Here is a 62,288-nt window from a genome sequence, read left to right as displayed (position 1 = left end):
GTCTGTCTGTCTGTCTGTCTGTCTGTCTGTCTGTCTGTCTGTCTGTCTGTCTGTCTGTCTGTCTGTCTGTGTCTGACACTCGATGCCATGTGCTCCACAATGGACCCTGGGTTTAATGATGAATGGAGTTCCCATGCCTCTGTAAAGGAGAGGAGGGCACAAACCCCTCTTAGCATTCACACACACACAAAATAAAAATAAATTACACATTTACACACAGACACTTATACATGCGATCACACTCAAACATATAAACACACTCCACACACTCAGAATGTGAAAAATGTGTAAAAAGAGACACTTAATTACCATATTATGATTTTCGACCCATATGTTTGGTTAGGTTAATAATCATATTGACAGAGAAGTGCGACACCACTGCATTTGTGTGAATATTGATTGATGAGACCGAGAACAGAAAGAAATGCAGACCAGGCTAAATTGCATTCAGACCATTTTTAAAGATGTGATTGCGAGGTTGTGTAAGTGTTTGTGCGCACGTGTGTGTGAGACAGAGAGAGACTGAGAGAGGGTCAGCCAGAGGGAGGGAGAGCCAGGGGGAGGTAGAGAGGGACAGGGTGAGGTGGAGAGGGACAAATAAATGGTAATAAAGCTGGTTTTGTGGAGGGAATCTAAATGAAGCATTGAAACAAAAGATCTGTCTACACTTGGGTTGTGGGAAAATCTAACAGCTTATTGAAGTCCAAAGACTGTGTGTGTGTGTGTGTGTGTGTGTGTGTGTGTGTGTGTGTGTGTGTGTGTGTGTGTGTGTGTGTGTGTGTGTGTGTGTGTGTGTGTGTGTGTGTGTGTGTGTGTGTGTGTGTGTGTGTGTGTGTGTGTGTGTGTGTGTGTGAAGAAGGAGCCAATAATAATAGTTAAGTCAATTTTATTTATTAAATAACACAGTTATTTAATTATGGGGGTTTGCATGACAAAATGTCTTATCAATTGTACCGTTTTGATCAAAATGACAAAAAGTATTGCACTTATTACAGTTTGCCATTATTACATTGGTATAAACATGTCCGAACTTTAATTAGTACTTTAAAACACATTTACTTTTGCATGAAATTATGGAAGTAAATATAATTTCTTCAATTGAGCAATAAAATTTGTATTCGTTTTACAATGTTATAATTTTTAAGTGTTAGCCGTTGCACATTCTTTAGGTTTACTTACTCTCACATACTGTTGAAGTCGGACGTTTACATACACTTAGGTTGGAGTTATTAAAACTAGTTTTTCAACCACTCCACAAATTTGTTGTTAACAAACTATAATTTTGGCAAGTCGGTTAGGACGTCTACTTTGTGCATGACTCAAGTAATTTTTCCAACAATTGTTTACGGACAGATTATTTCACTTATAATTCACTGTATCACAATTTCAGTGGGTCAAAAGTTTACATACATTAAGTTGACTTTAAACAGCTTGGAAAAATCCAGAAAATTATGTCATGGCTTTAGAAGCTTCTGATAGGCTAATTGACATAATTTGAGTACCTGTGGATGTATTTCAAGGCCTACCTTCAAACCCAGTGCCTCTTTGCTTGACATCATGGGAAAATCAAAATAAATCAGCCAAGACCTCAGAAAATAAAGTTTAGACCTCCACAAGTCTGGTTCATCCTTGGGAGCAATTTCCAAATGCCTGAAGGTACCCCGTTCATCTGTACAAACAATAGTACACAAGTATAAACACCATGGGACCACGCAGCCGTCATACAGCTCAGGTAGGAGACGCATTCTGCCTCCTTGAGATGAACATAATTTGGTGCGAGAAGCGTAGATCAATCGCAGGACAACAGCAAAGGACCTTTTGAAGATGCTGGAGGAAACAGACAAAGGTATCTACATCCACAGTAAAACGAGTCATATATTGACCTAACCTGAAAGGCCCAGCTGCATGGGCTCAGCCACTCTTCCAAAACCGCCATAAAAATGCCAGACTATGGTTTGCAACTGCACATGGGGACAAAGATCGTACTTTTTGGAGAAATGTCCTCTGGTCTGATGAAACAAAAATAGAACTGTTTGGCCATAATGACCATTGTTATGTTTGGAGGAAAAAGGGGGAAGCTTGCAAGCCGAAGAACACCATCCCAATCGTGAAGCATGAGGGTGTCAGCATCATGTTGTGGGGGTGCTTTGCTGCAGGAGGGACTGGTGCACTTCACAAAATAGATGGCATCATGAGGTTGGAAGATTATGTGGATATATTGAAGCAACAATCTCAAGACATCAGTCAGGAAGTTAAAGCTTGGTCACAAATGGGTCTTCCAAATGGACAATGACCCCAAGCATACTTCCAAAGTTGTGGCAAAATGGCTTAAGATCAACAAAGTCAAGGTATTGGAGTGGCCATCACAAAACGCTGACCTCAAACATATAGAACATTTGTGGGCAGAACTGAAAAAGCGTGCGTGAGCAGGGAGGCCTACAAACCTGACTCAGTTACATCAGCTCTGTCAGGAGTAATGGGCCAAGATTCACCCAACTTATTGTGGGAAGCTTTTGGAGGGCTAACCAAAACGTTTGACCCAGGTTAAACAATTTAAAGGCAATGCTACCAAATACTAATTGGGTGTATCTAAACTTCTGACCCACTGGGAATGTGATGAAAGAAATGATAGCTGAAATGTCATTCTCTCTACTATTATTCTGACATTTCACATTCTTTTAAAATAAAGTGGGGATCCTAAGACAGGTAATTTTTACTAGGATTAAATGTCAGGAATTGTGAAAAACTGAGTTTAAATGTATTTGGCTAAGGTGTATGTAAACTTCCGACTTCAACTGTAGTTTAGCATCGACTTGTTATAAACAAACTACATACTTTACACATGATTTCAGGTGTGTGTGTGTGTGTGTGTATTGTTCCCCTCCATATCTTTGTGTGTAATTGTTTATTGTTATGTGAAAGGTTCACACGCTATACTTTTGTACATGTTCTGTGTTCTCTTTTGGGCACTTCAATGTCATTTTGTGCCTGTTTCTTGACCGCCTGTTAAATCTACTCTGCTCTCCTGCACCTGACTTCGCCTCCCGTACACAGCCGTAACAATTTTAATAACATTTAGACATTCTAGTTTGAACAGGTGGAATATAAAAACAACTTTAGTGTGTTAGTTTGTCAAATTATATTACCTCATTATATTGAATTAAAACCATGTGTTTCTGGTTTGTTTAAAGACATTATGTTGACTTCTATTCCTCTATATAGATTTGTTTTGTGTTTTACTGCTATAGTGATCTAATAGAAGTTCTGCCTTGTTATTTCAGTCATAATACATGACTCTTTATGATTAGAAATAACCTCAGTTATGAAGGTCATAGATAAGAAGATGAGGACATAAATCAGGATACACCCAGAAGACAGAATATCAGACTTATTTTTATTGAAGTTTTAAATAGACAATTATAGTAATAACCCATACGATCTGCAAACTTCAGTATGTGGGCCAAAATAGCCATGCTCAATACAGAAAGTTATTTTCTGGACAGAGAGACGAGAGAGCGTTTACTTTGTGCACCCACTAGCATTTGATGCCATTCGGGCCAGTAACTGTCTTGATATACTGTAGTCAATTTTGGTACAGTATTCTGAGGCCTGATCACTTCAGTATATGGGAATTCAGTCGTAATTATATATTTGAGCAGAGGTTTGGGGAAAGCATAGGCCTGGGAGTGCTGCTGTACCAGTCAACATAAAGTGAACTTGCACTCGGCAGACAAACTGTATGCAAGTTGTTTTACTAAATCAAACAGCAATAGGTTCTCTGTATTAGACCTATGTTGCTCTTATTTTGTTGAATTTATGTGCAAAGTTCTATTTGTTACATTGCTATAAGCATTTGTTTCTGTGTTTGTGGTTTGCTTGACAAGCGTTATTGTACTTTCAGATTTTTAGAAGACTGTAAGTTGTTTAATTTTGTCGTTTTATTTTTGTAGGTTGATTGGATCTGGGGGTGATGTGTAGAGATGGAACAGACCCTGGATTAAAGGTGAAATTATGTTTAATTTAAATAGCATTTTCTTGGTTCTTAAACTTATTCATGTACAGTTTATAATTTGGTTTAGCTTATTAATGTACAGTTTATCATTTGGTTTGCTATTCATTGTACACTAAGTAAAATCAATGGCACTATGTAGCTCCTTGGTTTAGCCTGAAAAGAAAAGCATCTCGCCTCGTTTTATCCGTAGCCTGCAGTTAAAGTTAGTCAAATGTTTATGGTGTAGTTGTTTGTTTTGAATGCACCCTCGCATTCACAGTACGAGACAAAATCTCAGCTAGTAGACAGTGGTTACAGTAATTTTAGTGATCTGTACAGTACAGTAAAAGTGTCTCATACCCTGAATCTGCCGAAGTAAATCCAGTACCTCAAAGGTCAGATGAAGAGACAGCGGTTGGCTCCCTGAGAAACAGTAGACAGTGCACCACAGTGGGTTGGCACCCTAAACTACAACAAAGTCCCTATTGTCAGTGGGTGCACTGCAGACAGCACTCAATAGACCCACAAGGCCTACGGCTCCAGTAAAAGCGCCACCTGTTGGCTGTTTTGTAATATACAGCAGATTGACTTGGCTAGTTCTAGAAACTTGCTTTTGTGATGAGTAACCTTGCCTGAGACCTGTAGACTTGTGTTATCTCCCTTAGTGAATGCCCAGCCTTTACCTCAGTGGGCTAACACAGTCTTTTGGCATGCTGGAGACCCAGGTTTGAACTCCAGCCATTCCATATTAGTGTCACATGTTCAAAACATTTCCACTAAAATGGCCTGCCCTTCTGCACCCCGAAGAATTATGTCTGTAAATGGAAATTGATGATGTGACATTAGAAATGGTACAATATTTGGGCTGTGAGTTTTGGGCTGTGAGTTTTGTGAGAGTATCCTTACCCTCAGGACACTCTCACAAGTCGTGAAGTTCATGCATGGTTCAGCTCCTCTTATCTACAATGGAGATTGAATACGCTCCATCAATATAAATCCAAATGAAAGCCACTGTCTGTGGAGTGGCGGGCTCGTCTCGGCCTCGCGGGAGGTTGCACAAAGCTAGAGGCCGAGCCAGAGTATTGAAAGTGTGACACCTAAAGTTGCACCTCCACATATTAGTATATGCGCAATTTCCTGCACACAGACCAGACCTAGTCCTGAACTAAAAAGCATTCTCAATGGAGAGAATGCTTTTAGTTCAGGACTGTGCTTAATGTGTCCAGGAAACCGAAACAATATAACCTAATACAAATACATATTATAACCTATTAGTGTAATAGTATAACCCTATTAGTTAATATGGTCTCACCCATCCAGGTTGGAATAGGATGAGTAGAAATGGACTGACAGTGGATTTTTACGGAGGGATACACTGTAACTGTGCCAAAAAATGTTAGAAACAGTGGTTCAGTCTATTTCCTTCATTTGCCATGGGGTTGTGTGTGTCCAAACATTAGATTGGTCTCAGCTAAAGAGGGCATTTCAGGACACTGGCTGAGTGTGACAATGTGATTTCTCTTCTCAGTCAAAGCCTAGTTGTCAGTTACATTGATAAAATATACACTGAGTTTACAACACATTAGGAACACCTTCCTAATAGTGAGTTTAGTTACACCCACATCCCACCCCCCTTTTCCCTTAGAACTGCCTCAATTCGTTGGACATGGTGTTATGCAGGTGAATGAGGACCCAAAAGCGACTTGGCGAAAACAGAGTTTTTAATCCAGTAAAGTTACTTTACAAACAAAAGGCATAATACTACTCGTAATGACGAGAACAGACTGGAGACTTGATCAAGAACTGCAGGTTGCCTCGGGAAGGCACTTGAACGTAGCAGACTCAGACACCTGCTCACCACGCAGCATCTGAGGGAAACACGACACGACAGGGCAATACATAGACACAGCACGGTGAACAATAGACAAGGATCCGACAGGGCAGGAACGGAAAACAAGGGAAGAAATAGGGACTCTAATCAGGGGAAAAGATAAGGAACAGGTGTGGGAAGACTAAATGATGATTAGGGGAATAGGAACAGCTGGGAGCAGGAACGGAACGATAGAGAGAGGAGAGAGAGGGAGGGGGAGAGAGAGGGATAGAAAAAGGGAACGAACCTAATAAGACCAGCAGGGGGAAACGAACAGAAGGGAAAGCATAATGACAAGACAATCTAAGACAAAACATGACAGTACCCCCACTCACCGAGCGCCTTCTGGCGCACTCGAGGAGGAATCCTGGCGGCAACGGAGGAAATCATCAATAAGTGAACGGTCCAGCACGTCCCGAGACGGAACCCAACTCCTCTCCTCAGGACCGTAACCCTCCCAATCCACTAAGTATTGGTGACCCCGTCCCCGAGAACGCATGTCCATGATCTTACGTACCTTGTAAATAGGTGCGCTCTCGACAAGGACGGGAGGGGGGAGGGAAGACGAACGGGGGTGCGAAGAAAGGGCTTGACACAGGAGACATGGAAGACAGGATGGACGCGACGAAGATGTCGCGGAAGAAGCAGTCGCACAGCGACAGGATTGACGACCTGGGAGACACGGAACGGACCAATGAACCGCGGAGTCAACTTACGAGAAGCTGTCGTAAGAGGAAGGTTGCGAGTGGAAAGCCACACTCTCTGGCCGCAACAATACCTTGGACTCTTAATCCTGCGTTTATTGGCGGCTCTCACAGTCTGTGCCCTGTAACGGCAAAGTGCAGACCTCACCCTCCTCCAGGTGCGCTCACAACGTTGGACAAACGCTTGAGCGGAGGGAACGCTGGACTCGGCAAGCTGGGATGAGAACAGAGGAGGCTGGTAACCCAGACTACTCTGAAACGGAGATAACCCGGTAGCAGACGAAGGAAGCGAGTTGTGAGCGTATTCTGCCCAGGGAGCTGTTCTGCCCAAGACGCAGGGTTTCTGAAAGAAAGGCTGCGTAGTATGCGACCAATCGTCTGATTGGCCCCTCTGCTTGACCGTTAGACTGGGGATGAAACCCGGAAGAGAGACTGACGGACGCACCAATCAAACGACAGAACTCCCTCCAAAACTGTGACGTGAATTGCGGGCCTCTGTCTGAAACGGCGTCTAACGGGAGGCCATGAATTCTGAACACATTCTCGATAATGATTTGTGCCGTCTCCTTAGCGGAAGGAAGTTTAGCGAGGGGAATGAAATGTGCCGCCTTAGAGAACCTATCGACAACCGTAAGAATCACAGTCTTCCCCGCAGACAAAGGCAGACCGGTAATGAAGTCTAGGGCGATGTGAGACCATGGTCGAGAAGGAATGGGGAGCGGTCTGAGACGACCGGCAGGAGGAGAGTTACCCGACTTAGTCTGCGCGCAGTCCGAACAAGCAGCCACGAAACGGCGCGTGTCACGCTCCTGAGTCGGCCACCAAAAGTGCTGGCGAATAGACGCAAGAGTGCCTCGAACACCGGGATGACCAGCTAACTTGGCAGAGTGAGCCCACTGAAGAACAGCCAGACGAGTGGAAACAGGAACGAAAAGGAGGTTACTAGGACAAGCGCGCGGCGACGCAGTGTGCGTGAGTGCTTGCTTAACCTGTCTTTCAATTCCCCAGACTGTCAACCCGACAACACGCCCATAAGGAAGAATCCCCTCGGGATCAGTAGAAGCCACAGAAGAACTAAACAGACGGGATAAGGCATCAGGCTTGGTGTTTTTGCTACCCGGACGGTAAGAAATCACAAACTCGAAACGAGCGAAAAACAACGCCCAACGAGCTTGACGGGCATTAAGTCGTTTGGCAGAACGGATGTACTCAAGGTTCTTATGGTCTGTCCAAACGACAAAAGGAACGGTCGCCCCCTCCAACCACTGTCGCCATTCGCCTAGGGCTAAGCGGATGGCGAGCAGTTCACGGTTACCCACATCATAGTTGCGCTCAGATGGCGACAGGCGATGAGAAAATAAGCGCAAGGATGAACCTTATCGTCAGACTGGAAGCGCTGGGATAGAATGGCTCCCACGCCTACCTCTGAAGCGTCAACCTCGACAATGAATTGTCTAGTGACGTCAGGAGTAACGAGGATAGGAGCGGACGTAAAACGTTCTTTTAGAAGATCAAAAGCTCCCTGGGCGGAACCGGACCACTTAAAACACGTCTTGACAGAAGTAAGAGCTGTGAGAGGGGCAGCAACTTGACCGAAATTACGAATGAAACGCCGATAGAAATTAGCGAAACCTAAAAAGCGCTGCAACTCGACACGTGACCTTGGAACGGGCCAATCACTGACAGCTTGGACCTTAGCGGAATCCATCTGAATGCCTTCAGCGGAAATAACGGAACCGAAAAAGTAACGGAGGAGACATGAAAAGAGCACTTCTCAGCCTTTACGTAGAGACAATTCTCTAAAAGGCGCTGTAGAACACGTCGAACGTGCTGAACATGAATCTCGAGTGACGGTGAAAAAATCAGGATATCGTCAAGATAGACAAAAACAAAGATGTTCAGCATGTCTCTCAGAACATCATTAACTAATGCCTGAAAAACAGCTGGCGCATTGGCGAGACCAAACGGCAGAACCCGGTACTCAAAATGCCCTAACGGAGTGTTAAACGCCGTTTTCCACTCGTCCCCCTCTCTGATGCGCACGAGATGGTAAGCGTTACGAAGGTCCAACTTAGTAAAGCACCTGGCTCCCTGCAGAATCTCGAAGGCTGATGACATAAGGGGAAGCGGATAACGATTCTTAACCGTTATGTCATTCAGCCCTCGATAATCCACGCAGGGGCGCAGAGTACCGTCCTTCTTCTTAACAAAAAGAACCCCGCCCCGGCCGGAGAGGAAGAAGGCACTATGGTACCGGCGTCAAGAGACACAGATAAATAATCCTCGAGAGCCTTACGTTCGGGAGCCGACAGAGAGTATAGTCTACCCCGAGGAGGAGTGGTCCCCGGAAGGAGATCAATACTACAATCATACGACCGGTGAGGAGGAAGGGAGTTGGCTCGGGACCGACTGAAGACCGTGCGCAGATCATGATATTCCTCCGGCACTCCTGTCAAATCGCCAGGTTCTTCCTGAGAAGTGGGGACAGAAGAAATGGGAGGGATGGCAGACATTAAACACTTCACATGACAAGAAACGTTCCAGGATAGGATAGAATTACTAGACCAATTAATAGAAGGATTATGACATACTAGCCAGGGACGACCCAAAACAACAGGTGTAAAAGGTGAACGAAAAATCAAAAAAGAAATAGTCTCACTGTGGTTACCAGATACTGTGAGAGTTAAAGGTAGTGTCTCAAATCTGATACTGGGAAGATGACTACCATCTAAGGCAAACATGGGCGTAGGCTTGTCTAACTGTCTGAAAGGAATGTCATGTTTCCGAGCCCATGCTTCGTCCATGAAACAACCCTCAGCCCCAGAGTCAATCAAGGCACTGCATGTAGCACCCGAACCGGTCCAGCGTAGATGGACCGACATAGTAGTACAGGATCTAGATGAAGAGACCTGAGTAGTAGCGCTCACCAGTAGCCCTCCGCTTACTGATGAGCTCTGGCCTTTTACTGGACATGAATTGACAAAATGTCCATCAAATCCGCAATAGAGGCACAGGCGGTTGGTGATCCTCCGTTCCCTCTCCTTGGTCGAGATGCGAATACCTCCCAGCTGCATGGGCTCAGTCTCTGAGCCCGAGGAGGGAGATGGTTGCGATGCGGAGCAGGAAAACACCGTTGACGCGAGCTCTCTTCCACGAGCTTGGTGACGAAGATCTACCCGTCGTTCTATGCGGATGGCGAGAGCAATCAAAGAGTCCACACTGGAAGGAACCTCCCGAGAGAGAATCTCATCTTTGACCACTGCGTGGAGTCCCTCCAGAAAACGAGCGAGCAGCGCCGGCTCGTTCCAGTCACTAGAGGCAGCAAGAGTGCGAAACTCTATAGAGTAATCCGTTATGGATCGATCACCTTGGCATAGGGAAGCCAGGGCCCTAGAAGCCTCCCTACCAAAAACTGAATGGTCAAAAACCCGAATCATCTCCTCTTTAAAGTTCTGGTAATTGTTAGAACAATCAGCCCTTGCCTCCCAGATAGCTGTGCCCCACTCTCGAGCCCGGCCAGTAAGGAGTGAAATGACGTAAGCAACCCGAGCTCTCTCGCTAGAGTATGTGTTGGGTTGGAGAGAGAACACAATATCACACTGGGTGAGAAAGGAGCGGCACTCCGTGGGCTGCCCAGAGTAGCAAGGTGGGTTATTAACCCTAGGTTCCGGAGGCTCGGCAGGCCAGGAAGTAACAGGTGGCACGAGACGAAGACTCTGGAACTGTCCAGAGAGGTCGGAAACCTGAGCGGCCAGGTTCTCCACGGCATGGCGAGCAGCAGACAATTCCTGCTCGTGTCTGCCGAGCATGGCTCCTTGGATCTCGACGGCAGTGTTACGAGCATCTGTAGTCGCTGGGTCCATTCCTTGGTCGGATCCTTCTGTTATGCAGGTGAATGAGGACCCAAAAGCGACTTGGCGAAAACAGAGTTTTTAATCCAGTAAAGTTACTTTACAAACAAAAGGCATAATACTACTCGTAATGACGAGAACAGACTGGAGACTTAATCAAGAACTGCAGGTTGCCTCGGGAAGGCACTTGAACGTAGCAGACTCAGACACCTGCTCACCACGCAGCATCTGAGGGAAACACGACACGACAGGGCAATACATAGACACAGCACGGTGAACAATAGACAAGGATCCGACAGGGCAGGAACGGAAAACAAGGGAAGAAATAGGGACTCTAATCAGGGGAAAAGATAAGGAACAGGTGTGGGAAGACTAAATGATGATTAGGGGAATAGGAACAGCTGGGAGCAGGAACGGAACGATAGAGAGAGGAGAGAGAGGGAGGGGGAGAGAGAGGGATAGAAAAAGGGAACGAACCTAATAAGACCAGCAGGGGGAAACGAACAGAAGGGAAAGCATAATGACAAGACAATCTAAGACAAAACATGACACATGGACACTACAAGGTGTCGTCAGTGTTCCACAGGGATGCTGGCCTATGTTGACTCCAATGCTTCCCACAGTTGTGTCAAGTTGTGGTCCTTCTGTAGCTCAGTTGGTAGAGCATGGCGCTTGTAACGCCAGGGTAGTGGGTTCGATCCCCGGGACCACCCATACGTAGAATGTATGCACACATGACTGTAAGTCGCTTTGGATAAAAGCGTCTGCTAAATGGCATATATTATATATTATTAAGTTGGCTAGATGTCCTTTGAGTGGTGGACCAATCTTGATACACACGGGAAACTGTTGAGTGTGAAAAACTCAACAGCACTGAAGTTCTTAACACAAACTGGTGCGCCTAGCACCTACTACCATACCCCATTCAAAGGCACTTAAATATTTTGTCTTGCCCAGTCACCCTCTGAATGACAGATATACACAATCTGTCTCAATTGTCTCAAGACTTAAAAATCCTTCTTTAACCTGACTCCTCCCCTTCATCCACACTGATTGATGTGGATTTAACAAATTACATCAATAAGGGATCATAGCTTTCACCTGGATTCACCTGGTCAATGCTTGTCATGGAAAGAGCAGCTGTTATTAATGTTTTGTACACTCAGTGTCCATTGATACATATTGTTAAGATACATTGACACAAATAATTAAACTACAAGCAACCCCACCCCTGTGTAAAAGGGGCCACGGTTTACTTGACAAAGAGACAGATCCGCGACATTGGAATTGTTTCAGCAACACATCAATCACTTATTCAAGTGATTCCATTTGTATTTTATTTTTTAAACTATCCTCAGATTGATGGACAGGGAGTACTGGATTTGTGTGGCATTTGTGATCCCTGTCCTCCTATAAAATAGCTACAAGCTGATGTGTGTGTGTGTGTGTGTGTGTGTGTGTGTGTGTGTGTGTGTGTGTGTGTGTGTGTGTGTGTGTGTGTGTGTGTGTGTGTGTGTGTGTGTGTGTGTGTGTGTGTGTGTGTGTGTGTGTGTGTCTCGACTGTGCATCAATCTCACTCCTCCTGATGCCTGTGACTCGCCTTTGTGGTTGTGACTCCCCCGTCTCCCCCATTCTAAGGTAAACCACAGTGCTGCCCACAGCCTGTCACAGAGAACTCCCAGCGTTAACCACAACCTTTCACCTCTCGTCTCACCCTCTCCACACCCCCAACACTAAACCACCACCAGATTTAATACCTCCCTACTTGAGTCACTTGATAGTCTCTTAAAGTAATTATCTAATATGGCCTTGATTTGTCACTGTTACCTTTATAATATAGACAAAACTCTTGATTTGAGTCTTGGCAGTAACACACTTGCTTTTCGGCTTAACAGTGACATCAACAACATAAGAAAAACAGATCCTCATAGCTCTAATATGTAATTATATGTAATCCTATGAAAAAATCAACAACATCTAATGTTAACTGTATTAAATGTGCCAACATGTAAGGCATGAGTAACTAAGCTGTGTGGAACAGAGATATCTGACCCTGGTCTGGTGTGGTCTACCCGGCTAAACTATAATCAAGGGCCTGGTTAATAATGTAGCAAGACAACAACACAGCAGGTGAACGCCTAGCTGTGCACTCAAGTAGCTGTTGTTAACACACTCTCCTCTTTTGGGTTTAACAGATGGTGTGAACCTGAGATGAGTCAAGGAGGAACAGGAGGCAAAATATGTTGACACATTGCACGCATTGCACGTGTGTGCGTGCTAGTCACCTTTGTGTCTGAGCTCTCACATGAGGACCACTCAGAATTTTCGTCAGGGACAAATCAACTGTCCTTTGGTGTGAGGTAGTAGGTTGTATAGTTTTAGGGTCACTCCCAAGCTGTCGGATGACTATACAACATACTGTCTTTCCTGAAGTGGCTGTAATATCATCAGACTCTCCACATGAAGAACCCTCGTCAAAAGCTGCAATGAAAATGTACCTTTCATGCCTACATTCTTACAATATTCTTACAATATTATTACATAATTTTATAGTTGAACAGAAAATTAGGTTTCACTTCAGGTTAATTCACATTTTCTGGTTGGACTCCATCTCTAACCAACTGGTCAACCGGACTGTGCCCGGTCGGTGGTTCATGGTGTTCGCACAGGGTGAGGTAGTAGGTTGTGTGGTTTCAGGGTTGTGATTTTGCCCCATCAGGAGTTAACTGTACAACCTACTGCCTTCCCTGAAGGGCAGCAACACAACATTACAAGCATGGCCACAATGGAGCTCACCGTTTACTGTGCTGTTTTTAAGTGGAGCGCAAAGTAAAGAAGGTAAGCTATCTCAATCTTTGCCTTGGTACTACTGCACAACATCTGCTTGATATCTTGGGATTTCGAAATAGGCCTATTGTTTATCAACCTTCAATTTTGTAATAATGCATTCTGTACTAAGTCATAATAAAAAGTGAGTAGTCTTAGTCACATGTGTGTCGACTCCTTTTGGTTGTCCAGAATTGAAAATATATAGTTTTGCATGTTCCTAGAAATACTGTATGTGGCCATTTTTTATTCTGGACATGAAGACTGAAACATCTGCTGGGAGGATGGCTCAATCAATGCATAAAGAAGAATACATGTCAGGATTAAAATGTTTAACGAGACCAACATTTAGTAACGTTGTGTTGAAAGTTGCAGGGACTTGAGTTAGCTGTTTGAAATCTACAGGGTTTGTGTCCTCACTCTCTTCTCAGCCAGATGCCATGGTATTTATAGCTTTTATTGTAAATAAAATATACACACAGCCAGCCCAAAGAGCCATTAGCCAGTATATAAGGCAGATGGGCCCTCAGTCACAGATGCCCATGTCACTACTCCAGAATTTACGACTGTCGGCTTACACAGGCACACACAGTCCCAGACAGACAGAAGGAAACATGGCCGAGGGGTACATGAAGACTGCATTTTCTGTGCAAAGACACACCATCTCCAGCAGCACCCCATTTACTATTTTAACTCTATTTATAAAATGTGAAGGAAGTGAGATCACGGGGCGATCAGTTAATTGACCATGTCAATGACTTGCATAGCTGCAAGGCTATTAATCAGGTAACAACACTAGTTGGTGGTATAGATCATTGTATGTTCTGCAGCCAGGCAAGTTTTTCTTCCGTAATGATTTTAGAGACTGAATGAAAATACATTTGTAGAGATATATAGCAGTAAATATAAAAGTAAATTCAGCCATTGCAGCCTAAAAGAGCCATCCAATGATATGGTCAGGAAGCAAACTGTGGGTGCATTTTTGGAATGACCAGACTAGACCAACAAGCAATGGTTGAAAGTTCAAAAGTGGACAGTCACTTTAGCCTACTGTCTGCTCCTGTTCACTTATAGCACAGTAGACTTGCCATTGTGGAGATTATATATTTAGTTTATGTCCACATCTCAGTGGTTTTCTGTCTTTTTTTCTTTAAAGCTTATTTCGAGATTGACTGCCAGAGTTGACAGTGAATGAATGACCATCTACAAACATGTTGGCCTATTCATGGAACATTTGTAAATGTCATACAGACACTTCACATTCAAACATAAACTGACTCCTCTTTTCTATCATGTGTTGTATGTGGCTTGATGGCTACTTGGCCTTATTCTGTCATTGTGCTTTTAAATTGAACAAGACAAATTCCCTATTGTATAATTTTCTATTCAATTGCATATTGGACAGTGTTTTGCAATTTAATTAGTAGTGGGTGAAGGAGTCTTTCTGTGGAAAGTTAACTCGGGGTTAATGAAACTGTAGGATTAATGAAAAGCTTTGACATGACTCTGTGAACCTGGCCAGCAGGCATTCTCAAATCTCAATTATCATTGTGGTTTAACAAGAGGCTTTTAATCGAATGGAAATCTCAACTGCGTGGAACGGGCGTCTCTCACTGAGACCTCTGATTTCCTATTCGCTGAAACCTTAGGTGTGTCAGGAGGTGGGTGCTTCTCCGGATCTGTATTACTGCATCATTTTCGAAAGGGAGTGTGATCATTTTGACAGAGTCAGTGGTGGACAGCACAGGCTTGCTGGTATCAAAGGGACTATAGGCACCTGCCCCCACCAATTTCACCACTGACAGTTGTGTTCAGCACGCTTTGCAACCATATGGATTGGACAGTCATCGTTGAGGTATAAACTCTCTCTCTTGTTGTTCTGCAAAATTGTTATAATAGCCTACGCAGGATATACTGTTAGGACGAAGGAATTAAAAACTGCATCCTTTTAACCTCATTCTGATCGATTTAGATCAACATTTGTCTTTAGTGTCGTGTTGAATTATAAAACAACATTAATTGAGTTAAATTCTGGAAAGTAGAGATCGCCACCTAATACACTAAAAAGTATCAATTCTGCATAGGGTGTTAATATTGTCACATACACCGGATAGGTGCAGTGAAATGTGTTGTTTTACAGGGTCAGCCATAGTAGTACAGCGCCACTGGAGCAAATAAGGGTTAAGTGCCTTGCTCAAGGGCACATCAACAGATTTTTCATCTTGTCGGCTCAGTTCATTCAAAACAGTGACATTTTGGTTACTGGCCAAACACTAACTGCCCGCCCACTTAAAGTTGGGCATTAGGGTGGATTTCTGGTTACAATAACTTACATACAGTACAGTAACCTAGGTTAAGCTATATTCTTATACAAAGTTGGCCTAATGCAAATGGTATTTACTGCATAAAGCATGCATTCATCCATCGATTGTTCTCAGAATGCCAATGGTGTGACGGGAAATATTCACAACCACTTCCTTGCTTGTGTATACCGGTTTTTGTCATAGTCTTGTAGCAGCCAACATGTTTATGTTTGTAGTACTAGGCTACACATACTTTTTTCTTAGGTGGAGCTAAGAGATGAAGGGGGTAAGTAAGGTTACTGTATACAAGACTCTTGACCTAAATGAAAGGTAATTTGGTTTTAGTATACCAGCATACCAGATTTTAGCATACCAGATTCGGCTAATCTCGATACTGATGACTAAACAAGCTCCCGCGCTGAGGTCTGTTCAACGCTGGTCCGACCAATCTGATTCCACGCTCCAAGACTGCTTCCATCATGTGGACTGGGATATGTTTCGTATTGCGTCAAGCAACAACATTGACGAATACGCTGATTCGGTGAGCGAGTTCATTAGAACGTGCGTTGAAGATGTCGTTCCCATGGCAACGATTAAAACATTACCAAACCAGAAACCGTGGATTGATGGCATTATTCGGGTGAAACTGAAAGCACGAACCACTGCTTTTAATCAGGGCAAGGTGACCGGAAACATGACCGAATACAAACAGTGTAGCTATTCCCTCTGCAAGGCAATCAAACAAGCTAAGCGTCAGTATAGAGACAAAGTAGAATCGCAATTCAACGGCTCAGTCAATCACGGATTACAAAAAGAAAACCAGACAAGTCACAGACCAGGATGTCTTGCTCCCAGGCAGACTAAATAACTTGTTTGCCCACTTTGAGGACAATACACGCACGCCTCCAACTAAATTATCAAGTTTGAGGAAGACACAACAGTGGTAGGCTTGATTACCAACAAAGACGAGACTGCCTACAGGGAGGAGGTGAGGGCCCTCGGAGTGTGGTGTCAGGAAAATAACCTCACACTCAACGTCAACAAAACTAAGGAGATGATTGTGGACTTCAGGAAACAGCAGAGGGAACACCCCCCTATCCACATTGATGGAACAGTAGTGGAGAGGGTAGTACGTTTTAAGTTCCTCGGTGTACACATCACAGACAAACTGAATTGGTCCACCCACACAGACAGCATCATGAAGAAGGCGGAGCAGTGCCTCTTCAACCTCAGGAGGCTGAAGAAATTCAGCTTGTCACCAAAAGCACTCACAAACTTCTACAGATGCACAATCGAGAGTATCCTGTCGGGCTGTATCACCGCCTGGTATGGCAACTGCACCGCCCACAACCGTAAGGCTCTCCAGAGGGTTGTGAGGTCTGCACAACGCATCACCCGGGGCAAACTACCTGCCCTCCAGGACACCTACACCACCCGATGTCACAGGAAGGCCATAAAGATCATCAAGGACAACAACCACCCAAGCCACTGCTTGTTCACCCCGCTATCATCCAGAAGGCGAGATCAGTACAGGTGCATCAAAGCTGGGACCGGAGACTGAAAAACAGCTTCTATCAAGGCCATCAGACTGTTAAACAGCCACCACTAACATTGAGTGGCTGCTGCCAACACACTGACTCAACTACCACCACTTTAATAATGGGAATTGATGAAAAATATATTACTAGCCACTTTAAACAATGCTACTTAATATAATGTTTACATACCCTACATTATTTCTCTCATATGTATACATATATACTGTACTCTATATCATCTACTGCATCTTTATGTAATACATGTATCACTAGCCACTTTAAACTATGCCACTTTGTTTACATACTCATCTCATATGTATATACTTTACTCGATACCATCTACTGCATCTTGCCTATGCCGCTCTGTCCCATCACTCATTCATGTATCTTTATGTACATATTCTTTATCCCTTTACACTTGTGTGTATAAGGTAGTAGTTTTGGAATTGTTAGTTAGATTACTCGTTGGTTATTACTGCATTGTCGGAACTAGAAGCACAAGCATTTCGCTACACTCGCACTAACCATGTGTATGTGACAAATAACATTTAATTTGATTTATATGCAGGTGTCTTGTTTACATTTTAGTAGACGCTCTTATCCAGAGCAACTTACAGTAGTGAGTACCTACATTTACATACTTAAAACAAAAAAAATGCACTTGTCACCCATGGGAATTTAACCCACAACTCAGGCATCGCAAGCACCGTGCTCTACCAACTGAGCACACTAAGGACCATGGTTACTTTCTGTTAAAAGAGGACAAGATAGTATTATAGCTCTGCTATACACAGAACGAAAATATACATGCAACATGCAACAATTGTAAAGATTTTATTGAGTTACTGCGCCATGAGGAAATCAGTCAATTGAACTAAATTCATTAGGCCCTAATCTATTGATTTCACATGACTGGGAATGCATATCTCTGTTGGTTACAGATATCTTGGATAAGAAAACCAGTCAGTATCTGATGTGACCACTCTTTGCCTCATGCATTGGCGCGACACATCTCCTTTCGCATGGAGTTTATGAGGCCGTTGGGTGACATGTCTGAGTATGCAGGCAATGGAAGAACAGGGACATTTTCAGCTTGCAGGAATTGTGTACAGATCCTTGAGACATGGGGCTGTGCATTATCATGCTGAAACATTAGGTGATGACGGCGGATTGATTCCATGACAATGGTCCTCTGTAACTCGTCACGGTATCCCTGTGCATTCAAATTGCCATCGATAAAATGCAATTTTCTACATAGTGTTGAGTCATCCACATACTTTACTCAAAGCCAGTGTGGCATATCATTGGTAAAGATTGAAAAATCTAAGGGGCCTAGACAGCTGCCCTGGGGAATTCCTTATTCTACCTGGATCATGTTGGAGAGGCTTCCATTAAAGAACACCCTCTGTGTTCTGTTAGACAGGTAACTCTATCCACAATATAGCAGGGGGGGGGGGGGTAAAGCCATAACACATATGTTTTTCAACCAGCATGATCGATAATGTCAAAAGCCACACTGAAGTCTAACAATACATCTACCACAATCTTTTTATCAATTTATCTCAGCCAATCATCAGACATTTGTATAAGTGCCATGGTTGTTGAATGTCTTTGCCCATAGGTGTGCTAAAAGTCTGTTGTCAATTTGTTTAATGTAAAATAGCATGACATCTGGTCAAACACAATTTTTTCCAAATGCTTACAAAGAGTTGGTAACAGGCTGATTGGTTGGCTATTTGAGCCAGTAAAAGGCTCCTCCGCTCTCTCCACTGGCTTCCAGTTGAAGCTCGCATCCGCTACAAGACCATGGTGCTTGCCTATGGAGCTGTGAGGGGAACGGCACCTCAGTACCTCCAGGCTCTGATCAGGCCCTACACCCAAACAAGGGCACTGCGTTCATCCACCTCTGGCCTGCTCGCCTCCCTACCACTGAGGAAGTACAGCTCCCGCTCAGCCCAGTCAAAACTGTTCGCTGCTCTGGCCCCCCAATGGTGGAACAAACTCCCTCACGACGCCAGGACAGCGGAGTCAATCACCACCTTCCGGAGACACCTGAAACCCCACCTCTTTAAGGAATACCTAGGATAGGTTAAGTAATCCCTCTCACCCCCCCCCTTTAAGATTTAGATGCACTATTGTAAAGTGACTGTTCCACTGGATGTCATAAGGTGAATGAACCCATTTGTAAGTCGCTCTGGATAAGATCGTCTGCTAAATGACTTAAATGTAAATGTAATGTATTCTTGGGTAGCGAAATGACTTTTGCTTCGCTCCAGGCCTGAGGGCACACTCTTTCTAGTAGGCTAGACACAACAATCATTTTTTAACCCCTCCCACACTCACTTTACGTAATTCAAAACTACAATGCTTATCTTTCATTTAACTAGGCAAGTCAGTTAACCTCTTGCAGCTAGGGGGCACCATTTTTATGTTTGGAAAAATAACGTTCCCAAAGTAAAACGGCCTATTTCTCATGACCAGATGCTAGAATATGCATATAATTGCAAGATTAGGATAGAAAACTCTAAAGTTTCCAAAACTGTAAAAATATCATCTGTGGGTATAACAGAACTGATATTACAGAACTGATATTGCAGGCGAAAAGCCTGAGGATAATCCAATCAGGAAGCCTCTTATTTTGAAACCTGTGTTCCTATGCATGCCTGTTCTCCATTTAAAGGGATATCAACCAGATTCCCTTTTCTGTGGCTTCCCTAAGGTGTCAAGTCTTTAGACATAGTTTCAGGCTTTTAGTTTGAAAAATGAGCGTGAAGGATCACATTGCGTAAGTGGAGAGGTGGGGGCCCTCAGGGTGAGATGGTGCGCAATTGAGTGAAGCGGCCATTGTTCCTCCCATCACTACTAAACATATTGTATGACCTCTTACACATTATATTAGGCCCAGCCTTTGGAACTTTGGTTTCCTAGATATGGCTACTAGATTGTCATCACTATATTTGATGGATTTGGATACTGCTTTAAAGCAAATTTCTGCAGCATGTGATCAATAAATGTTGTTGATTTCATTCTTGTGCAGTTTGTAACTACCTTGTTAGGTTGATTCACCAGAACCAAGTTGCAGGCGTTGGTGATAGTTTGAAGCTTTTTTCTTGAGTGGGCAGCTTGATGAAAGCCAGTAAATGTTTAACATATACACCTCTCTGTTGATATCACATACAAGCATTTCACACATATTATGCAGATACTGACTTTTAACACTTGGTGGTCTACAGCAGTGTCACGGCCTGACCGTAAAGATCCTTTTATTCTCTATGTTTGTTTGATCATCAAATAATAATCAAATAATGTACCACACGCTTACCACACTGCACCTTGGTCCGGTCATTTCCTTGACGACGATCGTGACAGAACTACCCGCCACAAAAAGACCAAGCAGCGTGGTCAGGAGGAATGGACGTGGGAGGAGATCCTGGCTGGGAGGGATCGCCTCTCATGGGAGCAGATGGAGGCATCAAGGAGGGAGCAATTTTACAAGGGGTCACGGCTAGCACGGAAGCCCAAGAGGCAGCTCCCCCCAAAAATTTGGGGGTGGGCACATGGGGAGATTGGCGGAGTCAGGGTTTAGACCTGATCCAACTCCCCGTGTTTACCGTGGGGAGTGTGTGACTGGTCGGGCACCATGTTATGCGGTGATGCGCACCATGTCTCCAGAGCACAGTCACATCCCGGTGCACTATATTCCAGCTCCTTGCATTGGCCGGGCTAGAGTAGGCATCCAGCCAGGACGGATGGTGCCGGCCCAGCACTCTTTGGCCCAGGATATCCTGCGTCAGCTCTGCGCACTGTCTCCGGTGCGTCAGCACAGCCCAGTGTGTCCTGTGCTAGCGCCCCGCATTTGCCGGGTAAAAGTAACCATCCAGCCAGGACGGGTTGTGCCAGCTCTACGCTTGAGACCTCCAGTGCGCCTCCATGCACCAGGCTTCCAGTGCATCTCCCCAGTCCGGTGAGACCTGTTCCGGTTCCACGTACCAGGGCTCCAGTATGTCTCACCAGCCTGGTAAGTCCTGTGGCAGCTCCACGCACCAGGCTTCCAGTACGTCTCCTCAGTCCGGTGAGACCTGTTCCGGCTCCACGTAAGAAGCCTCCATTGATGATCCATGGCCCGGAGCCTGTAGTGATGATACATGGCGCGGAGCCGCCAGTGATAATCAATGGCACGAAGCCGCCAGTAATAATGATCCATGGCACGAAGACTGTAGTGACAATCCATGGCAAGGAGCCTCCAGCGAGGGTCCCCAGTCCGGGGCTTGCAGCAAGGGTCCCCAGTCCGATGCCTGAGGAGAGGGCCCCCCGTCTGGGGCCTGCGGACAAACCTGTAGCCATATTACTTCAACAGTATTTAACTTGAGATCCTCTCTAAGCTTTACAGGAATGTGCTTCTGAATATAGACCGCAACACTCCCCCATTGGCATTTCTGTCTTTTCTATAGATGTTATAACCATGTATTGCTACCACTGTATCAAAGGTATTATCTAAGTGAGTTTCAGAGATAGCATATAAATGTAATCTGTTTACGAGCAAGTTAATGATTTCATGAACCTTGTTTCTTAGGCTAAATATGTTAAGGTGGGATATTTTTAACAGTTTCCTGAGATGTTTGCTTGTAATGGGTGAGGCCCCAACATGTGTGAGAGGTGGGACAAAGGAGGTATCACAGGTATGAAGAGTGGAACTAGGGGCTCCATTGTAAACTAAAACAATGATAACTAACCTGAACAACAGTATACAAGGCATATTGACATTTGAGAGAGACATACAGCAAGGCATAAAGTAATCGCAGGTGTTGATTGGGAGAGCTAGCTAAAACAACAGGTGAGACAACAGCTAATCAGCTAACACAACAGGTAAAATGGCGATGACTTAGGCAGAGAGGGTCAGATTAACTACACACAGAGCCTGAGTTTGTGGCTGGGGCCGATAGATTTAAAAAAACAGAATGGAGTACCGTGATTAATGGACAGTCCAGCAGGCATCAGCTATGTAGCCAAGTGATCATAGTGTCCAGGTGGCAGCAGTAGATGGAACAGGGAACCCGCCACTACGCTAGCAGGCGACAAGGCGTTTAAAGTTAGTAGCCCTCCAACGGAGGCCGGTTGAAGTTACAGCGGATGGAGTATTCGTTGGCAGACCAGTTGTGGTGGTGTGGCGGGGCACCGTGTCGACAGAGAATCTAAGCCAGGTGGCGAAAGAGGTATTGTAGAATTTAGGTTGCTGACCGGGAGATGCGCCTGGCTCACGGGTAACTGGTGCTTGCTTCGTGGCAGTGGCGTTAGCCACTATAGCCAATCGGTAGCAGCGGTGATCCGGTGCCAAGGTCCAGAGTTTACAGCAAGGACCCGGTGGAGTATTGGGCTGTAGCCGGATCACCGCTGCAGGTGAACAGCTGAGTAGGCCGGGAGGTGGGCCTCAGGGATAGCGTCAGTGAGCTACATTTACATTTACATTTAAGTCATTTAGCAGAAGCTCTTATCCAGAGCGACTTACAAATTGGTGCATTCACCTTATGACATCCAGTGGAACAGTCACTTTACAATAGTGCATCTAAATCTTAAAGGGGGGAGGTGAGAAGGATTACTTATCCTATCCTAGGTATTCCTTAAAGAGGTGGGGTTTCAGGTGTCTCCGGAAGGTGGTGATTGACTCCGCTGTCCTGGCATCGTGAGGGAGTTTGTTCCACCATTGGGGGCCAGAGCAGCGAACAGTTTTGACTGGGCTGAGCGGGAGCTGTACTTCCTCAGTGGTAGGGAGGCGAGCAGGCCAGAGGTGGATGAACGCAGTGCCCTTGTTTGGGTGTAGGGCCTGATCAGAGCCTGGAGGTACTGAGGTGCCGTTCCCCTCACAGCTCCGTAGGCAAGCACCATGGTCTTGTAGCGGATGCGAGCTTCAACTGGAAGCCAGTGGAGAGAGCGGAGGAGCGGGGTGACGTGAGAGAACTTGGGAAGGTTGAACACCAGATGGGCTGCGGCGTTCTGGATGAGTTGTAGGGGTTTAATGGCACAGCCAGGGAGCCCAGCCAACAGCGAGTTGCAGTAATCCAGACGGGAGATGACAAGTGCCTGGATTAGGACCTGCGCCGCTTCCTGTTTGAGACAGGGTCGTACTCTGCGAATGTTGTAGAGCATGAACCTACAGGAACGGGCCACCGCCTTGATGTTAGTTGAGAATGACAGGGTGTTGTCCAGGATCACGCCAAGGTTCTTAGCGCTCTGGGAGGAGGACACAATGGAGTTGTCAACCGTGATGGCGAGATCATGGAACGGGCAGTCCTTCCCCGGGAGGAAGAGCAGCTCCGTCTTGCCGAGGTTCAGCTTGAGGTGGTGATCCGTCATCCACACTGATATGTCTGCCAGACATGCAGAGATGCAATTCGCCACCTGGTCATCAGAAGGGGGAAAGGAGAAGATTTAATTGTGTGTCGTCTGCATAGCAATGATAGGAGAGACCATGTGAGGTTATGACAGAGCCAAGTGACTTGGTGTATAGCGAGAATAGGAGAAGGCCTAGAACAGAGCCCTGGGGGACACCAGTGGTGAGAGCGCGTGGTGAGGAGACAGATTCTCGCCACGCCACCTGGTAGGAGCGACCTGTCAGGTAGGACGCAATCCAAGCGTGGGCCGCGCCGGAGATGCCCAACTTGGAGAGGGTGGAGAGGAGGATTTGATGGTTCACAGTATCGAAGGCAGCCGATAGGTCTAGGAGGATGAGAGCAGAGGAGAGAGAGTTAGCTTTAGCAGTGCGGAGCGCCTCCGTGATACAGAGAAGAGCAGTCTCAGTTGAATGACTAGTCTTGAAACCTGACTGATTTGGATCAAGAAGGTCATTCAGAGAGAGATAGCGGGAGAGCTGGCCAAGGACGGCACGTTCAAGAGTTTGAGAGAAAAGAAAGAAGGGATACTGTAGTTGTTGACATCGGAGGGATCGAGTGTAGGTTTTTTCAGAAGGGGTGCAACTCTCGCTCTCTTGAAGACGGAAGGGACGTAGCCAGCGGTCAGGGATGAGTTGATGAGCGAGGTGAGGTAAGGGAGAAGGTCTCCGGAAATGGTCTGGAGAAGAGAGGGGATAGGGTCAAGCGGGCAGGTTGTTGGGTGGCCGGCCGTCACAAGATGCGAGATTTCATCTGGAGAGAGAGGGGAGAAAGAGGTCAGAGCACAGGGTAGGGCAGTGTGAGCAGAACCAGCGGTGTCGTTTGACTTAGCAAACGAGGATCGGATGTCGTCGACCTTTTCAAAATGGTTGACGAAGTCATCTGCAGAGAGGGAGGAGGGGGGGACGGGGAGGAGGATTCAGGAGGGAGGAGAAGGTGGCAAAGAGCTTCCTAGGGTTAGAGGCAGATGCTTGGAATTTAGAGTGGTAGAAAGTGGCTTTAGCAGCAGGGACAGAGGAGGAAAATGTAGAGAGGAGGGAGTGAAAGGATGCCCAGGTCCGCAGGGAGGAGAGTTTTCCTCCATTTCCGCTCGGCTGCCCGGAGCCCTGTTCTGTGAGCTCGCAATGAGTCGTCGAGCCACGGAGCGGGAGGGGAGGACCGAGCCGGTCTGGAGGATAGGGGACATCGAGTCAAAGGATGCAGAAAGGGAGGAGAGGAGGGTTGAGGAGGCAGAATCAGGAGATAGGTTGGAGAAGGTTTGAGCAGAGGGAAGAGATGATAGGATGGAAGAGGAGAGAGTAGCGGGGGGAGAGAGAGCGAAGGTTGGGATGGCGCGATACCATCCGAGTAGGGGCAGTGTGGGAGGTGTTGGATGAGAGCGAGAGGGAAAAGGATACAAGGTAGTGGTCGGAGACTTGGAGGGGAGTTGCAATGAGGTTAGTGGAAGAACAGCATCTAGTAAAGATGAGGTCGAGCGTATTGCCTGCCTTGTGAGTAGGGGGGGAGGGTGAGAGGGTGAGGTCAAAAGAGGAGAGGAGTGGAAAGAAGGAGGCAGAGAGGAATGAGTCAAAGGTAGACGTGGGGAGGTTAAAGTCGCCCAGCACTGTGAGAGGTGAGCCGTCCTCAGGAAAGGAGCTTATCAAGGCATCAAGCTCATTGATGAACTCTCAGAGGGAACCTGGAGGGCGATAAATGATAAGGATGTTAAGCTTGAAAGGGCTGGTAACTGTGACAGCATGGAATTCAAAGGAGGCGATAGACAGATGGGTAAGGGGAGAAAGAGAGAATGACCACTTGGGAGAGATGAGGATCCCGGTGCCACCACCCCGCTGACCAGAAGCTCTCGGGGTGTGCGAGAACACGTGGGCGGACGAAGAGAGAGCAGTAGGAGTAGCAGTGTTGTCTGTGGTGATCCATGTTTCCGTCAGTGCCAAGAAGTCGAGGGACTGGAGGGAGGCATAGGCTGAGATGAACTCTGCCTTGTTGGCCGCAGATCGGCAGTTCCAGAGGCTACTGGAGACCTGGAACTCCACGTGGGTCATGCGCGCAGGGACCACCAGATTAGGGTGGCTGCGGCCACGCGGTGTGGAGCGTTTGTATGGTCTGTGCAGAGAGGAGAGAACAGGGATAGACAGACACATAGTTGACAGGCTACAGAGGCTACGCTAATGCAAAGGAGATTGGAATGACAAGTGGACTACACGTCTCGAATGTTCAGAAAGTTAAGCTTACGTAGCAAGAATCTTGCTGACTAAAATGATTAAAATGATACAGTACTGCTGAAGTAGGCTAGCTGGCAGTGGCTGCGTTGTTGACACTACACTAATCAAGTCGTTCCGTTGAGTGTAATAGTTTCTTCAGTGCTGCTATTCGGGGGCTTGCTGGCTAGCTAGCAGTATCGTTTACGTTACGTTGCGTTAAGAGAACGACAATAGCTGGCTAGCTAACCTAGAAAATCGCTCTAGACTACACAATTATCTTTGATACAAAGACGGCTATGTAGCTAGCTACGATCAAACAAATCAAACCGTTGTACTGTAATGAAATGAAATGAAAATGTGATACTACCTGTGAATGCGACTGGGTTGTTGAGTGCGAAGTTCTATTCGGAAGACGTTGGCTAGCTGTTGGCTAGCTAGCAGAGTCACCTTCGTTAAGGACGACAAATAGCTGGCTAGCTAACCTCGATAAATTAAGATAATCACTCTAAGACAACACTCTAAACTACACAATTATCTTGGATACGAAGACAGCAAAGACAGCTATGTAGCTAGCTAACACTACACTAATCAAGTCGTTCAGTTGAGTGTAATAGTTTCTACAGTGCTACAGTGCTGCTAATCGATGGACGTTTGCTAGCTGGCTAGCTGGCTAGCTGCTGGGCAAATAGCAGTGTAGACTACGTTAGGACGACGAAATACGACAATTACACAATTATCTTTGATACAAAGACGGCTATGTAGCTAGCTAAGAAGAAATTGCTAAGATTAGACAAATCAAACCGTTGTACTATAATGAAATTAAAAAAGTTATACTACCTGCGGAGCGAAATGCCGATGCGACTAGCTAGCTGTAAACTAGCTGTGAAGATCAGAAGTAGTGGTCAAGAGATTACGGCAGGAATCCGGTGTTGTGGAGAGACAGTCCAATACTGGTAGGCTGCCGCGTATTATCCAGGCTAAGAACAGGACTGGTATCTGTGCAGAAGGTAAAAGCCGATAGCAGTGGCTAACAATGACCGAATAGCTAATTAGCTTACCTTCTGGAGGTTCTTGAATATGTTCTAAAATTACAAATACATTGGGTGAGGCAGGTTACCGGAAGGTATAATCGAATTAAAAATCGAAAAAGTGAAATATATACACAAAAAACACATCTTGGACTTATATTCAGGGTCTTCGAGGTTCCAGTGGTGGAAAAAGTACACAATTGTAATACTTGAGTAAAAGTAAAGATACCTTAATAGAAAATGACTCCAGTAAAAAAGAAAGTCACCCAGTAAAATACTGTAACGATGTACACTAAGAGTCAGGATGCAAGTTCAGGGAGTGAATAAGTTTAACAACTAAATGAACAAATAAATGAACAAAACAAGAACCACAAACAGCTCACCGACATGAAACAGCAACAATGACGACTGGAGAAGAAACCAAAGGGAGTGACATATAAAGGGCAGGTAATCAAGGAGGTGATGGAGTCCAGGTGAGTGTCATGATGTGCGTACTGCTTGTGACAGGTGTGGGACCTAATGAGCAGCCTGGTGACCTTGAGGCCGGAGAGGGAGCACACGTGACAAATGCTACTTGAGCAAAAGTTAAAGTATTTGGTTATATATATACTTAAGTATCAAAAGTAAATGTAATTGCTCAAATACACTTAAGTATCAAAAGTTTTAAAAAATCCCTTCAGTTTTTTCTGATTGTTTAGGCACTATCTTTGAAACTATAGGCTATTTTTGCACACTAATCACAAAGCCTTACACCAAACCAGCCAAACATTTTACATTTCTTGCAAAACTCTTCAAACTCTTTAAAAAAAGTGTTTTTGCGTCATTACGGTACACACAAAACATAATTTGAATATGCATATGAAGCACCAACTACGCACTGATCATATCAATGAAAAACACTTGTGGCTTTTTCTTTTTCTGTGTGCAGGGCATAGCAGTTCACAATAAAGTTGTGTCATACATGTAGTTTACACACAGGAATCCAAATGTGTAAAGTATGGATGTGTATTCTGAACATAACATACTAGCAATTCAAATAAGGGTACATTCTTTAAATATTTTTTGTCACAAAATTTTCTAACACTCCTCAAACAAAAAAAGCACAGTAGAAAAAAAACATTTTGGCTTCATCTTGCCTTATTTATGGGTCTGGCCATAAGACTCCATATCACATGCGATGTTGTCTTGAGCTAGGCAGCGTGGAAAGTATCACCTGGAGTGCCGTATCCAGGCCTGGCAAGACCCCTGATTGATGTCTCCACAAGCCTCCTCCATTGCCTGTAGAAGGGGTTGGTAAGGGCTGGCAATCATGCACCTTCCAATGCCATGCAGAGAATAATTCTTCATTAGGATTCAAGAACGGAGAGTATGGGGGAGATTGAGTGCAATGAAAAGTGGGTGACCTGGGAAACCAATCGCGGACCACAGCAGCCTGGTGGAAACTAACATTGTCCCAGATGATAACGTACCTGGGCTGCTCTGGCCCCTGGTCATTAGGGATTAGTCTGTTATGGAGGGTATCATCAAATGTGATAATGTGTGCAGTGTTGTATGGGCCTAGTATTGCATGATGGTGAAGCACGCTGTTTTTACTAATAGCCGCACACATTGTTATGTTGCCACCATCTTGTCATGGGACGTTGATGATGGCATGGTGTCTGAAGATATTTCTGTTGCAGCCCCTTGTTTTTGCAGGGTTGAAACCTGCCTCATCCACATATATTAGCTCCATGACTCTCTGAAAGAGACAAGACAAAACAATGTAGCATAGTACAAAAAGGAAGGGATCAGTCAATATGATGTAGCACCATACACTTCCAGATCCAGAACCAATGACAAGGATACTATTGTTATGCAGGTGAATGAGGACCCAAAAGCGACTTGGCGAAAACAGAGTCTTTATTCCAGTAAAGGAAAATAGGCAATACTCCTAGACAAATCGGAGCAGAAAACAAAACATAAAAAACTAATTCCACTCGTAGTGACGAGGACAGACTGGAGACTCGACCATAAACTGTAGGTTGCCTCGGGAAGGCACCGACCGTAGCAGACTCAGACACCTGCTCACACGCAGCATCTGAGGGAAACAAGACACGACAGGGCGAGACAAAGACACAGCACGGCGAACAATATACAAGGATCCGACAGGACAGAAACGGAAAACAAGGGGAGAAATAGGGACTCTAATCAGAGGACAAGATAGGGAACAGGTGTGGAAAGACTAAATGAGTGAGTAGGAGAATGAGGAACAGCTGGGAGCAGGAACGGAACGATAGAGAGAGGAGAGAGAGGGAGGGAGAGAGAGAGGGATAGAAAAAAGGGAACGAACCTAATAAGACCAGCAGGGGGAAACGAACAGAAGGGAAAGCATAATGACAAGACAATATAAGACAAAACATGACAGTACCCCCCCACTCACCGAGCGCCTCCTGGCGCACTCGAGGAGGAATCCTGGCGGCAACGGAGGACATCATCAATCAGCGAACGGTCCAGCACGTCCCGAGACGGAACCCAACTCCTCTCCTCAGGACCGTAACCCTCCCAATCCACTAAGTATTGGTGACCCCGTCCCCGAGAACGCATGTCCATGATCCTACGTACCTTGTAAATAGGTGCGCTCTCGACAAGGACGGGGGGGGAGGGAAGACGAACGGGGGTGCGAAGAAAGGGCTTGACACAGGAGACATGGAAGACAGGATGGACGCGACGAAGATGTCGCGGAAGAAGCAGTCGCACAGCGACAGGATTGACGACCTGGGAGACACGGAACGGACCAATGAACCGCGGAGTCAACTTACGAGAAACTGTCGTAAGGGGAAGGTTACGAGTGGAAAGCCACACTCTCTGGCCGCAACAATACCTAGGACTCTTAATCCTACGTTTATTGGCGGCTCTCACAGTCTGTGCCCTGTAACGGCAAAGTGCAGACCTCACCCTCCTCCAGGTGCGCTCACAACGTTGGACAAACGCTTGAGCGGAGGGAACGCTGGACTCGGCAAGCTGGGATGAGAACAGAGGAGGCTGGTAACCCAGACTACTCTGAAACGGAGATAACCCGGTAGCAGACGAAGGAAGCGAGTTGTGAGCGTATTCTGCCCAGGGGAGCTGTTCTGCCCAAGACGCAGGGTCTCTAAAAGAAAGGCTGCGTAGTATGCGACCAATCGTCTGATTGGCCCTTTCTGCTTGACCGTTAGACTGGGGATGAAACCCGGAAGAGAGACTGACGGACGCACCAATCAAACGACAGAACTCCCTCCAAAACTGTGACGTGAATTGCGGACCTCTGTCTGAAACGGCGTCTAACGGAAGGCCATGAATTCTGAACACATTCTCGATGATGATTTGTGCCGTCTCCTTAGCGGAAGGAAGCTTAGCGAGGGGAATGAAATGTGCCGCCTTAGAGAACCTATCGACAACCGTAAGAATCACAGTCTTCCCCGCAGACAAAGGCAGACCGGTAATGAAGTCTAAGGCGATGTGAGACCATGGTCGAGAAGGAATGGGAAGCGGTCTGAGACGACCAGCAGGAGGAGAGTTACCTGACTTAGTCTGCGCGCAGTCCGAACAAGCAGCCACGAAACGGCGCGTGTCACGCTCCTGAGTAGGCCACCAAAAGCGCTGGCGAATAGAAGCAAGAGTACCTCGAACGCCGGGATGACCAGCTAACTTGGCAGAGTGAGCCCACTGAAGAACAGCCAGACGAGTAGAAACAGGAACGAAAAGAAGGTTACTAGGACAAGCGCGCGGCGACGCAGTGTGCGTGAGTGCTTGCTTAACCTGTCTTTCAATTCCCCAGACTGTCAACCCGACAACACGCCCATAAGGAAGAATCCCCTCGGGATCAGTAGAAGCCACAGAAGAACTAAAGAGACGGGATAAGGCATCAGGCTTGGTGTTCTTACTACCCGGACGGTAAGAAATCACAAACTCGAAACGAGCGAAAAACAACGCCCAACGAGCTTGACGTGCATTAAGTCGTTTGGCAGAACGGATGTACTCAAGGTTCTTATGGTCTGTCCAAACGACAAAAGGAACGGTCGCCCCCTCCAACCACTGTCGCCATTCGCCTAGGGCTAAGCGGATGGCGAGCAGTTCGCGGTTACCCACATCATAGTTGCGTTCCGATGGCGACAGGCGATGAGAAAAATAAGCGCAAGGATGAACCTTATCATCAGACTGGAAGCGCTGGGATAGAATGGCTCCCACGCCTACCTCTGAAGCGTCAACCTCGACAATGAATTGTTTAGTGACGTCAGGAGTAACGAGGATAGGAGCGGTCCTTCTGTAGCTCAGTTGGTAGAGCATGGCGCTTGTAACGCCAGGGTAGTGGGTTCGATCCCCGGGACCACCCATACGTAGAATGTATGCACACATGACTGTAAGTCGCTTTGGATAAAAGCGTCTGCTAAATGGCATATATATATTATTATATATTATATATTATATATATATATATATATAAAACGTTCTTTGAGAAGATCAAAAGCTCCCTGGGCGGAACCGGACCACTTAAAACACGTCTTGACAGAAGTAAGAGCTGTGAGAGGGGCAGCAACTTGACCGAAATTACGAATGAAACGCCGATAGAAATTAGCGAAACCTAGAAAGCGCTGCAACTCGACACGTGACCTTGGAACGGGCCACTCACTGACAGCTTGGACCTTAGCGGGATCCATCTGAATGCCTTCAGCGGAAATAACAGAACCGAGAAAAGTGACGGAGGAGACATGAAAAGAGCACTTCTCAGCCTTCACGTAGAGACAATTCTCTAAAAGGCGCTGGAGTACACGTCGAACGTGCTGAACATGAATCTCGAGTGACGGTGAAAAAATCAGGATATCGTCAAGGTAGACAAAAACAAAGATGTTCAGCATGTCTCTCAGAACATCATTAACTAATGCCTGAAAAACAGCTGGCGCATTGGCGAGACCAAACGGCAGAACCCGGTACTCAAAATGCCCTAACGGAGTGTTAAACGCCGTTTTCCACTCGTCCCCCTCTCTGATGCGCACGAGATGGTAAGCGTTACGAAGGTCCAACTTAGTAAAGAACCTGGCTCCCTGCAGAATCTCGAAGGCTGATGACATAAGGGGAAGCGGATAACGATTCTTAACCGTTATGTCATTCAACCCTCGATAATCCACGCAGGGGCGCAGAGTACCGTCCTTCTTCTTAACAAAAAAAAACCCCGCCCCGGCAGGGGAGGAAGAAGGCACTACGGTGCCGGTGTCAAGAGACACAGACAAATAATCCTCGAGAGCCTTACGTTCGGGAGCCGACAGAGAGTATAGTCTACCCCGAGGAGGAGTGGTCCCCGGAAGGAGATCAATACTACAATCATACGACCGGTGAGGAGGAAGGGAGTTGGCTCTGGACCGACTGAAGACCGTGCGCAGATCATGATATTCCTCCGGCACTCCTGTCAAATCGCCAGGTTCCTCCTGAGAAGTGGGGACAGAAGAAACGGGAGGGATAGCAGACATTAAACACTTCACATGACAAGAAACGTTCCAGGATAGGATAGAATTACTAGACCAATTAATAGAAGGATTATGACATACTAGCCAGGGATGACCCAAAACAACAGGTGTAAAAGGTGAACGAAAAATCAAAAAGGAAATAGTCTCACTGTGGTTACCAGATACTGTGAGGGTTAAAGGTAGTGTCTCATATCTGATACTGGGGAGATGACTACCATCTAAGGCGAACATGGGCGTAGGCTTCTCTAACTGTCTGAAAGGAATGTCATGTTTCCGAGCCCATACTTCGTCCATAAAACAACCCTCAGCCCCAGAGTCTATCAAGGCACTGCATGTAGCACCCGAACCGGTCCAGCGTAGATGGACCGACATAGTAGTACAGGATCTTGATGGAGAGACCTGAGTAGTAGCGCTCACCAGTAGCCCTCCGCTTACTGATGAGCTCTGGCTTTTACTGGACATGAATTGACAAAATGTCCAGCAAGTCCGCAATAGAGGCACAGGCGGTTGGTGATCCTCCGTTCCCTCTCCTTAGTCGAGATGCGAATACCTCCCAGCTGCATGGGCTCAGTCTCTGAGCCAGAGGAGGGAGATGGTTGCGATGCGGAGCGGGGAAACACCGTTAATGCGAGCTCTCTTCCACGAGCTTGGTGACGAAGATCTACCCGTCGTTCTATGCGGATGGCGAGAGCAATCAAAGAGTCCACACTGGAAGGAACCTCCCGGGAGAGAATCTCATCTTTAACCTCTGCGTGGAGTCCCTCCAGAAAACGAGCGAGCAGCGCCGGCTCGTTCCAGTCACTAGAGGCAGCAAGAGTGCGAAACTCTATAGAGTAATCCGTTATGGATCGATCACCTTGACATAGGGAAGCCAGGGCCCTAGAAGCCTCCCTACCAAAAACTGAACGATCAAAAACCTGAATCATCTCTTCTTTAAAGTTCTGGTAATTGTTAGAACAATCAGCCCTTGCCTCCCAGATAGCTGTGCCCCACTCTCGAGCCCGGCCAGTAAGGAGTGATATGACGTAAGCAACCCGAGCTCTCTCTCTAGAGTATGTGTTGGGTTGGAGAGAGAACACAATATCACACTGGGTGAGAAAGGAGCGGCACTCCGTGGGCTGCCCGGAGTAACAAGGTGGGTTATTAACCCTAGGTTCCGGAGGCTCGGCAGACCAGGAAGTAACAGGTGGCACGAGACGAAGACTCTGGAACTGTCCAGAGAGGTCGGAAACCTGAGCGGCCAGGTTCTCCACGGCATGACGAGCAGCAGACAATTCCTGCTCGTGTCTGCCGAGCATGGCTCCTTGGATCTCGACGGCAGTGTTACGAGCATCTGTAGTCGCTGGGTCCATTCTTTGGTCGGATCCTTCTGTTATGCAGGTGAATGAGGACCCAAAAGCGACTTGGCGAAAACAGAGTCTTTATTCCAGTAAAGGAAAATAGGCAATACTCCTAGACAAATCGGAGCAGAAAACAAAACATAAAAACTAATTCCACTCGTAGTGACGAGGACAGACTGGAGACTCGACCATAAACTGTAGGTTGCCTCGGGAAGGCACCGACCGTAGCAGACTCAGACACCTGCTCACACGCAGCATCTGAGGGAAACAAGACACGACAGGGCGAGACAAAGACACAGCACGGCGAACAATATACAAGGATCCGACAGGACAGAAACGGAAAACAAGGGGAGAAATAGGGACTCTAATCAGAGGACAAGATAGGGAACAGGTGTGGAAAGACTAAATGAGTGAGTAGGAGAATGAGGAACAGCTGGGAGCAGGAACGGAACGATAGAGAGAGGAGAGAGAGGGAGGGAGAGAGAGAGGGATAGAAAAAAGGGAACGAACCTAATAAGACCAGCAGGGGGAAACGAACAGAAGGGAAAGCATAATGACAAGACAATATAAGACAAAACATGACAACTATAGCTTTCCTGCACAAATTCATATCTCAGTTGTTTTACACGGTCTGAGTTTCTTTCTAAAGGGACTCTACAGCTGCTTCATCCTGATTATATTGCGTTTCAGTAGACAGTACAGTGCAGAGAGACTCACTCTGTTGACGTTTTGGGATATGGTGTTCTCTAAGTCTGACACAGTTATTTGCAATGACCATATTTACAATGTGGGTCTCCTGCTCTGGGGTGAACAGTCAACCTCTTCCACCAGATACAGGTTTTCTTGCAATTCTGCAAAAACATTTGAATGGTTTTAGTGATAGAGCCTTCTCATTATGAAAGTACAGTACATATTACTGTACCAGTAAAACTACAGCATTTACAGTTACTGACTGGTTCTCCTTTCAAAATATCCAGATGATACCTGCAACAGTATAGCGGCACCAGATTTGTTTGAACCCGTTGCCCAGCCTCCCTCATGCTCATCCCATGGTTGACAACATGGTCAACCAGTCGTTCTGATTTCATCAGTTATTGTGTTCTGACCCCCCTTCCTCTTCCCTGTCCTCGCCTTCTCTCCTGTCCTACTTCACCTCTTCCTTATCCTTCTCCTCCTCTTACTTCTTCACCTCCTCATCCTCCTCTTCCTCCTCTAGTTCTCACCCTTCTTACCCCTTCTTACGTCCAATATTGGCCTCCATTGCTGTCCAAACCGAATGTTTACCTGTGGCCTATATGTAGTGCTCAAGCTCTGATTTGTAATTTAAGTCATTATTTAAGTGTTTTCACATGTGTCAATGTGAAAAGGCAATTGGTGAAATAATGTTACAATGTAGAGACCAATGTTTACAGTTTTGCTAGAAGTGTGTTATAAAATTATAAACTGAGTGTAAAGCAGAGAACATGCATTCAGTTTGGCTCACTTGGTAAATGCATTGGCTACAAGTGTTAATGGTTTCAGAGATAGTGCTTCAAGAATCACTGTTAGTGTTTAAGTATTCAGAAAAAAACTGTAATCAATCCAGATTGCACAATTTTCTTATTTTTAACATTTACGGATACCCAGGGGCACTCTCCAATGCTCAGACATAATTTACAAGCAAAGAACCCCCTACAAAAACTATTATAATAATTTAAAATAATTTAAAAAATAAAGCATTCATTTTTAGTGAGTCTGCCAGATCAGAGGCAGGGATTTTCTCTTGATAAGTGTGGAAATTGGACCATTTTCGTGTCCTGCTGAGCATTCAAAATGTAACAAGCACTTTTGGGTGTCAGGGAAAATATTAAACAAGTACATTTAATTTTTACCTTTATTTAATGCAACCGCTGTGTCAGATTTCAAAAAAACTTTACGGAAAAAGCATACCATGCAATAATCTGAGTACGGCGCTCAGACACCAAACAAGTCTAAAAGATATCCTTCATATAGTGCAGTCAACAGAAGTCAGAAATAACATTATAAATATTCACTTACCTTTGATCTTCATCAGAATGCACTCCCAGAAATCCCAGTTCCACAATAAATGTTTGATTTGTTCGATAAAGTTAATCGTTTATGTCCAAATAGCTCCTTTTGTTAGGGCGTTTGGTAAAAAAATCCAAACGCACGTGCAAGTCCAGCCAAAATGTCGGACAAAAAGTCCAAAATGTTATATTACAGGTCATAGAAACATATCAAACGAAGTATAGAATTAATCTTTATGATGTTTTTATCATAAATCTTCAATAATGTTCCAACCGGATAATTCCTTTGTCTGTAGAAAAGCAATGGAACGCAAGCTAACTTTCACATGACCGCGCATCACGAGCTCGTGGCTCTCTGCCAGACCTCTGACTCATTCCCCTCTCATTCGGCCCCACTTCACAGTAGAAGCATCAAACAAGTTCTAAAGACTGTTGACATCTAGTGGAAGCCTTAGGAAGTGCAACATGACCAATATCCCAATATCCCCACTCCTTGATAGGCTATGAGTTGAATACCTACAAAGCTCAGATTTCCCACTTCCGGGATGGATTTTTCTCAGGTTTTCGCCTGCCATTTGAGTTCTGTTATACTCAGAGACAAGAGTCATACACTTTTAGAAGCTTCAGAGTGTTTTCTATCCAAATATACTAATTGTATGCATATTCTTGCTTTTATAGCTGAGTAGCAGGTAGTTTACTCTGGGCACCTTATTCATCCAAGCTACTCAATACTGCCCCGCAGTCACCAAGAAGTTAAGGGAGAGAAATGTGTGACAGGAAAACACAGAGGACAATTGAACTATACATGACCTGACCTGGTTGGAACTCTGAAAAAATTATGACAGGAAAGAGATCCTGTCAAGGTCCCTCTAATCTCGGGAGGGAGGGAACGGTATGGAACTGCCAGCTTGGTAGTGATAAACGAGGAATGTGGACTGTGGGGAAAGATACTGTAATGGTTTTCGTCTTCCTCTTCTGAGGAGGAGTAGGAAGGATCGGACCATTGCGCAGCGTTGTAAGTGTTTGTCATATTTTAATTGAAAAAACTGAACACTACACAAAATAACAACGAAGAGAAAATGAAACAGTTATGCCAGGTGAACAGACACTAAACAGAAATGAAACACCCACAACCAAAATGGGGAAAACAGGCTAACTAAAGTATGATTCTCAATCAGAGACACGAACAACACCTGCCTCTGATTGAGAACCATACTAGGCCAAACACATAGAAATATAACAGCATAGAAAAAACACCCCACCTCGCCCTGACCAACCTAACACAAAGACATAAAAAAGGAACTAACGTGACAGATACATCCCACTGACTGTTTGTGTATCTGTGTGTACGTGTAATCCCCCTACTGTTTGTGTGTCTGTTTGTGGGTGTAAGTAGGTGGGGGGGGGGAATTTTGTCTTTGCATTTTGGACTTTAGAAAGTTTTCTAAATAAACCTTACGGAGTCTTTGCCTAATTATGATTAAATCCAGGGTCTTACAAACCTCGGGGATTGGTCAAAGCTTAAATAATTGTTAGTTATAATCATTGGGATGGAAAATTCTCGTGACAGTTCCCATGTCCTAATATGAAATTAAACTTAGTGCAAGGAAATTAGATAACGGTGGCTAAATGCCAGAGGGGATGCGTCATTAAGAGGAGTTACTATGGGTGTGACGTAAGGAGGAATAATGTATAAAACGTGTGTGCCAAGACTGGAAAGGCAGTTGTACTCATGAACCAGCTCGGCTTTGTTATGTTGTAATAAATGTCTATTTGAACTCACAGGCTCCGGTATTTGTGAAATATGATTGACGAATATTTCCACGACATAAATGACGATCTAGCCAGGAGTGGGGAAAAGGGACCAGAGACGGTGAAAATCTGCAGCTGTGAATGGGCTTCCTGGATGGACTACACAAAACACAACTTGTAAGTACAGTAAGTCGAGTGCTTACTTATAGTAATAGAATATTTTGTGTGGTCCGCTCTAGGAACCTGTTTCAGCTGTAGGTCACCGAGTGAGTCTCTCCAAATTTGACAAACCAAAGAATTATTGGGTGCTTTTGAGTTCAATGAAATGCATGCAAAATATTGGGTGAATAATAAAGCTTTTGAGGGTTGCAACTGTGAATATATAGTATAGTAATTGGTGTGTTGGAAATTGGAGCACACAACTCTCCCTCTCCGTCTGTCTTGACTGGCTCAGTTGTGTGGGGTTATTCCTCTGATTTGTTCAGACGGTTCATCTGACCAGATGCTCAGTCTGTTTAAGGTATGACTATGTTGTCTGATTTTGTTTGGCCGGATATGTTTGATTAGACCTGTATGAGTCATTCAATTTGTCCCGCTCGCGCAGTCGCTCTGCTGGGGTGGGTGATGATCTCTTTCAGGTTCTGTCTGCCCTGCTGACTGTTCTGTTCAATCTAGTTTGGAGTGGCAACTGTCTGCATGGTTGAATAAAATTAAAGAGCGCTTATCGTGTTGAGGAAGTGAATCGATGAGTTCTGCTTGGTTTGGTTAAATTCCTGTATATTATTGCCTTTTCTGTGTTGAGGAAGTGAATCGGAAATTGCAAATGTTAAAATCCTGTATAATATTGCTTTTCTGTGTCGGAAGTGGATCAGAATATGCAAAAAAATCCAGGTCACATGTAGCGTAAGAGAAATCCTATAAGATTACTTATCGTGTTGACGAAGTGTATCATTAATTAATTAAATAGGTGCAAATCCTGTATACTCAGGTCGCTTAAGAAAAGTGTGAAAGGTGTGAGAGTGAGTGTGACAGCTCTCTGCTGTTGTGGGATAAAAAGGTTGCGCACCTCTCTTGGTCTGATGAGGGGATGCATCTCAACCTGCACTAGGGGAGGTGAATGTGATTGGTACATATACCCATTGAAGGGGTATGATACTAAAAGTTTGAACAGTTAGGATAAATTGAAAAATACATGGACATTATAGTAAATTAGTAATAAATGTCAAGACGATATTAGCAATTGCCTGGTGAGGCCATTAAAAATTGTATACATTATTGAAAGGTGGAAGGATATACAGTATATAGAAATTGGAACATTTCTAGTAAGAATATACTCAAAAAGAGAACAATAATAAAAACCTAGAAACAGGTGTAACGACGTTCGTCTGTTGTATGAAGAGAGTCAGACCGAAATGCAGAGTGTAGGTTATTCATGACTTTAATAAAGGAATTGCGGTACATGAAATAACTCAAAATACGAAAACAACAAACGAAACGAGAAACTAATTACAGCCTATCTGGTGAAACAACACAGAGACAGGAACAAACACCCACAAAATACAACGTGAACTCAGGCTACCTAAATACGGTTCCCAATCCGAGACAACGAGAATCACCTGACTCCAATTGAGAATCGCCTCAGGCAGCCAAGCCTAACTAGACACACCCCTAATCATACACAATCCCAATTACTACAAACCCCAATACGAAACACAACATATAAACCCATGTCACACCCTGGCTTACCCAAACATATACCAAAAACACAAAATACAATGACCAATGCGTGACAGAACCCCCCCCCCCTAAGTTGCGGGCTCCCGGACACACCTCAAGAGCATAGGGAGGGTCCGGATGGGCGTCTGTCCATGGTGGCGGTTCTGGCTCGGGACGTGGACGCCACTCCATTCATGTCTTATTTCCTCCCCTTCACGTCCTGGGATAATCCACCTTCTCCGCCGACCATGGCCTAATAGTCCTCACCCAGATCCCCACATAACTGAGGAGCAGCTCGTGACAGAGGGGCAGCTCGGGACAGAGGGGCAGCTCGGGACAGAGGGGCAGCTCGGGACAGAGGGGCATCTCAGGACAGAGGGGCAGCCCGGGACAGAGGGGCAGCCCGGGACAGAGGGGCAGCTCGGGACCGAAGCAGCCCGGTACTGAGAAGAAGCCCAGCACTGAGAGGAAGCCCAGTACTGAGAGGAAGCTCAGGCAGGTAGTAGGCTCCGGTAAATCCTGGCTGGCTGGTGGAACTGGATGATTCAGGTTGTCTGGCCGATCTGGCGGATCTTGGCAGACTGGCACTTCTGGCGGATTCTGGCAGACTCGCACTTCTGGCGGATCCTGGCAGACTGGCAACGCTGGGCCGACTGGCGGCGCTGGGCAGACTGGCGGCGCTGGGCAGACCGGCGGCGCTGGGCAGACCGGCGGCGCTGGGCAGACTGGCGGCGCTGGGCCGACTGGCGGCGCTGGGCCGACTGGGAGCACTGGCGGCGCTGGGCAGACTGGGAGCACTGGCGGAGCTGGGCAGACTGGGAGCACTGGCCGCGCTGGGCAGACTGGGAGCACTGGCCGCGCTGGGCAGACTGGGAGCACTGGCCGCGCTGGGCAGACTGGGAGCACTGGCCGCGCTGGGCAGACTGGGAGCACTGGCCGCGCTGGGCCGACTGGGAGCACTGGCCGCGCTGGGCCGACTGGGAGCACTGGCGGCGCTGGGCAGACTGGGAGCACTGGGCAGACTGGGAGCACTGGCGGCGCTGGGCAGTCTGGGAGCACTGGCGGAGCTGGGCAGACTGGGAGCACTGGCGGAGCTGGGCAGACTGGGAGCACTGGCCGCGCTGGGCAGACTGGGAGCACTGGCCGCGCTGGGCCGACTGGGAGCACTGGCCGCGCTGGGCCGACTGGGAGCACTGGCCGCGCTGGGCAGACTGGGAGCACTGGCCACGCTGGGCAGACTGGGAGCACTGGCCGCGCTGGGCCGACTGGGAGCACTGGCCGCGCTGGGCCGACTGGGAGCACTGGCGGCGCTGGGCAGACTGGGAGCACTGGGCAGACTGGGAGCACTGGCGGCGCTGGGCAGTCTGGGAGCACTGGCGGAGCTGGGCAGACTGGGAGCACTGGCGGAGCTGGGCAGACTGGGAGCACTGGCCGCGCTGGGCAGACTGGGAGCACTGGCCGCGCTGGGCCGACTGGGAGCACTGGCCGCGCTGGGCCGACTGGGATCACTGGCCGCGCTGGGCAGACTGGGAGCGCTGGGCAGACTGGGAGCACTGGCGGCGCTGGGCAGTCTGGGAGCACTGGCGGAGCTGGGCAGACTGGGAGCACTGGCGGAGCTGGGCAGACTGGGAGCACTGGCCGCGCTGGGCAGACTGGGAGCACTGGCTGCGCTGGGCAGACTGGGAGCACTGGCCGCGCTGGGCAGACTGGGAGCACTGGCCGCACTGGGCAGACTGGGAGCACTGGCCGCGCTGGGCCGATTGGCGGCGCTGGCGGCGCTGGGCAGACTGGGAGCACTGGGCAGACTGGGAGCACTGGCGGCGCTGGGCAGTCTGGGAGCACTGGCGGAGCTGGGCAGACTGGGAGCACTGGCGGAGCTGGGCAGACTGGGAGCACTGGCCGCGCTGGGCAGACTGGGAGCACTGGCCGCGCTGGGCCGACTGGGAGCACTGGCCGCGCTGGGCCGACTGGGAGCACTGCGGCGGCGCTGGGCAGACTGGGAGCACTGGGCAGACTGGGAGCACTGGCGGCGCTGGGCAGTCTGGGAGCACTGGCGGAGCTGGGCAGACTGGGAGCACTGGCGGAGCTGGGCAGACTGGGAGCACTGGCCGCGCTGGGCAGACTGGGAGCACTGGCCGCGCTGGGCAGACTGGGAGCACTGGCCGCGCTGGGCAGACTGGGAGCACTGGCCGCGCTGGGCCGACTGGGAGCACTGGCCGCGCTGGGCCGACTGGGAGCACTGGCGGCGCTGGGCAGACTGGGAGCACTGGGCAGACTTTTAGTAATTTGAAAAGTTGATGTTTCAATACAAGGTTAAATGATAGAGGGATTGAGCCTTGAGATTGTAAAAAAGATTAACTGCAGTTGAAGGCACGCAGGTAGTGGGATATTTTAAGTAGAGGCATGAGAAACATTCTTTGACAGTTTCTGATTATTGTCGCTTGGTTTTCTAGTTAGGTAACACCAGTGAATTTGAGCAGGAAGTTCATGTATTCTAAAATGATAATCTGTTTTCAATACATGGAACAGTGTCCAGTAATAAAAGTAGAATGAAATTAGTATTGACTATTAAACTGATAAGACAGCTCCAACTTTTTGAAGGTTCTACATTTGTTAAACAACAGTTTTATATTTTACTTAATTAATGCAACAGGTTACATTTTCCGTATTACCAGAAAGGGGTTCTGTGATTTTTAAAATTTTAGATGGAGATGATTACACTTAGAACACTGTATTATCTATGTGTCTTGAGTAGGATTCTTGCTTCCAGGACTGATGGAAGTCCAATACAGAATGCACAGTTGAAGTCGGAAGTGTACATACATTTTAACTCAGTTTTTCACAATTCCTGACATTTAATCCTAGTAAAAATTCCCTGCTTTAGGTCAGTTAGGATCACCACTTTATTTTAAGAATGTGAAATGTCAGAATAATATTAGAGAGAATGATTCATTTCAGATTATTTCTTTTATCACATTCTCAGTGGACCAGAATTTTACATGCACTCAATTAGTATTTAGTAGCTTTGCCTTTCAATTGTTTAACTTGGGTCAAACATTTCGGGTAGCCTTCCACAAGCTTCCCACAATAAGTTGGGAGAATTTTGGCCCATTCCTCCTGACAGAGCTGGTGTAACTGAGTCAGGTTTGTAAGGCCTCCTTGCTCGTACACGCTTTTTAAGTTCTGCCCACACATTTTCTATAGGATTGAGGTCAGGGCTTTGTGATGGCCACTCCAAAACATTGACTTTGTTGTCATTAAGCCATTTTGCCACAACTTTGGAAGTATACTTGGGGTCATTGTCCATTTGCAACTAAGCTTTAATTTCCTGACTGGTGTCTTGAGATATTGCTTCAATATATCCACACAATTGTTCCCCCTCATGATGCCATCTATTTTGTGAATTGCACCAGTCCCTCCTGCAGCAAAGCACACCCACAACATGATGCTGCCACCCCCGTGCTTCACGGTTGGGATGGTTGTTCTTCGGCTTGCAAGCCTCCCCTTTTTATCCAAACATAACAATGGCCAATATGGCCAAACAGTTCTATTTTTGTTTCATCAGACATTTGAGTCACTGACGTGATCTTCCTGTTTAGATTGGCGGATTGTGCTTTGGCAAAGTGGGTGGGTATCCTGACTGTTTGGCTCTGTCTGGGGTATCGTCGGACGGGTCCACAGTGTCTCCCGACCCCTCCTGTCTCAGCCTCCATTTATGCTGCAGGGTGCTAGGGTCAGTCTGTTATATCTGGAGTATTTCTCCTGCCATATCCGGTGTCCTGTGTGAATGTCAGTATGCCCTCTCTAATTTTCTCTCTTTCTCTTTTTCTTTCTCTCTCTCTCGGAGGACCTGAGACCTAGGACCATGCCTCAGGACTACCTGGCCTGATGACTCCTTGCTGTTCCCAGTCTACCAGGCCGTGCTGCTCCTGCGGCTATGGAACGCTGACCTGTTCACCGGACGTGCTACCTGTTCCAGACATGCTGTTTTCAACTCTCTAGAGACAGCAGGAGCCGAAGAGATACTCTGAATGATCGGCTATGAAAAGCCAACTGACATTTGCTCCTGAGGTGCTGACTTGTTACACCCTCGACAACCACTGTGAATATTATTATTTGACCCTGCTGGTCATCTATAAACATTTGAACATCTTGGCCATGTTCTGTTATAATCTCCACCCGGCACAGGACCTGACACTCCTCATAGCTTGGTTCCTCTCTAGGTTTCTTCCTAGGTTCTGGCCTTTCTAGGGAGTTTTTCTAGCCACCGTGCTTCTACACCTGCATTGCTTGCTGTTTGGGGTTTTAGGCTGGGTTTCTGTACAGCACTTTGTGACATCAGCTGATGTAAGAAGGGCTTTATAAATACATTTGATTGATTGATACAGACTCTGCATTGACCGCTTTGGGAGAACAAGTACAGGCCACTTGCAAAAGTACATGGCAGAACAGGCAAGCTTTAAATTGGCTCTTGGCAGAGAAAGGTAGAGTTTGTGTTATGTTTGGAGATGAACGCTGCACCTTCATCCCCAATAACACTGCCCCAGATGGTTCATTACTAAGGCAATGACCAAGCTGAAAGGACTACGACAGGAATTAAAGGACAATGCTGGACATGATTCCCATGCCTGGGACTGGTCAATCCTGGGAAAATGGGGTGCAATGTTTACAAAAATGGCAATCATGATAGGCAAAGCACTAGTGGTGATGGGTGTTGTATTGTGTTTTATTTGACCTTTACTGAAATCTCTCCTCATTCAAACCCCAGAAAAACATATGACTGTACAAACTGTCATCATCAACCCATTTGTGGAGGTGTACACTGTTCTTGGAGCTCCTGAACAATACACTGACAAAAGTGTAAAATGTCTATGGGGTAGCTCCAGGGGGAGGAAGGGGTTGTCGTACCTATCAAGAACAACATAAATTGTTATGTTGTTCTTCCTGACATATATCCAATTCCGGACTATGTCGTGGATCCTAATCCTGATCACAGGATTCAACCAATATAAGTGGTGCTCAAAAGACTGAAGAGAAGGAGATGGACATTATCATCATATTGAACCTTTGACTGCATTGTATCATAGGGGTGATTGCCCACTGTGTTGTGATAAAGAGCGTGTTTAGTGAATATGTATGATACTATAAATGAAGTTAGACCTTCTGTTTATATGACCTCCTAGACATGTAAGTGACATAGGGTTTTCTGGTTACGAGAATCCACAGACCATGCCCTTAATCCTCTAACAGGTTTTTTCATTATTGACCTAATAGTTGTTAGAGAGGTGTCTATGAGGGAGGGAGGTGGGAGGGAGGTGTTTAGGTGTCATATTCAGAACGACATAAGGGTTGATGAGGATTGGTTTAGTATTTTTGATTTTGATTTTTTTATATTTTATTTTACCTAACTGAAACTCTCGATCAAGGCTGAGATATGCATATACTTTTATACTGCATGTTGAAGGATAAATAGGCTGAGGAGGAATCTTGAACTTCTTTCAGGCTCTGTGAGGGGACTTGTGTCAGTGTGGGGCTTTTTAGCCCCAGAGGAGGGATATATTGGTAATTTTCCAGTACATATGTGGCAATTATTTAATTCAGAAGGAGCCAGTAAACTAGTGCACTCCATATGTGCTCTGGGTCATTAGACATGCACCCGTCTGGGGTTGGACACGACTGGATATTCCTGTAACTGTGTTATGGCCTACTATGTACTGTTGCTATGGTTACACCTCTTGGGGTTGTCCAGAACATGGGTGTCCCTTTCAGAGGAGTTAGCAGGATGACATGTCTGGTTATTTTTGTAAAGTACCAAGAACTGTGGCTAGGGTCCTACATGTATGCACCTGTCTTAGTCGAGAACAGGTCTGTCTATTTCTGTGGCTCTACGGGTTCCATGTCCTAATATGAAACTAAACTTAGTGCAAGGCAATAAGATAATGGTGGCTAAATGCCAGAGGGGATGAGTCATTAAGAGGAGTTACTATGAGTGTGACATAAGGAGGAATAATGTATAAAACATGTGTGCCAAGCCTGGAAAGGCAATTGTATTCATGAACCAGCTCGGCTTTTGTTATGCTGTAATAAAAGTATATTTGAACTCACAGGCTCTGGAATTTGTGAAATATGATTGACCAAATATTTCCACGACACCTCCTGTCCAAACTGAGCAGCAATTGGGGTAAAGGGCCTTGGTCAGGGAGGTGACCAAGAACCCAATGGTCACCTGGACAGAGCTTCAGAGTTCATCTGTTGAGATGGGAGAACTTTCCAGAAGGACAACCATCTCTGCAGCACTCCACCAATCAGACCTTTGTGGTAGTGGCCAGACGGAAGCCACACCTCTGTAAAAGGCACATGACAGCGTGCTTGGAGTTTGCCAAAAGGCACCTGAAGACTCTCAGACCATGAGAAACAAGATTCTCTGGTCTGATGAAACCAAGATTGAACTCTTTGTCCTGAATGCCAAGCGTTACATGTGGTGAAAACCTGGCACCATCCCTACGGTGAAGCATGGTGGTGGCACTATCATGCTGTGGGGATGTTTTTCAGCGGCAGGGACTGAGAGACCAGTCAGGATCGAGGCTCGAGGCAAAGATGAACGGAGCAAAGTACAGAGAGATCCTTGAGGAAAACATACTCCAGAGCGCTCAGGACCTCAGACTGGGGTGACTGTTCATCTTCCAACAGGACAACGACCCTAAGTACACACCCAAGATAACGCAGGAGTGGCTTCGGGACAAGTCTCTGAATGTCCTTGCCCAGCCAGAGCCCAGACTTGAACCCGATCGAACATCTCTGGAAACATCTCTGGAAAGACCTAAAAATAGCTGTGCAGCAACGCTCCCCATCCAATCTGACAGAGCTTGAGAGGATCTGAAGAGAAGAATGGGAGAAACTCCCCAAATGCAGGTATGCCAAGCTTGTAACGTCATATCCAAAAAGACTCAAGGCTGTAATCACAGCCAAAAGTGCTTCAAAAGTACTGAGTAAAGGGTCTGAATACTTATGTATAAGTCATATTTCCGTTTTAAAAAATATAAATTAGCAAACATTTCTAACCTGTATTTGCTTTGCCATTGTGTGTAGATTGATGGAGGGGAACAATTTTATCAATTTCATGATAAGGCTGTAACCTAACAATATGTGGAAAGGGTCAAGGGGTCTGTAGCTCAGTTGGTAGAGCATGGCGCTTGTAACGCCAGGGTAGTGGGTTCAATTCCCGGGACCACCCATACGTAGAATGTATGCACACATGACTGTAAGTCGCTTTGGATAAAAGCGTCTGCTAAATTGCATATATATTTATTTATATATTTAATTAGAGGTTGGCCGATTTCAAGTTTTCATATCAATCGGTAATCTGCATTTTTGGACGCTGATTATGGACGATTACATTGCACTCCATGAGGAGACTGCGTGGCAGCCTGATCACTTGTTACGTGAGTGCAGCAAGAAGCCAAGGTAAGTTGCTAGCTAGCATTGAACTATTCTTATAAAAACCAACAATATTCACAGAATCACTAGTTAACTACACATGGTTGATGATATTACTAGTTTATCTAGCGTGTCCTGCTTTGCATATAATCAATGCAGTGCATGTTAACCTCTTGCTCCTACCTGACACGCAGGCGTCCCATCTAGACATCTTGAAATGCAAATGCACTACGCTAAATGCTAATAGCACTCGTTGAAACTCAAACATTCATTAAAATACACATGCAGGGTATTGAATTAAAGCTACACTCGTTGTGAATCCAGGCAACAAGTCAGATTTTTTAAATGCTTTTCGGCGAAAGCATGAGAAGCTATTATCTGATAGCATGTAACACCCCAAAAGACCCGCAGGGGACGTAAACTAAATAATTAGCATAGTCGGCGCTATACAAAACGCACAAATAAAATATAAAACATTCATTACCTTTGACCATCTTCTTTGTTGGCACTCCTAGATGTCCCATAATCACTATTGGGTCTTTTTATTCGATTAAATCGGTCCATATATAGCCTAGATATCGATCTATGAAGACTGTGTGATCAACGGAAAAAAATAGCGTCTTATAACGTAACATCCTTTTTTTAAATTAAAAAAGTTGCGATAAACTTTCACAAAACACTTCGAAATACTTTTGTAATGCAACTTTAGGTATTAGTAAACATTAATAAGCGATCAAATTGATCACGAGGCAATGTATATTCTATAGCTGTACGTCTGGAAATAATGTCCGGGTACATCTCAACCAAAATATCCGGTCGGAGACCTGAAGAAATGGGCTGTCTCTTCTTCGTTTGACCAAGAAACAAAGCCTAGGCAAATGACAAGACTATTGACATCGTGTGGAAGCTGTAGGAATTGCAATCTCGGCTCCAGGTAATTTGCTTTCCCATTGACAATACATGCAAGTGGCTCATTGATATATTTTCCAATTTTCAGTGATCAGATTTTCCTGCGCTTTTCGATGAAACGCACGTTCTGTTATAGTCACAGCCGTGATTTAACCAGTTTTATAAACGTCTGAGTGTTTTCTATCCACACATACTAATCATATGCATATACTATATTCCTGGCATGAGAAGCAGGGCGCTGAAATGTTGCGCGATTTTTAACAGAATGTTCAAAAAAGTAGAGGGTCGACTTAAGAGCCTACTTCGACAAACGGGAGATGATTTATCAAGCGAAAAAAAGCACTGTCTTTGCACCAATGTGTACCTCACCATAAACATCCATGCCTTTCTTAAAATCAATACACAAGTATATTTTTAAAAATCTTCTTGGTTTGATTGTTTAACTTCTTGCGTCGAGCCATCCCGGATCCGGGATCGTGACTACAGCCTCAAGCTCATTACCATAACGCAACGTTAACTATTCATGAAAATCGCAAATGAAATGAAATTAATCTATTTGCTCTCAAGCTTATCCTTTTGTTAACAACACTGTCATCTCAGATTTTCAAAATATGCTTCTCAACCATAGCAAACTAGCATTTAGCGTTTAGCGTTAGCATTTAGCGTTAGCATTTAGCATTAGCATTTTGCATTAGCATTTTGCGTTAGCATTAGCAGGCAACATTTCACAAAAACCAGCAAAAACATTCAATAAATCATTTACCTTTGAAGAACTTCGGATGTTTTCAATGAGGAGACTCTCAGTTAGATAGCAAATGTTCAGTTTTCCTGAAAGATTAGTTGTGCAGGAGAAATTGGTCCGTTTTCTGCGTCATGTTTGGCTACCAAAAAAAAAAAAAATTCATTCATCCAAACGCCAAACTTTCTTCCACATTAACTCCATAATTTCGTCTGAAACATGGTAAACGTTTTTTAGAATCAATCCTCAAGGTGTTTTTCACATATCTCTTCATTATATATCATTCCTGGAAGTCTCCTCTGTCTCAATCACATGGATGAATGCGAGCAGCTTGGAGATTACGCAACAATTTCAACAAAGGACACTGGGCGGACCCCTGGTAAATGTAGTCTCTTATGGCCAATCTTCCAATGATATGCCTAAAAATATGTCACAATGCTGCAGACAACTTGGAGAAACGGTAGAAAGGGCAGGCTAATTCGTGGCGCTTTCACAGCCATATAAGGAGACAATGGAAAACAGAGCCTAAAAAAATCCTGCTCATTTCCTGTTTGAGGTTGCATCTTGGTTTCCGCCTGTAAGATCAGTTCTGGGGCACCCACAGATAATATCTTTGCAGTTTTGAAAACGTCAGAGTGTTTTCTTTCCAAAGTTGGCAATTATATGCATAGTCGAGCATCTTTTTGTGACAAAATATTGAGCTTAAAACGGGCACGTTTTTTTTATCCAATAATGAAATAGCGCCCCCCTAGCTTCAACTGGTTAATATTGCCTGCTAACAATAATTTATTTTAACTATAGAAATCATGTCACTTCTCTTGCGTTCTGTGCAAGCAGAGTCAGGGTATATGCAGTAGTTTGGGCCGCCTGGCTCATTGCAAACTGTGTGAAGACCATTTCTTACTAACAAAGACTGTAATTAATTTGCCAGAATTTTACGTAATTATGACAACATTGAAGGTTGTGCAATGTAACTGCAATAGTTATACTTAGGGATGCCACCTGTTCGATAACTTATGGAAATGTCACGTTCGTCATAACGAGGAGACCAAGGTGCAGCGTGATAATAATACATTCTTCTTTATTTACAAAGAACACGAAACAAACTAACAAAATAACAAAACGACCATGAAGCTATTAGACACGCGTGCTGACAGGTAACGACACATAGACAATAACCCACCAAACCAAAATGAAAAATGGCAACCTAAATAGGACCCCCAATCAGAGACAACGATAAACAGCTGTCTCTGATTGTGAACCAATTCAGGCCACCATAGACCTACATTTACCTAGACATACCAAAACCCCATAGATATACAAAAACCCTAGACAAGACAAAACACACATACCACCCTCGTCACACCTGACCTAACCAAAATAATAAAGAAAACTAAGGTCGGGCGTGACAGGAACGGTTCCATATTTCACTGAAAGAATAAATGTTTTGTTTTCTAAATTATATTTCCCGGATTTGACCATATTAATGACCTAAGGCTCGTATTTCTTTCTTTATATTATAATTAAGTCTATGATTTGATATTTACTAGAGCAGTAAATTCTGGAATGGCCAATTACATCTTCATATCCACCAACTGTAATTACCACCAAGGTACAGTTAAGGAAAGATGAGACATCTGGTACAATTTTAATACATTTATTGGGGGGGGGGGGAATAAGTCCATCCAATAGATTGACCCACAGCGGTGGTAGGCAGCAGCATGCTCGTACGAATTCATTCAAACAGCACTTTCCTGCGTTTTTCAGCAGCTCTTCGCTGTGCTTCAAGCATTGCGCTGTTTCTGACTTCATGCCTATCAATCTAAGATGCCTAAGAACATGCCTAAGAACATCCAAAAGCTATATGAAATGCAAATGGTATAGAGAGAAATACTCCTATAATTCCTATAATAACTACAACCTAAAACTTCTTAACTGGGAATATTGAAGAAAGGAACCACCAGCTTCCATATGTTCTCATGTTCTGAGCAAGGAACGTAAATGTTAGCTTTTTTACATGGCACATATTGCACATTTACTTTCCTCTCCAACACTGTGTTTTTGCATTATTTAAACAAAATTGAACACGTTTCATTATTTATTTGAGACTAAATAGATTTTATTTATGTATTAAGTTAAAATAAAAGTGTTCATTCAGTATTGTTGTAATTGTCATTATTACAAATATATATAATAGTATATATAAAATCGGCTGATTTAATCGTTATCAGCTTTTTTTGGTCCTCCACTAATCGGTATCGTATCAGCGTTGAAAAATCATAATCGGTCGACCTCTAGTCTGAATACTTTCCGAAGGCACAGTATGAATAGTGTGTAAATTGTATTTTGTTGTCTCTTGGTGTTTTTCCAATATACACAGAGTATACCAAAGATTAGGAACACCTTCCTAATATTGAGTTGCACCCCCCACCCTTTGGCCCTCAGAACAGTCACAATTCGTCTGGACATGGACTTTACAAAGTGTCGAAAGCGTTCCACAGGGATGCTGGCCCATGTTGACTCCAATGCTTCCCACATTTGTGTCAAGTTGGCTAGATGTCCTTTGGGTGGTTTTCTTAAATTCTTGATATACAGGAAATTTGAGCGTGAAAAACCTAGCAGCACTTTGTTGTGGTTAATTTCTTTGTCTCTCCTCATTTGATATTAAACTTATCACACAAGTCAGAGGTATACATAAACTAAATCGTTAATCACTTATTAATAAGAAAGCAGGTCAATACAACACACACAAAAAGTGAATAGATTGAGTGCTCTACAATAATGATGGCTGGTTGACAATTCACGATCAAATTATTCGTTGAGAGCCCAGAGACAAAAGTACCAAAGTATTTTATAGCCAAGATACACCCCTTTCAACATACATGACAAACAACGTTGTGTATGTTGAATGACCCATATAGAATGGGTCACAAGGTTAAAATGTGTATGAAAGATACCTATTATACATAGCAGACAATATCTGCTGTGTCAACAGTTTTCATTGTATAGAGACCAGTGTCTGGCCCGCCGACTCCAAACTGGAACCATCTCTCCCTGGTACGGTATAGAACAGAAACATTAACTCATGATCTGGAATGCTCTTTAGGTTTTACCACCCAAAAGACATTTTAAATCTCCTGTAAGTGTTATCTCCCAGATGCTCATCCTCAGTAGAACACACACACAATAGTTATAAGAACCCTCTATTCTGTTGCATAAAACAACCATTTGATGCAATAAAAGAATTCTAACATAGTATTGCAATTTTGCTCTCACACACTGCAGTTCTTGACACAAACCGGTGCGCCTGGCCCGTACTACCATACCCTGTTCAAAGGCACTTACGTCTTTTGTCTTGCCCATTCACAATCTGAATGGCACACATACACAATCCATGTCTCAATTGTCTCAAGGCTTCCTTCTTTAACCTGTCTCCTCCCCTTCATCTACACTATGGAAGTGGATTTAACAAGTGACAGCAATAAGGGATCATAGCTTTCACCTGGATTCACCTGGTCAGTCTGTCATGTAATGTTTTGTATACTCAGTGTATAACTCTTATTTTATTATTTTATGTTCATTTATTTATTTAATGTCCTCTGCTATAACTGTTCTGTACTTTGTCATGTATTTGTACCTTTTATGTGGACCCAAGGAAGAGTAGCTGCTGCATGTGCAGTAGCTAATGGGCATCCGAATAAACTAAACTAAACATTGCCTACACTTGAAGCCTGACCTAAAGTTAATGTGCTTTTGAGTGACATCTGCAGAACGGTTGAGGCTAGAAGAAAAATTCAGGTATGGGATCGTTCAACAGACGCTTCCGATGAACGCAAGCCTACATCTCACGATGTGAAAATAACACTTCACTGTGAGAACAAAGAACAAGGCCTTTCTTCCATAGAAAAAAACATTACCGACAGCCCTCACATAACTATGAAGCATCCGTCATGACCTTACAGAGATGCTCAGTGTTGAGGTTCAGCTTACTGTGTCAACAGGAAATGGCTTAATTCATTCTCAACATGGTGCTTCATTCTTTCCCTGCAGTTACACAAAAAACTGTCCTCCATCCTCTGTAGAACGGTCAATTATTTACGTAAAGACAGTGCATTGTTAAAGAGTGTCCCCAAGAGGCGGTACATTGAAGTACAGCTTCCTGACATTATAGGAAGTGACTTAAACGGGGGTCATATGGCATTTTCGAAAGGTTAAAAAGGTTGTACCTTCCCAAATTTTACATATTTGTGACCGGGGACCGTCATGACCTGACATATGAAAGTCAATCGACCGAAAGCATTTTTTGACCTCCATTGGACACAATGATCTTGCAGTTCTAGAAGCTTGTTAGAATGAATTCTGAAGAGGGTACTGGTCCATTTTTTTTTAGATTGGCTGTCTGTCTGCCTGTTTGCCTGTGTGTCTCTCTGTCTGCCTACCTGCCTGCATGCGCCTTCCTGTCTGCATATGCCTGTCTGCCTGCCTGTCTGTTTGCGTGTCTTTCACCAATTTCCCCATTGCAGCTGTATCACCAACTCCTTTGCCTTGAATGCAATGCATTGACTTATACGTCAATGTTCTTGACACATATTTATGAGTCAATAGTCTGTCTGTGGAGGTTGGAGAGAGAGGAGGGAGCGAGAGATGAGATGGGAAGAGGGGGAGGGAAAGAAAATGAGAGAGTTAATGGAGGGGGAGAGAGAGAAGAGGGAGAGTGAGGGAGCGAGAAAGGGAGAGGGTGAAGGAGGGAGGGAGGAGAGAGAGGAGGGAGGGAAGAGAGAGTCTACATGTCTGCCTGCCTGCCGGTCTGTCTGTCTGTCCGCCTGTCTGTGTCTCAGCCTGTCTGCCAGTGGTTCTGTCAGTGTGTCTTGTCTGTCTGCCTACCTGTCTGTTTGCCTGACTACCTGCCTGCCTGCCTGCCTGCCTGCGTCTGTCTGTCTGTCTGTCTGTCTGTCTGTCTGTCTGTCTGTCTGTCTGTCTGTCTGTCTGTCTGTCTGTCTGTCTGTCTGTCTGTCTGTCTGTCTGTCTGTCTGTCTGTCTGTCTGTCTGTCTGTCTGTCTGTCTGTCTGTCTGTCTGTCTGTCTGTCTGTCTGTCCCAGGAGAAGTGAGTGTGAGAGAAGAGGGAGAGAGAGAAGGCGGAGAATGAGGAAAGGGAGAAGGTAAAGGAGGGAGCAGGAGAGAGAGAGTCAACTCTCTCTCCAACCTCCACAGAGAGAGGAGAGAGAAGGAGGTGAGGGAGGGAGGGGGAAAGAGAGGAAGAAGGGGAGAGAGAGAAAGAGAGGAGCGAGATAGAAAGCGAGAGATATGAGGGGGGAAGGAGAGAGAAGGGGAGAGGTTGAAGGTGGTAAAAGAAGGGGGAGGGAGAGAAAAGAAGAGAAAGGGGGATAAGAGGAGGTTGAGAGAGACATGTGCTCTGTCACATGTGCTCAGTGTCAACCTGCTTTCATCTGTGAAGAGCACATGGCGCCAGTGGCGAATTTGCCAATCTTGGTGTTCTCTGGCAAATGCCAAACGTCCTGCACGGTGTTGGGCTGTAAGCACAACCCCCACCTGTGGACGTCGGGCCCTCATACCACCCTCATGGAGTTTGTTTCTGACTGTTTGAGCAGACACATGCACATTTTTGACCTGCTGGAGGTCATTTTGCAGGGATCTGGCAGTGCTCCTCCTGCTCCTCCTTGCACAAAGACGGAGGTAGCGGTCCTGCTGCTGGGTTGTTGCCCTCCTATGGCCTCCTCCACGTCTCCTGATGTACTGGCCTGTCTCCTGGTAGCGCCTCCATGCTCTGGACACTACGCTGACAGACACAGCAAACCTTCTTGCCACAGCTCGCATTGATGTGCCATCCTTGTATGAGCTGCACTACCTGAGCCACTTGTGTGGGTTGTAAGACTCAGTCTCATGCTACCACTAGAGTGAAAGCACCGCCAGCATTCAAAAGTGACCAAAACATCAGCCAGGAAGCATAGGAACTGAGAAGTGGTCTGTGGTCACCACCTGTAGAACCACTCATTTATTGGGTGTGTCTTGCTAATTGCCTATAATTTCCACCTGTTGTCTATTCCAGTTGCACAACAGCATGTGAAATTTATTGTCAATCAGTGGACAATTTGATTTCACAGAAGTGTGATTGACTTGGAGTTACATTGTGTTGTTTAAGTGTTCCCTTTATTTTTTTGAGCAGTGTATTTCATCAGCCAAAATGGTGGTAAAAATGATAGATGGGATATGAAAATGAATGTCGATTTTGTTATGTTTTTAAAAGTTAAATGAAGACGTTATAACAAAAACATTGTAATTTGAAGAGTTTTCATAATGTGTAAGTGTTTACATACTTCATGTTGTGTAGAAAATATCCACGATAACACTGATTTTAGTTGTCTAAATGAGATCATAGCCATTTATAATACCTTGCCTTGTAACTAGCTATGTCACAGGGAACCCAGAGAGCATGTCATAAAGACGGGAATGCCATTCCTACCCTGGAATTTACATATCCGACTAAGTTTACCACGCGCTGCAGCCGAGGTTTACGACTAGTCGTGACCCTGAAACGCAACACGAGGAAGAGGACAAAGGAACCTCTTAACAATCAATGCTACGATTGAGTACTGTATCTAAGAAGGTGAATTCAAGAAGGACAAACCGGTTATTCTCTTCAAGTCATGCTTTTCTCTCGCTCTCTTTCTTTAAATCTCTAGCTTGTGTAACACGTGTCTATCATGACACAAGGCGAGACCCAGATGCAGACGGCAGATGGTTGGAGTCTTACAATATTTATTCATCCAATAGGGTAAGGCAAGAGAATAGTCGTGGACAGGCAAAAGGGTCAATACCAGTTCAGTCCAAAAAAGTACCAAAGGGCAGGCAGAATCAAGGTCAGGGCAGGTAGGATGATCAGGCAGGCGGGAACGTAGTCCAGAGTCAGGCAGGGGTCAAAACCGGGAAGACTAGCAATAAGAGAATAGCAAAAGGAGTATGTGGAAAAACACGCTGGTTGACTTGACCTAACATTCACGATGAACTGGCACAGAGGACAGGAAACACAGGAGAGAATAAGCGACACCTGGAGGGGGTGCAGACAATTACAAGGACAGATGAAACAGATCAGGGTGTGACAGTGTCATATTGTGTTAGTCTGCTAGGGACCTGTTGCCATTGTATTAAATTCCAACCAATAACCTAGACTGTTTGTGTATTTGTATCTTATGTTATCATTTAGCTTGTTAGTAAATAAATAATGTGGTACATTTGTGTGGTACAGAATGATTTAGTGAGACCCGCGTTTGTGCAGATTTACGAATTATGCAATGTTCAAAATGAGACTGACGAGGAATTAATTCATTAGTGACTGCTATGAAATTGATATTCTGATATTCTTTGAGTGAATTCAGGAAATGGTAACTCATTAAACAAACTTTTCCCGTGGTGCCCCAGGTTACTGAGTTAATGGTTACAGGATTAATTTAGTCACGTAATTATAAACATAGTTAATTATTCGATAAATAGCATGTCATCACATTAACAATAATACGTCACGACAGGGCCTATAACTGTACGCTTGCCAAATAGCCTGCATGCCAATCATCAAATGCTTTTGGGAACAGGCAGAAAAAGTTAATGTCAATCCACAGAGGCAAAAAGGACAACGTCAGAGTTTAATTCAATGCGAGAAAAGCTGTGAATGGAGAGTTGAAAATATAGAGAAGGGAGGGCCAGAAAAGTAATCTTTGGGAAAGATTTGGTGAAGTGGTAAAAGAGGATGATAGCAGTACCTATGTTATGTGATGATTGTGAGACGCTTTACACAGTCACAAGACTGCATATGCTTATGGCACGTGAGGGAACCGTAGCCTACTGTTCAGATGGGTTAAATGGAAACTGAAATCTCGAAACTGACTGTAGGTCTATAACCTCTCACATAACCTTAATATTATTTCCTACAAAATGAAGCATTTCTTGCAGAAAGAAATTATACACTACATGACCAAAAGTATGCGGACACCTGCTTGTCGATCATCTCATTCCAAAATTATGAGCAGTAATATGGAGTTGGTTCCCCCTTTGCTGCTAGGCTTTCAATTAGGCCTGGCTCGCAGTCGGTGTTCCAATTCATCCCAAGGGTGTTCAATGTCAGGGCTCTGTGCAGGCCAGTCAAGTTCTTCCATGTCAATCTCGACAAACCATTTCTAAAAGGGCCTTCCGCAAACTGATGCCACAAAATTGGAAGAAGAGAATCGTCTCAAATGTTATTGTATGCTGTAACGTTAAGACTTCCCTTCACTGGAACTAGCCAGAACAATGAAAAACAGCCACAGACCATTATTCTTCCTCCACCAAACTTTACAGTTGGCACAATGCATTGGGGCAGGTATCGTTCTCCTGTCATCCTCCAAACCCAGAAACGTCAGTCGGACTGCCAAATGGTGAAGGGTGATTCATCACTCAAGAGAACGTGTTTCCACTACTCCAATTGCGGCAAGCTTTACACCACTCCCCCCTACGCTTGGCATTGCGCATGGTGATCTTAGGCTTGTGTGTTGCTGCTCGGCCATGAAAACCCATTTCATAAAGCTCCCGGCAAACAGTTCTTGTGCTGACATTGCTTCCAGAGGCTGTTTGGAACTCAATCGTGAGTGTTGAAACCTAGGACAGATGATTTTTACACGCTATGCACTTCAGCACTCAGCGGTCCTGTTCTGTGAACTTGTGTGGCCTACCACATAGCGGCTGAGCCGTTGTTGCTCCTAGACATTTCCACTTCACAATAACAGCACTTACAGTTGACTGAGGAAGCTCGAACTGACTTGTTGGAAAGGTGGCATCCTATGACGGTACCACGTTGAAAGTCACTGAGCTCTTCAGTAAGGCCATTCTACTGTCAATGTTTGTCTATGGGGATTGCATGGCTGTGTGCTCAATTGTATACACCTATCAGCAAAGGGTGTGCCTGCAATAGCCGAATCCACTAATTTGAAGGGGTGTCCATATACTTTTGTATATATAGTGTACAACAAATGTACTGTAGGCAAACTTTTGGGTGGAGAAATTTGATTGATTTATTTCAGCATCTCGAGAGAATGTGAATGCACAATTAGATACCTCATGTAGAGGTGCTATCTTTATCAACTCATAAAAGCTGATAGTAATTTCAACCACATAAAATATGCATCCAAGCTGAACTGAAATCCTATCAGAAACAAGTTGAGTAGTTTTCACAGCTTTCTATTTCCTTACAACTGGTCAAACTGATTTTTTGACATTTTTAACAGCAATATTTTGTTATTGCATTTTCTCCCCAGTCCCTTAATGTATTTGCTCTGTGAAAGAAACAGATGACAGAGAAAACTTAACCAATATGAATTAGATTGAAGCATCGATTTATTACATTTTTCTGGTGAGCAAGGTTTTATACAGTCTTCTAGGGCATTATATAATGGCAGAAGAGACGCTGCATGTATCTTATTATAGACAAGTTGACTAAGAAATAGTCTAACAAAATGTTGAAAATGATACATAGAAAAATATCTAAATCAGGCAACAAAGAAATATTGCACCCCAGGCCTCAGATTTTCACTTTATCATATTTAGTCGGGCAGTTGAGGATGGTTTATTAGCAATTGCGGGCGGGTGCGGGTGAACAAACAGCTGACCACTAATGTGCATGTCTCATTGCTTGAGTGTATTCTAGCCTATGATGAGTCACATGTTCTATATGTTTAGGGATGTACCATTTTTGCATAGGTCTACATATTGTGTTGGTCTGGGTTTGTAGCCATTGAAGTAAGCATATGTGCCTTTGCCCACACACAGATGTGAACACTTGGTGGATCCTACTAAACACACACACACACACAAACATTTTAGTTGCAGCCTTATTCTAAAATTGATTCAATTGTTTTTTTCCCTCATCAATCTACACACAATAACACAATGACAAAGCAAAAACAGTTATTTATAAATAAAGTAGTTGTCATCAGTAATCAAATATTACTACACTACCAACTCTACTCTCCAATCCTGAAAATCCCTCTTGCGCTGACTGAGATAACTGGATGTCAACACCCAGATACTCTCCAACTACTACAACTGACAAATAGAGTGTGCTGACTTTCTGTTTCCTAGCCTGGTATGGGCGCTGTCAGTATTTAACAAGGGCATCCTCAGGAGGTGAGGATATGAACCTGGGGTCCAAGCTCTGCGGGCTGCAGTGCAGGGGCCATATTCACTACTCTCTTGAACTAATCTCATCAAACAAGTTAGAAACTGTACAAAAATAAGATATGTTTCAACATGAACATTTAGACATGACCTGTCTTCCCTATAGGCCTAGGCCTACTTTAAAATGCAACAAAATGCAAACAATATATTTGTTGTTCGTCTTATGTCAATCGCCCACTGGAGTTTATACAGTGCCTTGCGAACGTATTCGGCCCCCTTGAACTTTGCGACCTTTTGCCACATTTCAGGCTTCAAACATAAAGATATAAAACTGTATTTTTTTGTGAAGAATCAACAACAAATGGGACACAATCATGATGTGGAACAACATTTATTGGATATTTCAAACTTTTTTAACAAATCAAAAACTGAAAAATTGGGTGTGCAAAATTATTCAGCCCCCTTAAGTTATAATACTTTGTAGCGCCATCTTTTGCTGCGATTACAGCTGTAAGTCGCTTGGGGTATGTGTCTATCAGTTTTGCCCATCGAGAGACTGAATTTTTTTTCCCATTCCTCCTTGCAAAACAGCTCGAGCTCAGTGAGGTTGGATGGAGAGCATTTGTGAACAGCAGTTTTCAGTTCTTTCCACAGATTCTCGATTGGTTTCAGGTCTGGACTTTGACTTGGCCATTCTAACACCTGGATCTGTTTATTTTTGAACCATTCCATTGTAGATTTTGCTTTATGTTTTGGATCATTGTCTTGTTGGAAGACAAATCTCCGTCCCAGTCTGTCTTTTGCAGACTCCATCAGGTTTTCTTCCAGAATGGTCCTGTATTTGGCTCCATCCATCTTCCCATCAATTTTAACCATCTTCCCTGTCCCTGCTGACAAAAAGCAGGCCCCAACCATGATGCTGCCACCACCATGTTTGACAGTGGGGATAGGGTGTTCAGGGTGATGAGCTGTGTTGCTTTTACGCCAAACATAACGTTTTGCATTGTTGTCTAAAAGTTCAATTTTGGTTTCATCTGACCAGAGCACCTTCTTCCACATGTTTGGTGTGTCTCCCAGGTGGCTTGTGGCAAACTTTAAACAACACTTTTTATGGATATCTTTAAGAAATGGCTTTCTCCTTGCCACTCTTCCATAAAGGCCAGATTTGTTGATGATTGTTGTCCTATGGACAGAGTCTCCCACCTCAGCTGTAGATCTCTGCAGTTCATCCAGAGTGATCATGGGCCTCTTGGCTGCATCTCTGATCAGTCTTCTCCTTGTATGAGCTGAAAGTTTAGAGGGACGGCCAGGTCTTGGTAGATTTGCAGTGGTCTGATACTCCTTCCATTTCAATATTATCGCTTGCACAGTGCTCCTTGGGATGTTTAAAGCTTGGGAAATCTTTTTGTATCCAAATCCGGCTTTAAACTTCTTCACAACAGTATCTCGGACCTGTATCTCGGACCTGCCTGGTGTGTTCCTTGTTCTTCATGATGCTCTCTGCACTTTTAACGGACCTCTATCACAGTGCAGGTGCATTTATACGGAGACTTGATTACACACAGGTGGATTGTATTTATCATCATTAGTCATTTAGGTCAACATTGGATCATTCAGAGATCCTCACTGAACTTCTGGAGAGAGTTTGCTGCACTGAAAGTAAAGGGGCTGAATAATTTTGCACGCCCAATATTTCAGTTTTTGATTTGTTAAAAAGTTTGAAATATCCAATAAATGTCGTTCCACTTCATGATTATGTCCCACTTGTTGTTGATTCTTCACAAAAAAATACAGTTTTACATCTTTATGTTTGAAGCCTGAAATGTGGCAAAGTTCAAGGGGGCCGAATACTTTCGCAAGGCACTGTATATTTGAGCCTGTTTATTTTCTGTTACAGTTCTGCCAAGCATACAATACACTTTTTTTGCATGAGTAATTTAATGTATTTCTATACAATTACAAACTTTAAAATACTATTCGGAGAAGAGCAAAAACAAGCAAAAATGACCTGTCATTATCAGCCAGGCTGTAATGATCGTTGTTGGAAGGATTGGACCAAGGTGCAGCGCGGAAGGCGTTCACATCATGTTTATTAACTTCTTCGAGATTGGGGGCGCTCTTTTAATTTTTGGATAAAAACATTCCCGTTTTAAACAAGATATTTTGTCACGAAAAGATGCTCGACTATGCATGAAATTGACAGCTTTGGAAAGAAAAAACTCTGACGTTTCCAAAACTGCAAAGATATTATCTGTGAGTGGCCCAGAACTAATGCTACAGGTGAAACCAAGATTAAGTTTCATACAGGAAATGCCCCAGATTCTGAAGGCGCTGTGTTCCAATGTCTCCTTATATGGCTGTGAATGCGCCAGGAATGAGCCTGCCCTTTCTGTCGTTTCTCCAAGGTGTCTGCAGCATTGTGACGTAGGCATATCATTGGAAGATTGACCATTGTGACGTAGGCATATCATTGGAAGATTGACCATAAGCGACTACATTTACCAAGTGTCTGCCCGGTGTCCTGTGTCGAAATTATTGCGTAATCTCTAGGTCCATGTGCGTTCCATTTCTTCAGAAGAGAAAGTCAACTGCCACGAAGGATTTATCATTGTTAGATATGTGAAAAACACCTTGAGGATTGATTCTAAACATCGTTTGCCATGTTTCTGTCGATATTATGGAGTTAATTTGGAAAAAACTTCACGTTTTAATTACTTAATGAATTTATTTATTTATTTATTTTTCTTACCCAAACGTGATGAAGAAAACGGAGCGATTTGTCAACACAAATAATATTTTTGTAAAAACGGAACATTTGCTATTTAACTGAGAGTCATATGCTTCTCAACCATAGCAAAACAAGCATTTGTGTAACAGTATTGATAGCTAGCGTAGCATTTAGCATTAGCATTCAGCAGGCAACATTTTCACAAAAACAAGAAAAGCATTCAAATAAAACCAATTACCTTTGAAGAACTTCGGATGTTTTCAATGAGGAGACTCTCAGTTAGATAGCAAATGTTCAGTTTGTCCAAAAAGATTCTTTGTATAGGAGAAATCGCTCCGTTTGGTACAAAAAAAACCAAAAAAATTCAGTCATCAAAACGCATTAAAACGGGAACGTTTTTTTATCCAATAATGAAATAGCGCCCCCATAGGTTCAAGAGGTTAAATAAAGGTGAAATAAAATTTAAAAAATACTACATGCATCTGTATCTGACTAATCAGACTCATCTTCAGAGTCACAGTTCTGGCACACATAAATTTCCTGGCCTGAGGTGCAAGCATCATGGGCCCATTTGTTACATCTCACACACTTCACCCAAGTCTCTTTTGGAAGGCTGTATGAAAATGGCTCCAAACAGATGAGGCAGAAGCACTCCTCTTCATCTGATGATGACTCTTTTACGATTTTTTTTTTTAGCTGCCTTCTTGTTCTTTGCATATCTAGACTTTGACTCCCCTCCTTGCTTCCTTTTCTTCTGAAAAAGCCTTTTGCTAGATTGTGTCTTATCCTTTTCCATTTCTAGTGCCTGCTTCACTGGTGTGTCAGTTCGAATTGCTGTTTTGTGTTGTTTTCTTCCTCTGCAAGCTGGTTTTCAGCTTTTGAATATGCCCCGATGTCCTCTAGAGTTGGTAGTCCGCTGTCAGCAATGGCATTGCTGGACAAGGCTGTCACGACTTACGCCAAAGTCAGTCCCTCTCCCTGTTCGGGTGGCGTTCTAGCCATCGCTGATCCATTTTTCATTTTCCATTGGTTTTATCTTGTCTTCCTTCACACCTGGTTCCAATCCCATCAATTACATGTTGTGTATTTAACCCTCTGTTTCCCCTCATGTCCTTGTCGGAGATTGTTTTATTGTATGTGATCTGTAATGATTATGTGTTGGTGTGCGACGGGTTTTGTACCCACTTTGTTATTTTTACATATTTCGTTTTTTGGAGTTTGGTCAGCACTTATTAATGACTCAGTTTATACCAAGTTCATTCTCCTGCGCCTGACTTCCCTGCCACCAACACACACCCATT

At 44.8% G+C, this 62,288-nt stretch overlaps 1 long non-coding RNA gene across 1 annotated transcript; it reads left to right on the top strand.

Annotated features, from left to right (window-relative positions):
- Positions 1 to 14,976: 14,976 nt before the first annotated feature.
- Positions 14,977 to 43,037, top strand: LOC124017798. Its single transcript, XR_006835527.1, has 3 exons — positions 14,977 to 15,097; positions 37,331 to 37,474; positions 42,861 to 43,037. It is a non-coding gene; the product is annotated as an uncharacterized LOC124017798 (long non-coding RNA).
- The last annotated feature ends 19,251 nt before the right edge of the window (positions 43,038 to 62,288 follow it).

This window comes from Oncorhynchus gorbuscha, unplaced genomic scaffold (assembly GCF_021184085.1).
Source record: "Oncorhynchus gorbuscha isolate QuinsamMale2020 ecotype Even-year unplaced genomic scaffold, OgorEven_v1.0 Un_scaffold_330:::fragment_2:::debris, whole genome shotgun sequence".
Lineage (NCBI taxonomy): Eukaryota > Metazoa > Chordata > Actinopteri > Salmoniformes > Salmonidae > Oncorhynchus > Oncorhynchus gorbuscha.
The sequence above is the reverse complement of the archived record's forward strand: the minus strand, read 5'-3'. Positions and strand labels throughout refer to the sequence as shown.